Here is a 72,089-nt window from a genome sequence, read left to right on the forward strand (position 1 = left end):
TGCCCTTTGGGAAAGGTGGTGGTGTGGCTTAGCTGAACTGAGAACAGAAAGGGGACTTCCTGGAAAGGGGAGATTAGGTGGTCCTCTCCTGCCTCCTGGGAGTTTTGGCTGGGGATTGGGAAACTGGGACTGGAGGAGCAGCCGGGGATCAGGGATGGCAGGAGAGAAGGGGCAGTCTTCACTTTGTTTGGCAGAGATCAAGCACAGGGCCATTTGGCATGTCAGCAGGGCTGAAAATGAGCCGTTGTAGGACCTGGGTATACAGGGCTCCTCTCCCCATCATGCACTCCAAGGCCCATTCTTATGCCTCTCAGACAAGTGTGGTGAGTGGATCCTAGATTCAGTCTGGGCTGCGGATCAGAGCCCTGAGTGTCTCGCAGCCTGCACCGGCCAGCCCCTCCTGTCCTTCTGGCTGATCTCTGCTCCTTCCCATCTCTGCCCTGGACTTTCCCCACAGAGCCTTCGCTCCCTCATACAATCCCTTTCTCTCCACTTCCACTGCCCTCACCCGGCTGCTCAGAAGCTGTGTTTCCATGAGGCCTTGCCTTAGGAGTGCCTGTCTTCCCTCTCTGAGCTGCCCTGGTTCGGGGGCCATGCATATGACACCTGCCAGAGGGTTTTGGTTCATTTCTTTCATCTGTCTCCAAGGTTCTAACTCCTTGGGGCTGAACCCAGGTCTCCTTCACCTCTGAGTTTCCCTCATCACTTGGCTCTTCATTAAGCCATCAGTAAGTACTGCATGAACACAAGGAAAAGCTTTATCACTGGATCTCAGAGGATGGCCTCGGTCTCCCATCTTCTTTTCTGGAGAAGAGGCTGCTTTCCAGGAATAGGCCGGGGAGAGAGCTGGAAGGAGCGTCCATAGCAGATTCCTCCCAGGAGTCTGGAAGAGCTGAAATCTCGTCAGGATCAGGACTGTGGGCTCAGGGGCACCCAGCCAGGGCACCTGGGAATGACAGACCAGTTTGCTGGTTGAAGCAGGAGAAAGGGGGTAGAAATCTTGGTAATTTCTGGCAGTGTGAAAATCTGCCCAGTCTACCAGCTTGGGACAGGGTTGGTTTTCAGGGCGAGGCCAGAAGAAATTCTACACAGATGTATCCCAGCTCCTTCTTTCTGGGGGTATAGAGTAGGGTGAGCCATACAGAGTGAAGGGATGGGACCACCTCCAAGAGCAGCCACCTCTGACCCAAGAACCATGTTTCCAAATAGAGTTGATTTAACAACCATTCACATTTCCTACAAGTTAATATCTACTTCCTCAATCAAGGCCCAGCCATCCCTGGGGAGAAGCCTTAGGTGCTGGGGTGGGCCCTGGGTGGGGAACTTCATGTGTTGTCATTTTAACTGACATCTGTAGAGGTTTGAAACTGGACAAACAGGAAGTGTCCTGTCTTTAACACTTGCACAATCTCAAGCCTTTTGTGAAATATCCAGGAGTCGGGGTCGCAGGGGCCGGTGGTGTGAGGTGCTGGGAGGTAGCCCTGGACCCGTCTCTGACCCCGAGAGAGCTGGGCCCTCTGCAGCTGAGAACCTGCCCCCGCAGCCGCTTTCCCTCCTTAGCTGTGGTGCACAACCTGTGCTGTGAGGCACTGCTGCTTGCCTGGCACTGCTGTTGAATCAGTCCCCATCTCTTCATTTTGATGGCAGCCTGGGTTTGTTATCCTTCAAAGATCGTCTCTTGGAAGGACACCAGCCTCTGATTACGTTTCCCAGCCTGCCTGGAGGCAGCTCAGCTAATCCGGCTCGATTTGGGTGGTGGAGTCCCTTCTGGCCTCGAGATCTGACGCCACCTCTGGCACCAGTAGGGTGGGAAGATGGACAAAATAATTACGCCCCATGAGCTGAAAGGAGAATTAAAATTAATTCCCTTGTGCGGCCTTTTCTTTTTTTTTCTTTTTTCTTTTCCTCTTCCTGGGTAACTTAATTTTTTTTAAATTAATTAATTAATTTATTTTTTTTGCCAGGTGTGGTGGCTCACACCTGTAATCCCAGAACTTTGGGAGGCCGAGGCAGGTGAATCACTTGAGGTCAGGAGTTCGAGACCAGCCTGGCCAACATGGCAAAGCACCCTCTCTGCTAAAAAATACAAAACTTAGCTGGGTGTGGTGGCGCACGCCTGTAATCCCAGCTACTAGGGAGAATGAGGCAGGAGAATCGCTTGAATCCAGGAGGTGGAGGTTGCAGGGAGCTGAGATCACACCACTGCACTCCAGCCTGGGCGACAGAGACTGTCTCAAGAAAAAAAAATTGCTTTATGAGTACATAGTAGCATATAATTCAGAGCTGTTCTCTTTTCCTTTTGTAACAGGTCTAATTTATGGCAGTAATTTTTTTTAAATGTATTTTTCATTAGAATTTTGTACATATGACCTTTATAACATTTATGACATTTACCCTTGTTTATTATAAAAATGATTTAATTGTAGTAAACCTGGTTTTGAAAAGAGAAGAATAAAAGATCTCCCGGAATCTTAACACTGAACACATCGGGTCCAGTTTGTTTTCCCAATCAGTCTTCATCTGATCGCATATTTAATTGCATGATCCTAACATACATTTACTTTTTGAAGAAACCTAGTTTGGTAGCATATGCACGGTCCCATGTGGCTACATAATCTTTCTCATCATCATTAAAGCACAAATTCCTTTAGGATCATAATTTACTGAGCCAACTTCCTACAGCTGAAAATTTAATTAGTTCTTTTACCTTTCAAACCAAGGTGTTTGCTTGTCTTTTCTGGACTGTGCCCCGGGGCTGCGGCAGACAGGAAGTGGAGCCGTGGAACAGGATTAGACCCAACTCGTCCTCATGTCCTGCCCCTCAGCCCAGCCCTTGGCCCAACCCCTGCCAAATGGCTCCTGCTGTGTTCAGGTACCTGTGGAAAGGAGCTCCCACCTGTCAGCAGTGTAAGGGCATTTCCAGGCCACATCTGTGCAAGGCCTTTCACTCATGGAGCACTTGCACACTGGACACTTGCCACTTGTGTAGACGCCGCCTCTAGCAAGGACCATGCCGTACTGCATCTTTTGTTACTAGTGCCAAGGAGGGTTCCCGGCATATACAAGTGTTTAGTAGTTGTTTGTTCAGTGATTGACAGCTCACGAGGAATCCCGTAAGTCACCAGCCTCTTGCTCCAGCTTGGGCTGCAGAATCTGACACTGACGCTGTGCTGCTGCTTCACAGGCCTTGGGGACTGTGACTAAGATACCCTCCCCATTCTCCAACTTCAACCGTACATTTACAACGGTTTCATAGTGCAGGGTCCCCACTAGACCCTCCAGCGTAGGTCTATTTTTTTTTTTTTTTTTTTTTTGAGATGGAGTCTCACTCTGTCTCCCAGGCTGGAGTACAATGGCATAATCTCGACTCACTGCACCCTCTGCCACCTGGGTTCAAGCAATTCTCCTGCCTCAGCCTCCCGAGTAGCTGAGATTACAGGCACCTGCCACCACACCCGGCTGTGTTTTGTATTTTTTAGTAGGGACGGGGTTTCACCGTCTTGGTCAGGGTGGTCTTGAACTCCTGACCTCATGATCCAACCGCCTTGGCCTCCCAAAGTGCTGGGATTACAGGCGTGAGCTACCGCCTGTAGTGGTATCAGGGTGTTTATCAGGGTGATCAGCTTGTTTCAGTTTTCCTGGGACTTGCCGGGTTTTATCACTGGATGTCCCTTGTCAGTTCCAGGTAAGCAGGGACAGGGGTTTTCTCCTAGTTCTCGGCAGCCAGTTCTTAACAAGCTCCTGTAGAGGGCGCTGGAGGCAAAGCTCAGGAGGCAGGTGCCAGATGGATAGAGCAGTTGCTGTCCCAGGTGGGAGATATCACAAAATCCGGACACCATCAGACTCAGGAGCGGGTTAGAAAACAGCGGATCTCCTTAACCCTCCCCCAAGAAACGCTGGTGTCAGGAAACTGATGCTTGTTGGCCAAAAGGGAGTGACCGTGTCAGACAAGTCTCTGTTTCTTCATCCTGAGAAAGCAAATCATGTATAGATGAATTGTGGTTGTTTCAGGCTGTCAAGCTCCAAATGTGTTCTGGCTGTAACTACCCTGACAGCAGGACGCTCCAGTTGCATTGACCTAGAACAACCTAGGACAGAGAAAAAAAAATCGCTTTGATTTTGTAGGGGAGGACACATGTTTAAATTCTGCCTTTCCAGGTTATTGGCAGGATCTCTGTAACAAAAGTCAGGCTAGCAAGAGAGAAGCATATGTATTTATTTAATACATGTTTTACATGATACAGGGGCTTTTGTAAGGAAATGAAGACCCAAAGAAATGTTTAAACCTCAGTGTTTTTATACGGGGTTTGATGAAGAGTGGAAAGTCATGGAAGAATATGACAGGAAACAGAGGGGATGAGCAAAGGGTAGGAAAGTGGGGAGAAGCTCAGCAAGGCCTGTTAGCCCGGTTTCTCTTTTTCACAGATAAAAATGCGCTTTTACCCTGAGTATAGGGAGGGCACCTGTCACCTAGGTTCTTATGACCTGCTTCAAGAGAAGTTCAGAAATTGGTTCAGCTTAAAACATCCATTATTTTCAAGGTGCCATATTTTGGGCCTGAATCCCATCCATTTTTTTCAAGTGGTCTATCAACTGTCCATTTTCCCCTGATTTATATAGACCTATCCACTTCCCTTGGGAAATTGAGTGGGAAACACGAAATTTACTTTCAAAGTGGGTGGTGATAATGAAAAAATAATCTGATAAGAGAGGAGACCCAGACAGACCCTAATTTGGGCATTACCTGGCCAAAGCCAGCAGCAAGGCAGCACGCCCTTCTGACATGCACAGGTTGCCAGGGGCTCCACATGCATCAGCCCCCTGCTTTGGTGCATTACGTATATTGCTGTTGATGTGTTCAACTCTGTTGCAAAGTGTTTAGAACAGATAACCTCACAGTCAGATCATTTACCAATTCTTTCACTTGCCCACCTTTTGTTGTTAAACCACGTACTTTGGGTAGTATCTGCAGTTTATTAGGTACGCTGTGGACACTGTTTTGTAAGGAGTGCCTGGCTGAAAACACCCACAAAATGATTTAAAAAACACAAAACTAGGCCAGGCAGAGCGGCTTACACCAGTAATCCAAGCACTTTGGGAGGCTGAGGAGGCGGATCACTTGAGGCCAGCGGTTGGAGACCAGCTTGGCCATCATGGTGAAATACCATCTCTACCAAAAATACAAGAATTAGCTGTGCATGATGACATGTACCTGTAGTCCCAGCTACTCGGGAGACTGAGGTAGGAGAATTGCTTGAACCCAGGAGGCGGAGGTTGCAGTGAGCTGAGATCACTCCATTGCACTCCAGCCTGGGCAACAGAACGAGACTGTCTCAAACAGAACAAAACAAAACAAACCCTTCAAAACCCACAAAGCTAGTATTTACAACTTGGAATGTCATCATTGTGAATGTTTCTATCTGCACAAATATCTGGAAAATGACTATTAGGATACCAGCCTTTATTACTGTTCTATTAAGAGAAGCCACTTGCTCCTCAGCCCTTCGCTCTCTTAAAAACAATCATTTTAAAGCCAGGCACGGTGGCTCACGCCTGTAATCCCAGCACTTTGGGAGGCCAAGGTGGGCAGATCACGAGGTCAGGAGATAGAGACCATCCTGGCTAACATGGTGAAACCCCGTCTCTACTAAAAATGCAAAAAATTAGCCGGGTGTGGTGGCGGGCGCCTGTAGTCCCAGCTACTAGGGAGGCTGAGACAGGAGAATGGGGTGAACCTGGGAGGCGGAGCATGCAGTGAGCTGAGATCCGGCCACTGCACTCCAGCCTGGGCGACAGAGCGAGACTCCGTCTCCAAAAAAAAAAAAAAATCATTTTAAGAACTGGAGTGGTTATGAGAAAAGCACCAGTGCTTTTAAAGATTTGCAGAAGGGAGAAAGGTCACTTGGCTGTCAGTTGGAGTTTTTATGTCATAGGTGGGGTACCTATCACTCAGAGCTGGAGTTGGACAGACCCAAATGGGGATCCTGTCTCCAGTGTAAATTAACTGTGTGATCTTGGACAAGTTATTTAACTTTTCTAAACCTCAGTTTCTCCATCTTCAAAACAGAGATGATATTCATCATATGTCATTAAAAAGTATAACATTGGAAAGTGTCGTACACCGAAGAACGTCCAACTCTTGGCAAAGTTCAGTCCAACTAGGGTTTGAACATATTTTTAAAAATATCCTGAGGCTCTGCTCTCCCCAGAAGACGCTGTAAAGAACATTTCCAGCCCTGGCACCGAGACAGTTGGATCTTAGATGAGTCATTCCATTCTCTTTTTTGGGGCCTCAGTTTCCCCTTTGGTAAAATGAAGGGATTAAACCAAATCAGTGATTCTGCAAACTTTTGGTGTGCTAATCTGCTAGGCTCCACCTTGGTACCCTCTAATTCAATAGGCTTGGATGGGGTTCACACAGCTTCCCCGGGAGATTCTGTGCTTAGGCTGAGAACCACCCGCCGGGGAACCACAACCACAGCCACCCAGACTGGGACTGATATTTGATGGATTCAAGGAGGTATTTTAAGGCTATTGTCCCAGAATACGTGATGTGTTTTTTGAGGAGGAGGAAGATGCATCCACAGCACACACCAGGAAGAGGTGGTTAAAGGTCAGAGAGTTATTCTGCATAACATCCATCTGATTTGATACTTCCTGAAATTTTTGACACCCAACCAGGGATGTCTTTTAAAAGGTTTCCCACTGCTCACTGATTGACAGGAAACCACAACAGGGGTAAAATGCACACATAACACAGCAGACATCAGACATGAGAGTAGTTCTCTGTGTAGCACAGTATTTTGTATTATTGTGGACACACAAATATTTAAGTCTGTGTGTTTGTGTGTGTGTGTACTTTTTCATTTTGGTGGTATGGAGAGCTTTGGAGGGAAGAAGGAAAGGATTACAAAGGGAATAGTTTTTCCATATACATCTCCCATTGCAAGAACACTGATCTCCGAGTGGATACTTTTGTCTTGAGTCTTTTGAATTATTGATCCACAATGATGAAATCCCTAGCACAGATGTTCAATCTTGATGTCATTTAATCTCTTGTACAACAGCCTGAGGCTAATTTTCCTCTCTCCAGGAAAAATGGTTTGTAGGAGTTGATTGATCAACTCAGGCCCAAGATCATAAATATAAACTGCATTGGTAAAGTGATCTACTCTAATATTAACTTCAGGGATTAGAAAATAAAAAGTATAAAAAGTGCATGAGCATATAGTAAGTGCTCAACAAATGTTGGCTTTTATTATTATTAGGTGATCATGGCATTAACTTTCCGAATTTGCCCTTGAGTTATAAGCCGCTGTTGACCCAGGGATAGTTTCTAAAAACACAAACCTCCTGCAACTGCAGGTAGCAGGAGATAGCCCTTCCCATTACTGTTGTCTTCTCCCATGTGTGTTATCCAGACCACCACGTGGGATCCTTGGGATGATTTTGGGTAGTACAAAGACCATTTAAAGAATGTTCTTTTTTTTTTTTTTTTTTTAAAAAAAAAAAACTTTATTTAAAAAATAGAGACAGGATCTTGCTATGTTGCCCAGGCTGGTCTTGAACTTCTGACCACAAGTGATCCTCCTGCCTCGGCCTCCCAAAGTGCTGAGATTGCAGATATGAATCACCACACTTGGCCTTAAATAATACTCTTTTACATAGTACATATTTAAGTCTAAACAGAACTACTAAAATATTTGTGTTAAGGTTATTTTCTTTTTTGACAAAAGACAACGGTTTTAACATTTATGCTGATACACAGTTTCCCTTTAAAATAAGTCATTCAAGTGGAAGAAGCTGATTCAAAGAAAGCTGCTAAGTAATAATAGCACAAGTCGTACCCAGAAACGGTAAAAATTGTGATGGTGGCATGCAAATGATCGAGTTTGAGAAGTACTAACTCAGTGAACTGAACCTGTGTCCTCCTCGTTGTGCTACATCTGAAAACATTCATCAACACTCATTTCATGGAGCTCGAATCTGTAGTACAGTTACAAAACTTCTGTGCTGTACAGGACCTTGAGGTCATCATGGGACCACCCCTGTATTTTAGGCAGATGGTTTCCATGATCTGGAGATGTTGTGTCTCAAGTACAATACACTGGGGAGGAAACACTTTACCAGATTAGAGAAAAACGTGTTTGAAAAGAGACAGTCCTTTTATCCCAGGAGAGACACATTGGAGGGGAGACAACAGGACAATGAGAATGTAAACTATCTATGTTCCAAATTTTTCTGGACATTAAAAAATTAAAAATTCTAAAAAAGAAAATGGAAATTGTCTTCTGAAAGGATCTCAAGGGGCACATGTCTTGAAATATTTGAAGATCTTTTACTTGGAAGGTGGTGACACGTACTCTAATTGACTTCAAGGTGTGTAAGAGGGTGGCTGAAATTATAGGAAGACAGATTTTAGCTCGGTGAGAGGAAATACCTTTAGTGAACTAAAGAAGGAATGAGCTATCTTAAGAGATGATGGACTCCCCAGGACTAGAGGTATTTATTTAAGCAGAGCCATGACGCCTATGGGCACCTGGGACCAAGTGCTAGACGGGTGTGGAGGTGGCTGACCGAGGGTCCTTGCTGCCCCTTAAAGTCAAGGAGTTTAAGGCAGCCTTTCCGTTCTTTCAAGTGCCTCCTCAAAGGGAGCCATTATCTGCAGTTACTGTCTCACTTTTAGGTAAAAAGCTTTTATCATTTGGGAATTTCCCCTCCCCATATAATGCTTTTTACTCCTGAATGCATGCAAAAGAGCTGTAAGAAACTTTCTGGTGCTAAATGAGAAAATGTGTGAACATAAATGAGCTAGTTTAACTATAAGTTCACCACAGCGTATTTTAAACATCAGGCTCTTAAAAAGTCAATAGTTTGAGATTTGCGTTTTAATCAGCGTTTGGCTAACAATGTGAGATAAACTATTAGAGAAGTGTAGGTCATTCTGGCAAATAGAAAGTTCCATCATTTCACACTTAGAGAGCTGCCATGAAGAGCTTATTCTTGGAGTACAAAATGCAGAATTTAGGTTAAGCCAGGTGAAGTTGTCATTTTGTAGATGAAATCGTACACTGGCAATGTCTTATGGTTCAATCTAAAACACTGATAAACAATTGTATCATTACAAATACATTTAGACACCAAAAAGTGTTCTGCTAAACTCAAGTATTTTCCTTTCCATCCTGATCAAAGAAACATTATTGCAGTAAGCCACATTATAATTGAGGATGATTTCTTCTAAAAAGGCTCCAAGTTCCTTTGAGCTTGTTAATGCACAGTGGATTTTTCATTTGCAAAGACATTAAGCCCTCCAAATGTGCAAATCATGAAGTCAGTTGTTGTTCCAGCAAGGTTTGCCCAGCGGTAAAAAACAAGATAAAACTAATGCACTAGCTGAAACCAGGTGGGGAGACCATGTGTGGTAGTGCTTGCGGATGGAGGGAAACTATTTCTGAAATGAGGACTTAAAGTATAATCCCAGCTTCACTGCCTGTTCACATAAGAAACCAAAGCTTCAATTTAACTGCAGGCAATAGAAGTTTCACACCGTCAGCACCAACTGTCTAAAATCCAAAACTAGTATCTAAAAGTGTAGGATCAAAACCAGAAATCTGGAGGGATCTAGTTAAACTTCAATACGCAAGACCCCAGATTCCCCTTTAAAACATAGTCCAAGTATTGTATCTTTTCCATAGGGCATTTACATTATTGTATTAATGTGAAATAGCTATTTACCTCTCTCCAAATCTCGGCTTTATAGAATACATAATTATCACATCCTGTAGGAGAGTCATCTAAAAAGACAGCCTTATTTATAGACAGGAGAAGTTACAGACTTTAAAATTCCTGTTAGAAAACTAATCCCAGCACTTTGGGAGGCAGAGGAGGGCAGATCAGGAGGTCAAGAGTTCAAGACCAGCCTGGCCAACAAGGAAAACCCTGACTCTACTAAAAATACAAAAATTAGCCGGGCATGGTGGCGGGCACCTGTAATCCCAGCTACTCAGGAGGCTGAGGAAGGAGAATTGCTGGAACCCAGGAGCTGGATGTTGCAGTGAGCCGAGATGGTGCCACTGCACTCCAGCCTCGGCGACAGAGCAAGACTCATTCTCAAAACAAAAGGAAAGTTGATTGGGGGACTATCAAGGATTCCTCTCTCCCATTTGTTAAAAATTAATAAAATTTAGGCCCTCAGACTTTCTGCATTCATACTCAAAATAAATGCACTAAAAATCAAGGAGCAGTAAGGGCACCGAGAAAGAGAGCAGTTTGATCTATTTTATAATTAAAACAGGCTCAAGAGTTTAAGTAACTTGCCCCAGTGCCTGTTGGGACATGGGAACAAAACAAAGACCTCTACTACATCCCACATTCTCTAAACTGACAACCATCTCAAACAAGTCTACATATATCACTCTGACAAAGTGGATTTTTACTTCAGTCTTCCCCTGCTGAGGTTCAGGGCTGTCAAATCCCAACTGAGGCCGAGCACGGTGGCTCATCCCTGTAATCCCAGTACTTTGGGAGGCCAAGGTGAGCAAATCACCGGAGGTCAGGAGTTCAAGATCAGCCTGGCCAACATGGTGAAACCCCGTCTCTACTAAAAAATACAAAAATTAGCTGGGCATGGTGGCGAGAGCCTGTAATCCCAGCTGTTCTGGAGGCTGAGGCAGGGAGAATTGCTTGAACCTGGGAGGCGGAGGTTGCAGTGAGCCAAGATCGCCACCACTGCACTCCAGCCTGGGCAACAGATGGAGACTCCAACTTAAAAAAAAAAAAAAAAATCCCATCTCCCATCTGACTTAATTCCCTCATCAACCAGTTGCCAGGGTTGTATGGGCAGGCTTGGTCTGGATACACTTGTTTTCCCAGTGCTATTTCCAGCTGGGCTAAAGAACCACTTCCATTCTCTTAGAGCTTTCCATACCACAGAAAATAACCTGGTATCTTGCTGGGGCACTGTTTTCCACCCATATTATACTACATATGCCCCATTTTGACTACTAGAAAATGTATCAAAGAGGCTGTCCAATTCGTCTGAGATGGCTGAAGTTCTTAGCCATATAATGGCCAAAGCTCAACAGATTTGATACGAATTCGTTCTTTGTGACGCACAAGGAAACAGATGTCAAGAGTCGTTTCCACCCAACATCAAACTTCCTCCCCTCCTCTCAGGAAGCTGAACATAGATTCCTAGTCACTAATGTGCTATGAACTGAATAGCAGTGAATTCACTATAAATTAACTCATGCTGGTACAGAGTTCTCTCCATATAAGCACAGGACTTACATTTATTACATAGCCATTTTTTCAAAGATAGTTCAAACGTTACAGGTTTTTTCATATTCCCTTTACTTTTGGAGTCAAAGACCAACTTCCATATGTGACATTGACTATAATGTAAGAAAAGTGATTTTCACAAGTGTCTTGTACAAATAAACTATTGCAGCAGTTTATCGAGACAGTTGGGTGAGACAAGGGCCCTGAGTACACAAATTCATAATGGCTGAGTGGTCATTCCACACTGTCACTGCATTACAGAAAAAAACTGGATGCCTGTCTTGCATACAACTACGTAGTGCATTAAAAACACTGAGACCTTTTTCTTCATTTTTTTTTTTTTATTACATTTGGACCTTTAAGAAACATATACCATCAGATATACCACTATTCAGTAAAAATCTATTCTAGTTTTTGGGAAGCATATGTGTCACAAACTATCTTGCTTCTAGTCTCCAAGACTTTAAGAGTTTATCAAAAAGGTGGGCTCTGATCTATGGGATCCCGAGCCTTGAGGTTTTGAATGTTCTGATTATTGTAAAACAATTTCAAGTGGATTAACTTAATTCCCAGCTGTTTTTCTTCAGAAATGGGCTAATCAGTTTGAATTATCTAGTCCATTACAAGAATATTAAATTCCTTGAGCTTTGTGATCTATTCTGTCTTTGGAAAACCTGGTAAAAAAGTAATTTTCTTTCTATACAATAAGGATGGATTTACCAGAACATACCCAATATTAATCATAACAAAAAGCAGTACAGATAATGTATATGTGCTGTGTTCACTTTAATGACCATTTCATAAGTAACTACTCTAACTATGGGGACTATTTCTGGATCAGTAAGATCCACGCGTAGTTGCAGGCTACACTCAACTTCTTAACACAACTCTTGGTATCTGACATTGATTAAAAGTAAAAAAGGGTAAGTGAACAAATACTTACTCATACATGATCACGTTTTTAAGAAGCTACCCTTTGCAGAAGTAAACAAGAGAGGAAACTTTCAGGAAGCTGTTGATGGGGATTGGGAAAGTTTAAAGCTATGGCTTTGGTAAGCACCCCAGTGAGCTGTAGGAAGGCATTGTAAGAGTAGATTCTGCAGCATCAAAGGATAATTCTCTAAAAGAGGTGGGTGTTTTCTCAATTAACCTAAATTCTGAGGCTTTCAGCAGTTGAGGGCTAGAAACAAGATCCAAAGAAAAGAGCCATCTTCACAACACTTAAGAAAGGTGACTGACTGTGCCATTAGGCTCATGATGCTAAATGGTCCAAAAGCCTTTGGTGGTGTGATATGGACAAGAAAAAAATTAATACACAAACCACATAACACCATTAAAACCAAAAAACATTTTTTCATTTAAAAAAGTATTTAGAACACATAAAACAAGGCAACATTTACTCTTTTTTCTCATCTTCTGGTATGGGATCTGTTGGTGGCTCCTCCACTGTTGCACTGTTGCTCTCCGAGCCAGTGTTACTATCACTGGTTCCTTCCTCTGCCATACTGTCGACCCCCTCCTGCCCACTCTCCTTGTCCTCAGGAGTAGACGTGCCTTCTTCACCGTTCTGTTGGCTCTCTGTCGTTTCTTCAAGGTGTGTCTCCTCTGTAATCACACATTTGTCACTGTCAGTTCCAAGATGAAATTCTACTCTAGTTAAGCTGACAGTATACAGCTGTGCTGTCCAATATGGTAGCCACTAGCCACATGTGGTTATTAAACCCCTGAAATGAGCCAGTGTGACTAAAGAACTTTTAAGAATGTTGGAACAATTTGGGTATGAAAAATCTACTTTTTAGCTGTAAATTAATGAAATTTATTAAATAAATGCAGATCAAATACTTCTGATGAAAATTTAGCTTCTGACTTGAGATGTGTATAAAAGTATAAAATATACATTGGATTTGAAGACTATTTAAAAAAAGGAAAGCTGATTTTAAAAATGTTCCTTCCGTGTTGAAATAATTTTATTTAATATATGTTGAATTAAATAAAACATACTGTTAAAACACTTGTTTGGCTTAACTTTTAAAAATATGTTACTAGTAGAAAGTGTAAAATTTCACATGTGACTTGCATTTTATTTCTATTGGACAGTGAATGAGCGTTAGTCTGTAGTGTTATGGATTAAACAAGGAGAAAGCAGTTGTAGAAATAATACAAGGTTGATCTTTTAGACACTTTGTTTAAAGTCATGCTGGGCTGTTTCCTGTAAGAAATTAAAAGCATGAGGTTTTGGCTCTAATAGTCTCAAACAATTTTCTTCAGATTTTTTCCTTGAACTAGGAGGACAGAACCTGAGTAAAGACCTGCAAACCTTAAGCATAAGACATGCCCCATTCATAGATGCCAAAACAGAGGCAAACGACTGAGTGTTCGTCTAGTTGTAAAATTAGCAAAAATCAGTATTTTATTTTGCAAGCTTTTGTTTTAACCACAAAAATGTGCTCATGCTCCAAATTCATTAAGATGAATGAATTCATGTTCATACAAAACAGAAAGAGACTCAGATAGTGAAACTTAAAATATGACTATTTAAAATGTTAATCTGCTGGATTAAATTTTGCAGAAATACCTGGGAAAGATATCTATATTCCATTCATGTTTTCCAGATGGCTGCCATTTGAGTACAAAGTATGGCACTTGGAGGTTGTCATTTGAGAACCAAGTATCACTACTGTCCCTCCCACTTCTTTCAACGATGCTCCAGGAAGCCTTTGGTTTTGTTTTCCATAACTACTTTTAGCTGAGTCCTGTTTACACAGTGTACTAGGCAGTGTCAAAACAGTGCTATGAGGTAAGGTGATCTCAAAATTACAAGTGATGATCAATGTAATCAGTACTTGATGTAAGTTTTATTTATACAAGTTATTTTTAATTTTATTTTTTTACCTTGAGGGATGCTTTTAATCAGGAAAATCAGTATACCTAGAAGTAAGGGTTTTTCTAGGATAGAGCTGGCAATTTTTTTCTGTAAAGAGCCAGACAGAAAATATTTTAGACTTCGCAGGTCAGGCAGTTTTTGCTGCAACTACTCAACTATACTGTTTTAGCCCCAAAGCAGCCACAGACAGTATGTAAACAAACAAGTGTGGCTGTGTTCCAGTTTTATTTACAAAAACAAGTGATGGGCAGGATTGCCTTACAGGTATTACTTTGCAGAATGCTGTCCTAGGACACCAAAGACAATTAATCTTAACAGTAATAACCACATCTTGATAAATAATGTAAGCATTAAAGGTTAAAATTTTGAATGTCAGTATCATGTCAAATCTAGTACTCGGAATCACCCTCAGTGGCAGGTACCAGAATACCTGCACTTAGAAAGAAAAACCTAAATTAAAGACAGCCATACAAAGTCTTGGCACTTCCTTTGTGTTTGTTGCTAGTGGGTTACCTGTCTCCATTGGAATGTTCTCATCGTCTTTCTTCTCCTCGCCTTTGTTGGCTGCTTGTTCTTCCTCAGGAACGATGCTGCTCTGACTGCGCTCAGCTTGCTCTGCGGCCTCCTTCTCCCTTTCCTCCTGCCTTTTGCGGGCCTGTTCCTCTGCCTGTGCAATCTCAGCTGCAATTTTCTCCATATCCACTTCTACTTTCAGACCGCACAACTAGTCAGAAAAAAACAGAACTCGGTAATGTTTTTCCTTATAATTTCTGAGCCAGATATATTCTTTCAAAAGTTGGTTTCCTTGCCTATGAACTATATATATATCTATACACCTGTGTGTCTGTGTATGTGCGCAAAAAAATGTGGTTCTAGGTCTTCTCTGAAACTCTTGGGTCTACAAGAAAAGAAAACTGCTCTAGCAGTCATATAATATGGGATATTCCAGAGCAGCTGGTGAGGCAAAATAGTGAAAATTCTGGGGTATACATAAGGCTTCCATTTTACATTCTGGGCTACCAACTAGATTTCCTTGTCTGAATGCAAAGTGCAAACTATAAATTACATTTAATGAAGACATTTGATGAATAAATCACAATAAAATGAAAGTAGTTAATGACTGTATGGGAGTTTAAAATATCAGAGGGCTCTAGCATTTATAGGCCTAGTAGATATGCATATACTTCATGATATTTCAAATTTATTGCAATTTTGTCAAGAGAATGGGAACAATTTTATAAAAAAAAAAAAGATCTTACAGGTTTTATAGTAAAGTTAGCCCTGTTTCAAAGTGAACAACATTCAATAAAAATATTATTTTGGAAAAAAGAATGAGGAAAAGTAAAGTAACAGGTACGGTGATAAAAGTATAGTTAACATATTAAACAGATACCCTTTTAAGTTCATTGTTAAATGAATCTGTGCTTTCCAGGAATTTCCTCTTCTTCTCCTGGTGTCGTTCCTCTATTTGAAGAAGTTCAGCTTCTAGTTTTCGCTGCAAGACAGGATCAGGCTTTACAATCATATCTCCTGTTTTAATGGTTCATACTTTCAAACAGTGTACCAAATAATGTTTTGAACTTTAGATCATTTATTACATGAGTCTAGCTAAGATTTAAAAAATACAAAATGCAGCACAAAGAAATGATTATGATCAATAGGTAAATGTTAAAGAATACTGTTTCAGGCCTGAGCAATTCCTTTGGAAAAAGTATTTAGTAGAGCAGTAAAGACTGATAGGACGCCTCAAAATTCTTAAGTTCACATGTACTTCTTAACAAATATACCTTCCATTACAAGGTTCTATATTATAGTTTTTAATGACAAACTTATTAAACATTTGGGAAAGGTCCACTTCCTTAAACCTCTTCTCCAAATCAGGAACAGTTTAGACTGACATATTTAACAGGTACATTTAGGCATGGTGTAGGAATCACGTCAGCTGGGATTTGTGGTATAGGTCCATTTTATTGAAAGTTTTATGACTTTACCTGATGAACCATTAAGGACTGGACCTGCCGTTTGAGGACCTGCATTCTAGCTGTTGTGACAACTGACCGAACGTCTGGCACCACACTCTCACTAAGAATTTCACTGATGAGGCGGTGGTTTCTCTGGAAACGGGCGGTGGCTGTATGCTTCATTGAAAAGCCATCATCATAATCTGCAATGAACAAATTGTTCTGCAAAGTAGGTCACCAGTAACCATAAAAAGGAGTGTAACATGTTAACACTTAATTATCAAGGAACCATGGCCCTTGCTGGCCTAACAAGGGGACCTGACCAGCGTCATGGGAGCACTGGGCAGTTACTTGATAAAAACCATACAGAGGACGTAATGTGTTCACTGGCCAAGGTAGTAATTTATCTCACAGTCTTTAAGTGATGATGTGTGTCTGAGAAGGCTTTGGCTAAAACATAAATGAGATACAACATGTCTCTTCTGGCTTTGGAATCAATGTGAAAGCTGCATGTGATGGCAGTAATTGAAATTCTGCCCAATGTTTCACTTTCTTGGTAGTGACTTAAGGCATTTAACAACTAACGAACAACATATGAACTGGGCAGTGACTTTATGAAAATGCCAGTTTGTAAAATTATCACAGCAGAGGAAACATCATCTCTAACAATATTCAGTTTCCCAGGCCCTCAAGGAATTTTATAGAAGAAAAATAAATGTTTTGATTCCAAATTTAATTTTTGTCAGTTTACACTTAGCCAGCTGTACGGGTCTGGTTTATATGCTTCTGTTTTGTTTTGTTTTGAGACAGAATCTCACTCCGTTACCCAGGCTGGAGTGCAGTGGCCCAATCTCGGCTCACTGCAACCTCCACCTCCCGGGTTCAACCGATTCTTGTGCCTCAGCCTCCCAAGTGGCTGGAATTACAGGCACATGACACCATGCCCAGCCAATTTCTGTATTTTTAGTAGAGATAGGATTTCACCATGTTGGCCACGGCGGTCTTGAACTCCTGACCTCACATGATACGCCCATCCTGGCCTCCCAAAGTGCTGGGATTACAGGTGTGAGCCACTGCGCACACCCTATATGCTTATTTTTAATAGGTATCTAGTGTTTCCTTAATCTCAGTCTTTGCTCTATCGCCTTCATAGTTTTTCATATATCTACTAACAGCCTGTACTATTGTTTACTTAATATTTTTCTTTAAACTAACTCATTTAAAAAAAAAAAAGCTTTCTCTGTAGCAATACATACAAAACAAATGCTCCTTTTTGACCCACTTAATCACCTCAGTGTCCCACCAGACAGGGAGGAACCATACTTGAGCAAACCTTATTACAGAGGAAACCCTGTTACAGAGGAAACCCCATTACAGAGGAAACCCCGTTACAGAGGAGAAAGCCCGTTACAGAGGAGAAAGCCCGTTACAGAGGGAACCCTGTCACAGAGGGAACCCTGTCACAGAGGAAAGCCTGTCACAGAGGGAACCCTGTCACAGAGGGAACCCTGTCACAGAGGGAAGCCTGTCACAGAGGGAACCCTGTCACAGAGGAAAGCCTGTCACAGAGGAAACCCCATTACAGAGGGAAGCCTGTTACAGAGGGAAGCCTGTTACAGAGGACACCCTGTTACAGAGGGAAGCCTGTCACAGAGGGAAGCCCGTCACAGAGGGAAGCCCGTCACAGAGGAAACCCCGTTACAGAGGGAAGCCCGTTACAGAAGGAAGCCTGTTACAGAGGACACCCTGTTACAGAGGACACCCTGTCACAGAGGGAAGCCTGTTACAGAGGACACCCTGTCACAGAGGGAAGCCTGTTACAGAGGGAAGCCTGTCACAGAGGGAAGCCCGTCACAGAGGGAAGCCCGTCACAGAGGGAAGCCCGTTACAGAGGGAAGCCCGTTACAGAGGGAAGCCTGTTACAGAGGACACCCTGTTACAGAGGAAACCCCGTTACAGAGGGAACCCTGTTACAGAGGAAACCCCGTTACAGAGGGAAGCCTGTTACAGAGGAAAGCCTGTTAGAGGGAACCCTGTTAGAGGCCTTTGTGGTGCTCCTATGTCAGTTTAGCACCTCTCTTATTGTCTTGCACTTAAGCAGTTCCTAAAATTCTCATTATCATAAATACTATAGCTAAAAACTGTTGTTTTTGTAAAAAGTTAAAAAAATTACTTTTCTTTCCTTTTGAGTAATTCCTTTAGGAAATAAACTTCTGAAATTAAAACTATTAGGTAAGATACAGTTTTTTTAAAAACTCTGTAATCTTTCTACTTTTTAAGAGTTTTTCACCTTTAGGGTTATATGTGGTATATCTGTGCTACGTCTGTCTAAGTTATCTGTTTTTGTTATTTTTTATTTTCTTCTTTCATTTATATGGCCCCAGTGTTGACCACAGATGGGGTAATAAGGTCTAAGAATTTGGGCTTGTTCTTCCTTGCATGTAAGTCATCTGCTTCCTTTTTTCGGGGAATGGCTTTTCTAATTATGATCTAATTGAACAGCTATTTATCCCATGAAGAGGCTCTCATTGAACAAAAGCCTTCATTGTCTTGTGTAGATAATTGCACATGCCCTCTTTTTTTTTTTTTTTTGAGACTGGGTATTGCTCTGTCATCCAGGATGGAGGGCAGTGGCATGATCATAGCTCACTGCAGTCTCGAACTCCTGGGCTCAATTGATCCTCCCACCTCAGCCTCAGTTGGAGCAGCTGGGACTACAGGCACAAGCCACCATGCCCAGCTAATTTTTAAGTATTCTGTAGAGACAGAGTCTTGCTGTGTTGCCCAGGCTGGTCTCAAACTCTTGGCCACAAGCAATCCTCCTGCTTTAGTTAAAAGTATTGGGATTACAGGCGTGAGCCATGGCGCCTGGTCATGTCTATCTTTTGATAGTCCTCTGTTAAAGAAGTCAGTAGCTGCTGTACTTCATGCAGATGCCACCTTTCTCTTATGTACATTTGACATACATTTCCACCTCCCAAGTCTTCCTCTAATCATTTTCATACTGGCATGCTAAAGACATTCTCATACTGGCATCTTAATTACTACCTGAACTTACTTACTAGCAACTTTAAGACCCACCCTTAAAGTTAAAAACATAATAGGCCCAAGTTTGAGACTGTTTCTGAGTGAATCTCTTCAGTCCTTCTGAATGTTCATGGTGTTAATGAAAGCTTTAGTTATTTTCTACTTACGTTGCTAGCCTTTGTTTCCTCTTGTACTGACCCCCATCCTCCCAATATCTGTAGCCTGGATCATCTTCTGTATGTTTCTCTTGCATTAATCATCCCATTTGAGTAATTACAGTGTGAGGATGCTAGTGTGTCTTTAGCACTGCTGATTCTGTTTAACACTCAATACTGTTTCTATTCCATATTCTATTCTCTATAGTGTTACATTCCACTGTCTGTATTTATGAGAACATTTGACAATATTCCAGTCCATTATTTTAAAAAATGATTTCTGTTTTTCCCCACTTTTATCAACTTATTCTTGTCTTCAGGTGCTATTATTGCTTCCTCCCTCATTGATACTGTCTTTAAAGTTCTTATAGCCTTCCTCTTTGTTACTGCAACTTTAAGATGGGATCTTAAATCATTTTCCTGATGTTTTTGTCACTTGTAGCTAGAGCTTCTAACCTTTTGCACATCATAGCAGTACACAGAGAAACTATTAGTATTTATATAGCACATTAAATATGTGGTTGAGTGTGTTCACACTGCAAATGGCTATCTCTGGGTCTCCTTGCAGCTTCAGACCCTGCCTGGCTGCACAAGACCAGAACAATCAGCACACCTGCTAACTACTCATACAGAACGGCAATTAGGAAGCTCTGCTATTCGTGTGCATGTATAAAATTTGTATGGGTGTACCCTCATGTACACCCATAAAAGTAGTAGCATGAGCTATATTTATACATTCTTATTGGATTTCTGAATTAAATGGAAAGGAAACTTCATAATGTTTCCACATACTCATTAGCTTCTCCCTTAAGAGCCTCTAATTCAGCGAATTTAGTGAACCAGTAAGAAAACAGGATATAACTAGAATGCATTTAGCTTTGTAAAGGCAAAATCCTGATTGTGATTTAAAAACCTTTCATGCATTTTGAGTACAAAGATTTTGATAAACAATAAATAATTTTTGCCATTTTCTGCACTCAAAAGGATATTTCTTTTTCTTGTGGGAAATTCACATACAAATCTTACTCAATATAAGCAAAATACTGAGGTGACACATAAATTATGCTTTCTTTTCCATTTAGGATAAGAAATAAAACACACCTAAGAGATTACTCATATCCTAACTCTCAGAGAAAGCATAAACAAAACCCCACTTTTTTTCTTTTACCATCTGGATCTTCAGCCGGCTGAATGCTCATGTACGGTTCCCCTTTCTCCATGCGAGACTGTCTCTGTCGACTTTCTTCCTCTAAAGCAGCTTCTGCACGACTTTTTGCATTTATGTAAGCAAGGTACGCGGGGGAATTATGATAGGCCTTCATAGATTCATTGTACTCTATCTGAAATTCAAATGTTTTTTGGTTTTATAATTAACATTTTACAGGTTATAATGCAGACTTATGTTATCTCATTTGAATATCAAAAGATATGATGTAAACAGGGTGTTCGGATAATTATCTCCTTTTTACGGACAAGAAATCTGAGGCCTTGAGAAATTGACTTGACTCAGGTAGACAAAGCCTCAGTACAGCATCAGCCTTCTGACCAAATCTTATGTTTCTTTTATAAATAGTAAGCCAGTGTTTTTGTACTTTACACATTATCTATCCCACTGTGAGCCCCTATCCTACCTTTTCTGCTTCGTATTCGTTTAAATATTCTTGTTTTTCTTCATCAGTGAGATCTCGCCACATGCCACCAATAATCTTGCCAATCTCCCACAACTTTAGGTCAGGGTTGGAAGCCTTTACTTGGTCCCAGACCTTAAAAAGAAAACAGATGAAATGTTAATACTGATGTCTAAATGTATAGACCTTTAAAAATGCTTTTTAATATGGAAACTTTTGAACATAAAAAGCAGAGACAACAGTATCAAATTTCTATGTACTCATCAGCCTACTTCAACAATGATCAACGACTGACCAACCTCAGGTTATCTTTGCCCTACTGGATTATTTTAAGATAGATCTCAGACATCATGTCACTCACTTATAAATACTTCAATGTGATATGCAAGAATATCTCCAATCACTACAGACACTTAAGATGAATTACTTCAATAACACAGTCTATGTCACTAAAAGTTCACGTGGACTTAGAAGTGCTTAATTTGCATAACACAATACATCATATTATCAAAAACCAATGTAATAGTCAAGATCAAAAGGTTTACAATTTCTAGATAGTAGTTATAATGCTCTGCCTTTTAATAAAGATATTGGCTATTTTTTTAATTTTAAGAGTAACGTAAGTTCATCACCAAAAAAAAAAAAAAAAAGGAAAACTTGAGGAAAAGAAAATAAAAACTACCATAAGCTTACTGCTTAGAGATAACCTGTCTTTAAGGTTATCTGTGTTTTCTGTGTTTTCTTCTGTCTTCTGTGTTTTCCCCCTTCAAACTAACATATGGTTGCCATCATTTTTATAAAAATGAGATATTAATTCATGTAGTTTTGTAGTCCTCCTTCACTTAATATTTTCCTCATGTCATTAAATATTCTCCAAAAGACATGACTTTAATGGCCACAGAACATTCTATCTTAAGGATTTTAACAGTTTATTTAATCATGCTCCTCTTGTTGGATTTTAGTTCTGGAATTCTGAAATCAGAACTAATTGCCTTAAAAACTGTATTTTTTCGGTCCTTTCCTCCGAATATGCACAGAAAAGCTGGCTAAGCCAATCTAAAATTGGATGCAAAGAAAGAAGCAGCAAAGACAGTGTCCTCATTCCTTTCCAGGTCCTAAGCGCCTACCTTTCTGCTGTACCTCATGTAGGGCATCAGCGGCTTATCTGGTGGCTTTGGGGGTTTTGGAATCGTAATACCAGAGGATGCCTACAAAAGAGTTAAATACATTCATTATTCAGCTGTAAGGAGTTCACCGGCAAACTGAAAAGAGAGTCCCTTAAAAAATTCTAATGCGCCTTTCTTCTACTCGTCCAAATATTTTCTCCACTGAAAATAGCTATCACTGCAAATTCAGAAATGTTCAAAAGAAAATGACTTTAAGCACAAACTTTTTAAATGTTTTACTTAGCAGTTTATTGCCAATGCTTTGACAACCTGGCTGCAGGAACAAATAAAATATTACATAGTAACCCATACATTGAAAATATATGGTTATATATCAACCGTCTCACATTCAGGACATTACCTGGCACCCTCTCATTCTGCTCAATTACCATTACACATACAGTCAACACTTGATTATCTGCAGCAGGATCTGAACCCTTAACACTTACCATTCTCACACTGTCTACAGGGGCCTTAACCTATTAGCACTATGTCAGGAATGTACTCCCAATATCACCACAAAAACAACTTCTCAGGTTCAAAAACAATTAGTGAAATAACAAACCACTTTACCTCCTTTGCCAGGCTAGAGATTTTATTTCTCTTAAGGTTCTGTCTGTTACCTAGTGGTTTTCTTGTAAAGGGGAAGGAGAAGTGTGAATGAAAGTCACACCTTTTTGTGTCCTTAGTCCTAATCACAGTGTAAAAGCAAACAAGTTTATCCGGAACAGAGAAGTGGCAGATATGGGGCCTGATTGTTATTTTTGAGGTGTTGTATCAAGAAGTTCCATTCCATTAAAAATGTTTGGTTTTATGGGAAAGACAGAGGAAAAGGAAAGATGTGATGTGCAGGAAAAGAAAGACAGAAGAAAAGGAGGGGGAGGGAAGACTGAAAAATATTTTTTAAAAAGGTAAAGCAAAAATAGGTGAGAGAAAAAATAAAAAAAGAAGGAAAGAGAAAGATAAAGTGATCAGTTTTTCCTGTGGTCTAAAGTCTAGGTGAGATTCCAGACAGCTTCTGGTAGACCACCCAGATAACACCCATCTAAAAGTATTTATTTCTGAACTTTTTAGTCTCCTCTTAATATACATGACTGCATTTGATTAAAGACCCAGAATAAGAAAAATCATTGCTATTTCAGACAATTTGCAAATTTTCAGGAGATCTCCTCTAATATTGACTCTCCCTGCTAGGCTGGAGAAATGAAGTGCTGGCTTTATTCTAATTATCAAAAGACAGGATTGGCAAATCCCTATAAGAAAACTAAAGTAACATTTTGTTCGCTTCCCCTTCTGTTGTTGCTATGATAAAACCCCAGAGATACTCCTCCACTCTGGGCTGGGACCCCAATCATAACCTTATTTTTCATTTGAGGGCTCAGGGATTAGCATGTTTGTGTCCTTTTCCACTATGATCAAGAAATGTTTCCTCTTCCTACAAGGGTCTCTCTCCATCCCTGTAACTCTATTTCTTCATATATGAAGTTATTAGAAAGCATTTCGCCTTGGAAGCAGTATTTCCTCTCTTTCCATTCCTTCCATGCATTCTTACTACACCTCATGCTAGTGCCCAGGTAGACAGACACTGTTTTTGGCCAGCAGTGGGTAAGAGAGTAAGATGGCCAGGGGGCATGGAAACTATCAAAAGTGGTGGGGTAGCAGCCAATAAAGGGTTTGTACAAGTTCTTTTAAGGGGAAAGGGAATTCCTCTAAGACTAACCTTACGGATTCAGAGGAACAGACACACACAAGTCTGCTTCTTCACACATAGTTATTAGAAAGCATTTCCAACTCATATCCAACACAAACCTTCAGAATTCCATGAAATGGGTTACAAATAAGGTTGGAATTGTGCCCATAATTGAGGTGGTTAAGACTACTGTCAAATTTTTTTTTGAAATTAAAGAGGTAAAGAATTCTAAAATGCCTATGCTTTAAGTATGAATTAAAACACTTTAAAAACATAGTAGTATTTGCTTTGATATTTTTCAAAGAATCACATTTATATTAATGGATTTGCTATTTCTCTTCCTTTCTCCCAAAGAAAGGTACACATATCATCTATATATTGAGACCAGTCAACTTACAACAAAAAAACCCAAACTAAAAAAACACCCCAAAACAATAATAAAGTTAAAATTCCAGATGGTTTGCAGGATAGTAAAGATTTATATCATTACACACCTCCAATTTATTTAATGTCTCAGACAGACATCTTTCTACAATGTCTTAAACATTTCTGTAAAAAAAAGTTGAACATACTTTAGACCCTTTCTGGATAAGATTCAATTGTAAACAACCACTGTTTTGCTGTGCTGTAACCTTCTGTCGGGTGTGTGAAATGCGAAAATCTGTTGTTGGCTCTTTCAGTGGCCTATGGCTATGCTTTTGGAGAATGTGTTTCCATTTTTGAACTGTTTCTTTCCTTGCTACTATCAGGAAATCCACCTCTAGCAGCAACTCTCTTTTCAATTTTCTGCTTTCAATTTCCAATGGAGAGGTGGGTAGAACTGGGCTTACAGAAGAGCAAGGTCTTAGGAAATCACCTATGAATAAAATTCATGATTTTGTGAAATTTATCTTGGCTACTCAGTTTTTTGTTGTTGTTTCTTTTGTAATTCTCAGCTGTTTCTCTAGCAGGAACTTATTTAAGAGCTTTCTTCTGGGACAGAATTTCTATTAATGTACAGAAACAGGCTATTTTTAAAGACATTTTTGTCTCAATGTGTTTTCACACCTATACTTAAGAGAATGCTAATCATCATCTGAATGAAGAACTGACTAGGAATGAATTCCATCTTGTAGCTATCATAAGCACTCCAAAAGGTCTTGACATGCTATATAAAGTATTTACTGTCTGAGAACTATCCAAGTATACCGGAGTCACCAGGGAAACCCAATGTTCTCTACAGCCTACCAGAAGCTACTGGACAGGGCTTCACAGACTCATGAAAGCCACTAACACAATATGCACACAATAATACCAAATGGGAGCTTCTCCTCACCCCCAAAAGTAATGCATAACTAGGGTCACAATGCTTTTATGAAAATCAAAATGCTTTTATTATGGTCAAAATCAGAGCCACTGAGTCCTAACAGCTTAAACTAGATATAGAAAACAGGGCAAGCAGTGTAAAACCTCCACATTTTCTAGGCCCTTCTTCATATAGCAGTTTGATTACACTTCAACCTGGTGTTAAGAGGACAATAATACAAAGTAAATCTCCACAAAGGACCAAAACACCAAATTTTCCATGCCCCACACCTCTCTATACTTCATCTACCATGTAGCTAGTGTCCACACCAAATGCTCAGTTCTTAACATTCGCCAAGAAGGAATGAGAAGAAACAGATGAGTGATTTCAGATAGGGAGTGCACTTTCTCTTCCTAGTCTCCATCGAACAATCTCACATTTTTAACAGAGAATCCCCCACAGCCACATCCAAGTTAAGAACAAAATGCTTACACAAAACCAAAAGACAAATTATTGTAATATTATAGTTACCATTTGTATTCCATTAACATAGATAATCAAGAGGTGACTGTATAGAGCTATTAAATGCAATCATTCTTGTTTACTGCCCGTGAAAAAATTTCTGCATTAACATGAAGATCCAAGATTGATTCTGTTCATTGTTTAAATTAAAATGTTCTTTATCATCTGCAAACCTTGCCACCCATTACACTTGTGAAACAACACGTTTAGGCCAGGGAAAAACATGTATTGATGCACATAAAAATTGTATGCATTGTGAAATGCATACATACACACACTTTGTCAGAATTCTTTTCAGATACCATGAAATATGCATGGCACATAAAACTTGATATGCTTATGAAGTACAAATTATGCAGAAACAATGAAAAATTTAGACAAACAAAACCTATCAAGCTAAGCAATATGCTTATCAAGATAGACATTCATTTGATAGCTACAAACTTTCAGTTCTAGCTTGACTACAGGGTGAGAGGGCTTTTTTGAAGTTACATTAATAGAAGGCACTTGTTATTTACGAATACAGCAAACAAAAACCAGATATTAAAAACTTTACAGCCATTCTGGGTTGTATAAATTCTCAGCAACACTACATTTCAATGTAGTATTTGACTTTTGGATTTTTTATCTTTAGTAAGTCATTTTTATAATTATTGGCTTTTTTGGCACTTAAACTTTTTTGAATGAAATTTAAGATGATTCTAATTTTGAAATCTTAGGCTGATCATTTAAATGGAACATCCTAAGTTTCAGAAATCATATCTCTTATACTAAGGATTAGAAATGCACTTCTCGTTGTACGTATCTAGTTTGATACTTCAAATTAATTTCATTCAATCTTCATTCTGCATTTCTTTGAGGTGACATTAAAACGTTTTTCTCTTTTTCACTGTAGAGCAATGAGTCTCAGTTAGAAGGTCAACTATTAAATCCAAAAGACAAATAACTATGGGTAGGGATTCAAACTGGTATACCAGCCAAAAGCGTTCCAGCCCTGAAAAAGCCAGGTCTGAAAGCCCAGCCTTTACTAGAAACTGAATCCTTGAGACTAATGCCAATCACCTTATAAAAACGAAAAATACTCTTTATGCCAAAAAGGGTATTTTTACCAGAAGAAATTCTGTTTGTTTACATACAGTATAAGCATCAAGTGCTCAAGGCTTTATCCCTACCAACCACCAAACAGAATGGATTTTTCTTTTCTTCCATATACATTCCAGATCTCACTATTTATTTTTTCAGTGTGAGATGCTACAATGAATGTTGAAAATAGTCAAAAAGCTAGGTTAAAAAAATTTTTTTAAATGGCTGTGCTTATGATTCAAAAAGACCTAATTCTGAAGGCATTTCTGGTCAATTCCAGTTGTTTGCCGGATGCTGTAATAGTTGATTCTCCTACCGTGACCCGGCTGTTGGTGCCCGGGTTCCCTCCCAGCCTGTAGTTGTTGTAGGCGAGATGACTGTATGGATTGTATCCCACAAACCCTGGTGTGCTGGGCATTTGCTGATGGAAACAAATGAGACAAAAACACGAATGAGAAATGAGCTCAAACGAGGAAAACACAGAAATGAAAAATGATCTGCATATGGCATGCAAAAGCAACCTGAATTTAAACAAGCAATGATGTGTTGTAATTGTTCTTTTTTTCCACTGAGGAAATTAAATATTTTTCTTTCATTGAGAAACCTGTCTGCAGTGTCTTTTGGTTGTTTTTCTCTTTCTTTTTTGCAGGGACTGGGGGTGTTTGTGTGACTGTGAATGTGTGTTGTGTTTCTGGAGGAAAGCAATACACTGAAGTGTTTAAAACATTCAGGATTTACTTTATGGTCAACAACAGGATATAACAACTTAGCAATATATGAAGACTGAGATAGGAAGGCTTAAAGTGTGATAAACTAGAACTCTGAAAACACTACATGCAAAACAAAACACAATTTATTTGACATGTGGATGCCACCAATGTATTCATCTACTAAAAACAAAAACAAGAAATGGATCTGATTTCAAAGACAGTTTTAAATCATTTTATATAATGTGAGAAATGAGAAGAGACTCAAATCGGGAAGCCAGGATTTGTCAATTGAAAAGAACATATGCTGGATTTGATGGATGTCACATACATGATTTAAAACAAAGACTTGTAAGAAATGCATGGATTTCATTCTGGGGTACTATCTGATCTTTTTAACCCAGTCATTCTTTTATAGGATTTCTCTTCCATCTCTTCTTTGATCCATCTTCCACAGGTCAATCATGAAAACATTTCTGCATTTAGTCTCAATGTGATCTACTTTTCTAGTTGATAGACTTGAATTTTCTTTTTTCATCTAGTTTCCTGATAGCTCTCACCCTTTCAAAACACAACTGCTCATTTCAGCAACAGAACTCTTGGTTTTTGTGAATTATGTGTTGATGTAATCACAAATGGGCTCTTATATAGCAGTGGCCTTGGGGCTAATACAATGACACTCAATGTTCATGAGAACCAAGGCATAATGTATAGAAAGAATATAGTAGAGAGAGACCAAAATTCGGGTATTTTACCTTGTAAAGCTCAATCAAAATATGTGACAATTTCATTTTTACATGCAATTAACAATATCGGTCCTTAACTGTATAATGTAAAATACACTTAACACATTCCAACTAAGCTGTAGCTGTTACAAAATAAACACAATTTCCTAAAACATGTCGCTGCACATATCCTTAGTACCCAAAAGAAAGACATTTAAGCAGATATTACATTTGATACTCTTTAGGAGAAAAGAGAACGGCTGATCAATTTCTAGTCTATACAGTTAGAAAAGACGCAAATTAAGCATATTTAAGTAGGCAAAACACAGATGAAGTATCAAAGGCATGAAAGAAGTGTATATTACTTGGAGTGGTACATTTGGGTGGCGGAGGTGATAGTGGTGATAGTGTTGGTAGTGGTGGTGATGGTGGTGGTGGTAGGAGTAATGGAAAGAAGGAAGGAGAATAATTAATTTAGTATCCATTCTGTTGGATGTTTTAATCCCTAGTTTTCTATATTTTGTGTGTTAACGTGAAATTATAATGGCACAAAAATATAACTAAAGAAAGGCCAAAAAAAATCCTTTTTACGCATAGTAAGTTATAAGGGGACACTTCATTTTTGAAATATTTTAATCTCAAAAAATCAAGTTTGTCCTCAAGATATGATACATTGTCAGAGGCAGTATTTATGTCAAAATGACACCTTCAAAGTTTGCATAAATAATAAGAATCACTGTTCAACATTATGAGGCAATAATGTTATAAAAATAAGGGAACTAAAAAAAAAAAATGGAAAGCAAAACATTATAATTATACCATTTCCAAAGCTGAAGTACATGGTTAGCTCTTTGAGGTCAGAATCTCAATTGTTCAGCTCCACCTGTATAGCCACTAGCGGAATGCCATGGAGATGGTCATAACAAATGTTCTTTGATTTAAGAAAGAAAAGAAACCAAGCACAGGACTTTACGGTCTACTGGAATTAACTTTAGAGCCTGTATATAATATAAATTGAAATGAGAACATATGGTACAGTATCTCTTTTTAAAAGTATCTCACTAAAGAAAAACAAATTGTTGATAAATGTAACTAAAACATATATCTGAGGGTTAGTAAATATGAATAGTTTTCTAGCGGAGAAAACAAAATTACACAAGGACCTAATTAGTAGTGAAAAGTAGACTAGCCTGAAATTTAGGTAGTAGGGGGTATGGAAGGAAGGATTAATATTAAAGAACTAATTTTGTAGAATTTGGTCATGTTAACAGTGTTTTTAAAAAAACAAACAAAACCCCCCTCCCAAAAAACCAACAAGGAAGCCATTTCAGCAAGACCTGAACAGTTACTGCTAAATCTGTTTTGTAGGTTGGAAAATTATTTTACATGCTGACCAAGCTGGGCCAGAGCTTGCTGGATGAAAAACATGTTCACAACTACTTTTTAAATACCTCAAAACATACATACTTCCAAACCAATAAAATATAATTTATGGAGTGGAAAAAGATTCAATAGCAAGATCTGACCCATAGATAATGAAATCTTTACTTGAACAGCTTGAAAATACTTACAATGAGTATAGTTTCAGAAGCTTTATTGTTTAATATGAAAATTTTATAGAGAGACAAGAAAGGAGAGAAAAACATAACCAGTTGAAGGTTAGGTTTAACAAAAAAGCCAGAATGAGCATTCATTCAGTAACAACTTAAAGACTCTTAATAGTGAAGATTAATAAGAAAGAAATGGTAAAACTTTCACTTATTTCCCATTTACAAAGAAAAAAACAAAACAAACTGAGCATAGGAGGTTGGAGTTTTACAGTATTGTTTCTTTAAATGTTGGGGTTGGTTCAAGGAAAGATGCAAATAATTATTTTATTTAGTAGGAAATGCTTTTTTTTTTTTTTTTTTTTTTTCTTTTAAGCTGAATTTCATCCTGTTGCTGTGATGATTGAGTGACTGTCACTGGAAGACATCTGGGTTTTTGTATCAAGGCCAGACTTGGCTATTACATTAACAAGAAAATTAAAACTTACTGTTGCAGGAGCTGGGGTGGGAGGTGGGGCATAAGATGGTCTTTCTGTTTGAAAGAAAATAAATAACTTCTTGTAAACAACTGAGATATAATACTATGCAACAAAACTACCAATGGTCCTGTTTTGAAGAAAAAAAAATGAGAGTATTTTGGAATTCCCACTTGCTAGGGCATTAGTCTCTTATTAACATAGATCGATAAATATAAAAATTGAAACTTACTTGACATTTTGGAAGATTAAGTTCTCAGTTCCTTAAGAATGAATCTGAGACACTAAAATAAAAAAAAAAGGAAAAAAAAAGAGAATCAAAACTCAGCAAGCATACGAGAATGTTTTCCTAATGAATAGGGTAATTTAATTGGTATTTCTGAGTAAAACTACTTCACCTTAATTCCTAGTAATTAAGCCTTTTGCATATTTTAACTAGTTCTTATAGGAGATTTGGTTGATTAGAATTAAATGACTAAAATAAAGTACTGGGGATATTTAGAAATGTACTTTCAGGTTTTTTCTTGGGATACTAAGCTACCTCTTGTATGGAAAACATTTTGCTGACGCCATGTAAACATTTCATCGGACTGATACAAGCATGAGAATACAAAGTGATGTATTAGAGTCCAACCCAACAAGGCCTACCAGATACTGACAGCTCCTTGATCAGCAACTGTACCATGTTTTTGGGATAACAATTTTTATTAAAATTGGGCAGCATTTTATTCCTGGAAGCAGTGCAAAAGGTAATTGGTATGACAATGAACTTCGCATTCTCTTAAGAGTGGTAAATAGCTTCATAAATGCTGGGAATAAATTTTGAGAGTCTACCTGAAAAATTCTTATTCACCCTTCACGGCCCATTTCAAAATTTTTCTCCTCAATGGAACTTTCTTGATACATTACCTGGGCAGAATTAATTGCTCCCCCATCTGTATTCCTATACAGTTTACACAGATCTATGATATTATTATAACTTTTTTTAACTTGTCAATATGGCTAGATTGTATGCTACTTGGAAACAGGGACCATGGCAGGACCCAGCTCAATTCTTAGGAAATTTTTTCCTAGTATTACCAGCTCACAACATAATCAGGCACATGTGAGCTTGTTCTTTACATCAACATACATCACAAATAGTGAGGTACAAAAAGACAAAAATTCATCTTTAGAAAGAAGGCAAATAAACTTCTATGACTATTGGAGGTATTTGCATCTAAAGTTATGTGGAATAGATCCGATTTTTCACTTCTATTACTCATTTTAAGGAAATTCCCTGGAGCGTAAGGAATGAGTCCTGGTGTGGAAAGAAACAGTTCATTTTCTCAATGGTCCAACCTGAGTCTTTCCCTCTTAAAGAACAGTCAGAAACCTTTGACTCTGGTGTAGATTTCCTTTCTGCTCACATTAAGGGAGCTGTCAACATCCAGCAGGCCTCGCTGCAGGGCACCCTGACAACTGCCATAAGCTAAGCTCCCTGTACGTTATACTTCATTGTTAATACTTTAAAATTATGGTTCTCCTTTGCTAGAACATAAAATTTAAGAGTGGGCTTGTACATTTGTCCACCGTTGGATCCATCCTTGGTGCCTGGCATAAAAATAAATACCCGATAAATATTTGTTCAAGAAATACTTTATACGGGGTAGGCTTATGACCCTATTTCGCTTAACAGTCACAAGTACTTGATATGTACAGCTATCCCCATTTTACAGATGAAACAAGGGAGTCTCGGAGAGTCTAAACAACTTGTCTGAAGCCATATGCAGCCAGGAAGTGCCAGAGTTGGGTTTCAAACCCAGGCCAAACTATTTCAGAGCGCTGCTCGTCTCCATAAGCCACATCTTGAGTCCTCAGGTCGCTGCCTGAACCAATGGGGGAACCTTATTCCTGGGGGTGAGAACCACGGACTTGCCTCGCCCGCGGGCTTCCTGAGGTCACTCTCATTGTCTTGGAGAACGTACTTTACTAGCAACTCCCCTAAAACGGGGTATGCACAGGTGCTTTGACCAATTTCGGGTGACCGGCCTTGCCTCCAAGGAGGGGGCCCCAGATGGGACTCCCTTCCAACCCTTGCTCTGCTAGGCCTCAAGGAGGCCGCAACCGGCTCCCGGCTGTGGCCCCACGGCCAAGCCTGAACCCCAGCAACCCCCGGGAACTCGGAGTTCAGCCAAGCGGGGACACCACGACTTGCCCCCACCGACCCGGTCCGGCCCACTTGGAAACACTCACCCGCGGGCAGAAAAAGCGCCCGCAGCTCCGGCTTCGCTTCCCTTTGTCCCGCGCACGCCCCGCCCCTCGCGTCCGGAGCTTCCGCACTCGCACTTTCCACACTCTTCTTAATTTTTTTTTTTTCCGGGCCCCACCCGACCCTCTTTGGAAAAAATAAACCTTCTAGTGAGGATGCGGTGATGCTTAGCACACTCCGGGATTTTTTTCAGGCCCCATTGGTTCCTCAAAACTCTCCGAATTTGGATACTTTCCTAGCCGGGCGCCGATTCGTCACGGCGAAGAGGGCCGAAGAGAACCGACCGCGGGATAGGCCTGGGTTTAGCGGCTGTGAGGAGCTGGAGCGGCCGCAGCGACCGAGGAGGTGGCGGGAGGCGCCGGGCCTTGCGGAGGGGCGGTGGGGGCTGCAGTGGGAGACGGCGGGAGGCACTCAGCGCGAGGCCGCGGAACCACTGTGGCCGCGCGCAGCTCGGCCAGACTCCGGCTGAGCCCGCCCCTGGAGGGGCCCTCCCCGACCCGGGTCTTTCCTTTCGGCTGTGGGCCAGAGTCTACACTTCACTATGCCGGGGATGGAGGCGTGGAGGACTCGCTTCGCGGCGTTTGCGTCCTCGCAGACGCCTCGCAGGACTTCCTGCCCTCACGGCACGGTAGTAGCTTTGGCGAAAAGCAGTACGAGTTTTGCAGTTTTTCCAAGCGCTTTTAGGGTGTAATCGTCCCAGGTTTCTGAGCCAAGGCCCGGAGAGGTTGACCCTCTTGCAACAGCTTGTGTGTCCTTGCAGCGCCGCGGGTGCCACCTGGTCTCCGCCCCAAAGCTGCCTTGGCTCCTTCGGTTCCCGCCAGCGGGAACGACCGACCCCACTTTCAGCTTAAACTCATCTGTCCTTCCGGATCCAGCTCAGAGGTCTCTTTGTGATGCCCTCCAGGAACTTCCCCCGCTAGTAATCCTTCCTTTGTATTCCCGTGGCTCTTTGATAATAATGACTGGAGTCCTGAACCTGACCCTTTGTATCGGACCGTGTTTGTCATCTCTAGTGCTTTATGAAGGCCTTGAAAGCAAGGTTCAGCCGTTTGTATTGGTCATCTTCCCCTTGCCAGTGCCTACGAAGGACTTGACTCATTCACTGTTAGACGCTCAGTAAATGTGTATTGAGGCAGCCCCCTGTGCTACTCCGGGACTCTTTCCACTACATCATGAGTATGTTGGTTTACCAGATGGAGTGAGTAGCCTTCTCTTTGGATACATAAACACCTGACGGATATTGTGGGCCACTGTGGAGGAGAATGAACAGATGGGACCCCTGACCTGTCGTTACTTGAAAACAGTTGACATTTAGAGAGAGAGGCTGAATTCTTGGGCTGCCCTTAGCCCTCATCCTGAGTGTGCCAACAGGGAATAGAAGCATCTCTAGTCTGCAAAGCCAGGAACAAGTGCTGCTCTGTCCAATTTATCCAATATTGTTATACTCATGAATAGAGATTAATGAATTGAAGAGCATATTCAAGAGAAAGACTAAAGGAGAGGTCGTCTGCCCTGTGGACAGGCAGCTTGAGTGGTGCTTGAGAAAATGTACATGAAATTGCTTTTTAAAAAATATTCACGCGTGTAGTCCCAGCACTTTTGGGAGGCCGAGGCGGGCGGATCACGAGGTCAGGAGATCGAGACCATCCTGGCTCACACTGTGAAATCCCGTCTCTACTAAAATTACAAAAACAAAATTAGCCGGGCGTGGCGGCGGGCGCGTGTAGTCTCAGCTATTGGGGAGACTGAGGCAGGAGAATGGCATGAACCCAGAAGGCGGAGCTTGCAGTGAGCCGAGATGGCGCCACTGCACTCCAGCCTGGGAGACAGAGCGAGACTCCGTCTCAAAAAACAAACAAACAAAAATATATATATATATATACACACACACACATATATATACACACACACACATATATATGCATCAGGGACATGTAAAGGATTAATGTACGATACACGAAGGCCTCGGAAGGGATTCCAGTACATTCTTTTTCTGGTTTTGCCAAGCAACTCCAGCCTGGTTTCTTCCCTGCCTTTGGGATTATGGTGGGGGAACTGGGCAAGTGCAGTGCTGGGGAGGCGCTGTGTGTTGTCCCCAGGCAGTCCTCTGAAGAAAAACTGCAGGTTTTGAATGTTAGGAATAAAGCACACTATAGTAGGAAAGGGATGGCCCACAAACGGAGAAAAGGGAAAGGAGGGGACCTAAGTGGAGCAGTGACGTTGTCTGATACACTTTGTCACTGGGCTTCTGCTCAAATGTCACCTTCTTAGTAGGTGTTTCCTGACCTCTTTAAAATTGCATCTCATTCCCCAACCCCCAGTGTCTGTTCATGGCCTGTTCTTTACTTTTTGTGTAGTACTTATCGCTACCTAACATACTATACATTTTATGAATTTATTTTTTCTTTTTCTTTTTCTTTTCTTTCTTTCTTTTTTTTTTTTTTTTGAGACGGAGTTTCGCTCTTGTTGCCCAGGCTGGAGTGCAATGGCACGATCTTGGCTCACTGCGACCTCCGTCTCCCGGGTTTAAGTGATTCTCCTGCCTCAGCCTCCCAAGTAGCTGGGATTACAGCATGTACTACCACAGCTGGCTAATTTTGTATTTTTAGTAGAGACGAGGTTTCACCATTGGTCAGGCTGGTCTTAGACTCCTGACCTCAAGTGATCCACCCGCCTCGGCCTCCCGAAGTGCTGGATTACAGGCGTGAGACACCGCACCCGGCCATCTTTTTTTTCCCATCAGAGTGGAGACGTTTGACTTTTGGAACAGTACACAGCACATTTAGGTGCTCAATACTTGTGGAGTAAATACATGAATGACTCATTTTCTTCCCTTGGTTCTTTCTCTACCAAAGATTTGAAAAATTAAGAAACACCAGCCTGGCAACATAGGGAGACCCCATCTCTTAAAAGAAAAAAAAAAAAAATTAGCCAGGTGTGGTCTCAGTTACTTGGGACGCTGAGGTGGGAGGATTGCTTGAGCCTGGGAGGTCAAGGCTGCAGTGAGCCATGATCATGCCACTGCACTCCACCCGGGGTGACAGAGGCCCTTTCTAAAAAAAAAAGAAAAGAAGGAAGGATATAGGTAAGAGATAATAGAAAAATAATCTGTTCCCTAGTTCTGAAGAAACTAAAACTGAAGAGTGAACTATCTAGCAAGATGGACTTTACTTATTATGAGTTTTTTTCCCCTTAAAGCAAATATCAGAACATATGATCTTGCCTTTAGAAGGATATTTTGGTAACTACAGGACAGATGTTTGGAGTTGTGATTATTTCCAGAAAACTTGGGATACAGCATCAATATGACTATTTAAACTAAATATAAGGGTCGTTGGGAGCGCTCACATGGGCCCAGTGGTTAACCCCAGAGATAATCTTAGACCCAATTAAGGCCTAACTTAGGCCTTAGTTTTCATTCTGGCAGCAAGATCCAGAAAGTTGGCCTGCTTTCCCCAGACACTACTCGTACTTTTTTGGGGTTCTTCTTTCCCCAAGACAGGGAAGCCAAAACTAAGTGAGTAAGCTAAGGTTCAAGCCCAGGTATCTTTGAGTTCTTTCCATTGTGCTGTGGGAAGAAACTGGTGATGGAGACAGAATTAGGGGTAGGACTGAGAAGAAAGAAGAAAAAAGGAGAAAATGAGAGAGAATAAGGAAAAACCTGAAGTCCTTGGACACCCAGTAGTCTATGAATAGGCTGTCAGTGGTCTATGAACCCTTTAAAATTATACTCAATTCTTATGGGCTTTTTTCCTGATAGAACGTTGATTCTTTCATGAGATTTTCAAAGGGGTGCGTGACTCAAGAAAGATTATGAAGCAACCACTGAGCCATGGAGTTTGTAGTATGTCTGTGGAAGCTTTTTTAATGGATTTTTTATTTTTCTTAAGCAAGGGAAAGCGAGAACAAAACTTTACCTGACCCAAATAGCCTATGAAAGTCTGGTTATAGACAAAATGATGAAACAAACTAATTTTCTCAGCTGTTTCTGTGAAAGCAGAAGGAGTTATGGGTATTCTGTTTTCTGTAGCTGGAAATAGTTGTGAAATATTGAAGCTTTGCAGCTTTCCAGGACAGAGTGATTCACAGAATTTAAAAAGCACGGTTTGCTTTTAGAACCCTCTGTGTTGCCCTCAAAATAACCTCGGGGATTTGGGACAAGAGTGTTGCCACATGGTGTGGAAAGGGATGAACATTGAAAACAGGATAGAGCTGGAGAATCTGGGGTGTGGGGTCTATTATCCACTGATAATATTGGGAGTCTAGAGCAAAGTAGCCAAACGAGATTGTTGCAGGCCGTATCTGGGCTGCTTCCTGTTTTTGTAATAAACCCTTGTTTGGACACAGGCACCTCCATTTATTTACATATTGTCTTTGGTTGCTTGTGGTTACAAGGGAAGGGTTGCATACTTGTTACAGGGATCTTATGGCCTGAAAAGCCTAAAATATTTGCTCTCTGGGCTTCAATGGAGCAGGTTGCCAAGGCTGGTCTAGAGTCTAAGCATGTGAGGGAAACTTGGAAACGCTTGTACTGATTTTCACATATACCTTATTTTAGAGCCTTTATTTGTTATATGCCCACAAATATTGCAATCTGTGTGTACATGCCGGCCATAACTTGTAAACATAGAACCAAATTCTGCCCTGTAGACAGACAAACTTTCCTTTGATTTCATGTGTTGATAATTTGAGTAATGTGTATGCATATTATTTATCTAAAATTTAATTTCAGCTCATGTATCATAATACATTTCCAATGGGGAAACTTTCAAATTAATGAAAGCATTTTCTGACTTCAGAGATTTTTATTTTTATTTTCATTTTTGAGACAGGGTCTCACTCTATTGCCTAGGCTGGAGTGGTACAATCTAGGCTCACTGCAGTCTCGACCTCCTGGGTTCAGGCAATTCTCCCACCTCTGCTTCCTGAGTAGTTCAGACTACAGGTGCACACTACCACACTGGGTTAATTTTTTGATTTTTTTTTTTGGTTGAGACAAGGGCTCAGTGTGTTGCTCAGGCTGGTCTCAAACTCCTGGGCTCAAGTGATCCTCCTGCCTCAGCCTCCCTAAGTGTTGAGATTACAGGTGTGAGCCACCATGCCCAGCCAAGAGATTTTTTAAAAATTCTAAAACCATAAGAAAACAAATTGAAGGACAAACTTTGACAATACAAAGATCTCTAACAAATGAATAAGAAATATGCTTATGTGCAGTATTATTCACATATTTCTGCATAGCAAATTATCCCAAAATTTAGTGGCTTAAAATAATAATCACCTATTATCTTTAGATAAACTTTTTCTTTTTTTTGAGACACAGGGTCTCACTCTGTCACCCAGGCTGGAGTTCAGTGGCGTGATCTTGGCTCACTGTACCTTCCACCTCCTGGGCTCAAGCAATTCTTGCACTTCAGCCTCCTGAGTAGCTGGGACTACTGGTGTGTCAGCATGCTCGGTTAATTTGAAATTTTTTAATAGAAACAAGGCCTCACTATATTGCCCAGGCTGGGCTTGAACTCCTGAGCTCTAGCAATCCTGCTTAGGCCTCCCAAAGTGCTGGGATTATAGGCGTGAGCCACCGTGCCTGGCATAGAGAACATTTTTGTACTTTAGACAGTGTGCCTGGCATGGAGAACATTTTTGTACTTTAAGATCTATCATGACAGAACAGTTCAAATTGGGTGACTCACTGGGAAAGAATAACTTTTCTGGCAGCAATTGAAAAATTAAAAATAGTATCTTTACCTGTTGTGTTTTGAACTATTACTTAATCATTGTCAGCTATGATTTCCCCCACAAATTCTTTAAAGACAATTTTCTTCCAAATAGTACTGTATATCTGAGCAGTGCTTTACCAAATATTTTTGCTTGTATATTATTTCAAACAATTGTAAGGTAGGCAGAGTAGGAATTATTACCCAGCATTACCTTTTCCTTTGTTTTCAAGTGTAAAACTTGAGGCCTAGGAACTTAAAGTGGTCCCTCCTGATTACATGGTTAATTAGTGACAGAACCAGGGCTAGGATCCTACAATTGTTAGTAACTGGAATTGCTCTTTATTTTTGTATTTTGTTATGGAAGCATGCATTTGAAACATTTCAGAGAGATTGAAGAATATTAATTTCTACTCATGTATAAAACAAGGATAATATTATTCATTGTGTAGGACTGTTGTAAGGAAGGATTAGGGATTATTAGGGATAAACACAGTGCCTGGAGCTGACTAAGTGCTTTGCAAATGGTGCAGCCATTATTAAACTTTTCCCAGATTTATGGGATTATGTGATTATTTTGATTTTTAAAAAACTAGAATAAAATATTGATATACCATTCTTAACTCTTTTGTGAAACAAGTTAAAAACCATTATCTATCTATTGTGATTGCAGTTTTCTTTATTCCCCAAATGAACTAACCATATTGGAGTAATTAGTTCTTTGTTTCTCTTAACTATGCGGAGATATTTTTGAACTAAAAGGACTGCTTTCAAACTCACATACAATGCAGCTTTAGCATTCATATTTCAATTTTTTCAATGTTTAATTTTTATTTATTTTTACTTTTTATAGAGATGGGGGTCTCGCTATATTGCCCAGGCTGGCCTTGAACTCCTGGGCTCAAGCAATCCTCCCACATTGGCCTCCCAAAGTGCTGGGATTACGGGCATGAGCCACCATGTCTGGCCATGTTTCATTTTTTAAATTGTATTGAAATCATTACCTTGGTAAATTCATATCCCAATTTAAAATGCCCGAAAGCGAATAAAGCTTCATTATAAATTCAAGTACTGTATTTTAAAATGTACATGTTATACACCCAATAGATGCATACTGGAATTACTACAACAAGCAGTTACATTCATGATGCCCAATACTAAGTTTTTTTTTTTTTTTTACACTGCAATAGATTATGCTAGATATATTGCTTTATTATGATCACTGTTGCTTAGTACAGTAACTTTAGTACAATAACTTATATGATTGCATTTTTAAAGCTTTAATAAAGTTAGTAGCATTTAGCAATATTGAATGAAACATTTTTTATGTATAGGATGTATTTTAGGTCAGATGCTTATGCAAGAATAAGCACTTAACATGCTGTTACATCCTTGACAAAACAAAATCATCCCTTTTCACTAAATAGAATAAACCAGACTAAAAGGGATCTGAAGTAATTGAAAGAAAATTAAAAACTTTATATCCTTGTATTATGTTAAAGATTATTTAACATAATATTTTCCTGGTTAAAACATACATTTTTCTGGTTGAAATATATATAATTTTATATGTATATTATATATATATGGAGAGAAAGAGAGATAGAGGAGAGAGAGAGAGAGAGAGACAGAGAAACATTTTAAAGACTGTACTAAAATGCTAACATAGCTGTAGCCCTTAGATGATACTTTAGCTGGGAAAAAGTTGGTGAGTTGTACTCAACTACTTTTTCTGCTTAGAAAATAATTAAGAGCTTATAAATTTCTAATGTCTTAAAACAGGTATTTATTAAGATCTTAAATATACCTGTATTAAACAAATTAGGTTATTTTAAAAACTTTGCAACAATACCTCACTTATTCACAAATATATTTTCTACCCATATTTATTACAATTTGAACAATTTAAAAACAAATCCTGCAAATACTCTTAGCTTAGATAACAATACCGTTATCTTAGTTCACATTAGATAACAATACCATTATCTTAGTTCACATAAATGATTGCAAGAAATATTTATAATACTTCATATAGTATCTTATCTACGGCTCATAGCAAACACTCTAATCACATTATCTTTACAGATGGAAAAACTGGGATGGTGGATAACTGTTCTGATAACTATGGTAATACCTTTTCAATTTGCTTTTCATGTTTTGTTTGCGCAGTTGGCCTTCTGATTTTTTTTTTCTTTTTTTGGTGGGGGATACAACCTTTAAAGTTCTTGAGTAAAGTAAATCTTCTGGAAATCAGATACTTATTACAAAAAAAATCTTTTAGATATATGTATATTAACTTAATTTTACTTATCTCAAATTAGCCTTGGGGTGTGTTCCATAGTTCGCTCAGAATTTCTCATGGAAATAACTCTTATTTCTTTCAGTATACAAATGATTATCTCAAAAAGAAGAATCCTCATTAAGTAACGGGTGAATCCCCCTTTAAAAACTTGTTTATAATTGCTCTTTTTGAAAAATAGAACACACAGTAGGTTTAACCAGCCATTGAATAATGGTGAATAACTCAGTGTGACTCTTAATATAATACAATCTTATTTAAACAATTATTTTTTCCTTAGCATATTCAGCCATTGAAATTACGAAGACTTCACTAAACCAGTTAAATACTTACAGTCTCTGATGAAGTTTCAAGGGAAAAAGAAGACTGGAGAATATAAAGAAATAGACTGTACTGAATTTGTGATTTTATTTTTAAGCTACTCCCTCTCATTCATATATGTCTATCATCTCCATAATTAGATTCAGAGAAATGTCCTTTACTGGTTTTTTCTTCTGAAGAGAACCACATATTGATCATAACAGTTTCCATACATATGTAATAACTTACATTTTGGGACAGAGGGAGTTGGTATAGCCCACCTTGGTCCATCCTAACATTTTCAAATCAAGTCAGATACTATCTTTGGATTAATCAGCTGTTGATGGAGGTTTGATAGAGGGAATACTGCATGATCTTCTCATGATAAGCCTGACTTCTATATCTGGTAGATTATCCTGCTTAGTCTGTAAACACCCTTCATCAGTGGCTGCTAAATGAAGATCAAATCGAAGAGAAACAGATTTTTTCCTCAATCGAGGGTTATCTTTAAAGAAAGAACCTTCCCATTCTTTAATAACTTCATCCACTTTCTCTGTCCTGAAATGATAAAATAAACCTTTTAATAATGAAGTATGGGTCTATTAAAAATATGTATTATGTATTTCATATCTATGGAAAAATCAAGAAATTTGTATAATTTATGGTGTACAGAATTTATAATGTACTTACTTTAACAACCATATGAATAGAATTGCAAAGGAATTCTATGGAATTTCTCTTTAGGAATTCTCATGTTTGGGTTGTATTTTTGTAAAAAAAATGGCAAATTAAGGATTGAGTACTCTTCCATGAATTTTTATGTATATATGTCAGATTAAAAATCACAGAATAGGCTGGGTATGGTGGCTCATGCCTGTAATCCCAGCACTTTGGGAAGCTGAGGCGGGCAGATCATGAGGTCAGGAGAATGAGACCAACCTGGCCAACATGGTAAAACCCCATCTCTACTAAAAATACAAAAAAATAGCTGAGTGTGGTGGCGCTTCCCAGCTGGTGGTATTCCCAGCTACTTGGGAGGCTGAGGCAGAACAATCGCTTGAACTCGGGAGGTGGAGGTTACAGTGAGCCAAGATTGTGCCACTGCACTCCACTCTGGCAACAGAGTGAGACTCCGTCTCAAAAAAAAAAAAAAAAATCACAGTATACTAAAACTATGTTTGGAAACATTTAAACAAAGAAGAGTAATTACTGAGATTACTCAAAGTTAATTTCTTTACATATATTTATTACTATTTCTTAGTCAAAGTTTCTTTACTTACTGGATAGTGCCATGAGCTTCAGTGCTCTCCTTAACGATATTCCCATTTAAGATTGCCTGTTTGGTCACTGTTTCTACGTTTTCATTCTCATACTTTTGTGGGACTTTTGTAGTAAAAGATATTTCATTTATAATGGCTGTGAAAATATTATTTGTGATATATTAAATTACAATATTGAATTACTGTTCACAAATTATATTCAAACTTTTATTCAAATATTGCTTGCTTTTCTTTGCTACTTTAGAGTGTTTAATTTCCATATAAAATAATCCCCGTAAATAGTACTTCACTTTTCAAATGAGTTTGTTTATGTCAGAAACTCACCTGATGGTAAAACAAAACCAACTTTACTTGTGGTAGGCTTTTTGTCTTTTTTCTCACCTTGGATACAACCATAATATCTGAAATCAGAAATAATTATATTTTAAGAGCAATACTGTATTAGCAAATAATTAAAACAAACAGAAGAATGGATAAATTGTATATTCATGCAATAGAAACACTATTTAACTGACAAGAAATGAACTAAGGCTATGTTTACGGATGGATCGCCTAAGAATAATATTGAGTGAAAAAAGTTTTATAGTTTTATAAAGTTTAGAATAATATGCAAAACAATTTCACACTTTGTAGAAATACATACATATTACTATAAATAAATGTATGAGACTAATAAGCATCAAATTCAGAAGCCAGGTCAGGTAGAGGGAGGAGCATGAGATTGGGGGATGTGGCTTAGGTGTCCAGGGAAGTTCAACAACATTGGAAACATTTTATTCTTTTTTTTTTTTTTTTAACTATTTTACTTTTTAAACTGGGGGAAGTGGGTACAGAGGTGGTCATTGTATTTTTATGAACTTTTCTTGTATATCTTAAGTGTAGCCTAATTTTTTTAAAGTTTTACTACGGAAATATTAAAGACTATTTGATCAATATCTTGAATGATTAGGAATTAAATAAAATTCACAACCATTCATTTTATTTAACAATTATATAGTTACATGTATATAGGATCTGGAATGATTAGGAATTAAAATTTATAACCATTTAACTATATAGTTACATATATACATATACATATATGTATATACATGATATATATACACACACATTTACATAGCACTTACAATGTGCCAGATATTGTTTTAACCACTTTACAAACATTAACTCATTTAATCCTCACAGCAATCCTATGAGGTAGGTAGTAGTAGTATTCCCATTTTACAGATGAGAAAACTGAGGCACACAGAGGTTAAGTAACTTGCCCAAGGTCACTCCGCTAGTAAGTGGTATATCTTTAATTCAGTTTATGTTTTTTCAAAGATTTAATAAATATCAAGATTTATTATAGGCTAAAGTTGTTTCACCTAGTTTTCATCTAGTTTTATAAAGGACTTATAATTTGGAAACAAGCAAGAATAAAGATTTCTTCATGGAGAATTGGAGGTTATGTCATGCTCAAAGCAATATGACCTTACAAGTCATTACAGATTATGATGTATGAATTAATAAGAATTCCTCTTGATATCTTTTCTTATCAGGACATCTAGCAGTCTTTTAAATCATGACTCAAAATAATATTGCTTTCCATGGTTGTAATATAATTACATTATAGTAATTATTATTGTTTTGGGGTTTGATGTGTGGTATAAGGTGAGCCCTTGGTCAGGGGGATTGTGGTGATTGTGAATTTTCCAGGCTTTCATTGTGGGTGATCCTTAGAAGGCACAGACTAATCCTAGAAGAGATGAATGGCAAGGAAGTGAGAAAGGAAAGGTCTCTCTCTCTCTCTCTCTCTTTTTTTTTTTTGAGATGGAGTCTTACTCTGTCGCCTGGGCTGGAGTGCAGTGGCGCGGTCTCGGCTCACTGCAACCTGCCTCTCCTGGATTCAAGTGATTCTCCTGTCTCAGCCTCCCGAGTAGCTGGGATTACAGGCATGCACCACCATGCCCGGCTAGTTTTTGTATTATTAATATTGTTATTATTTTAGTAGAGACAGGGTTTTGCCATGTTGGCCAGGCTGATCTTGAACTCTTGACCTCAGGTGATCCTCCCACCTTGGCCTCCCAAAGTGCTGAGATTACAGGTGTGAGCCACCACACCCAGCTGAGGAAAGGTCTTTTTCATGATTAGCTCATTATAATCCCAAACTCCTGGGCTTAAGCAGTCCTCCCACCTTAGCCTCCCAAGTAGCTGGGACTACAGGTGTGTGCCACCATGCTCAGCAAATTTTAAATTTTTTTGTAGAGATGAGGTCTCACTATATTGCTCAAGCTGGTCTAAAACTCCTGAACTGTAGTAATCCTCCTGCCTCAGCCTCCCAAAGTGCTGGGATTACAGGAGTGAGCCACTGCAGCCGGCCAAGACTACAAGATCATTTTTGTAGTAATCTAGAATTGTTTACATTTTGTTCTAGCTGACTTTGGCTATTTGGTTCCTAATTTTGGAAGTCTAGAAATGGTTCTTTCATATATTATTTGCAGTGCATACCTTATTGTATAAACTCAGTGAATACACCAAGGTGATGATGGGTTTTTTGGATTTAATTTCTCTGACTACATCAACAATGGCATAAGTGGCTCTGTATTTCTGGCCCTTTGTCATTAACTAAATGGATTTAGGTACCTGATTTCTTCTTTTTCTAGGAGGCGGCGATAAGTTGCTATTTCTTGTTCCAGCCTCATCTTCGTGTTGAGAAGCATCTCATGCTCTTGAAGCTGCTTTTCGATGCCGCGCCTTACTTCCTGTAGCTCTTTTTCTAGTCCTTCAATCACAGCCTCTAGGTCTTGCAGCTGCATCTGGTAATGCTGCTCGCTGGCATGTAGAGAGTTTTCAAGGCCCCTTTCCTATTTTATATAGATTTTCATCAGTGAATCAGTAACACAGAATGTGTTTCTGAAATCTGATTTGCAATATCTTCATCTTTTTTTTTTTTTTTTTTTTTTTTTGAGACAGATTCTCGCCCTGTTGCCCAGGGTGGAGTGCAATGGCACGATCTTGGTTCACTGCAACCTCCACCTCCTGGGTTCAAGTGATTCTCCTGCCTCAGCCTCTCAAGTAGCTAGGATTACAGGCGTGTGCCACCACGCCCGGCTAATTTTTTGTATCTTTAGTAGAGACGGGGCTTCACCATGTTGGCCAGGCTGGTCTCGAACTCCTGACCTCGTGATCCGCCCGCCTTGGCCTCCCAAAGTGCTGGGATGACAGGCTTGAGCCACTGTGCCTGGCTGTCTTCATTCTTTTATGTTCCATTTTTTTCTTTAAAAAGATTGCAATAATTGTATTATACCTATGCAAGAGGTGTGTTTCCTTACAGCTTTGTGTGTGACCCCTAATTTTTTAAAAATTATATTTTATGTACCTAACTAGATATCTTACTATATTTCAAAGACATCTTGTGATAATTCTTACTGCAAAAAAAAAAAAAAAAAAAAAAAATCCTCTGCAGCATGATTAACTTATTATCACTCTGAATTATCTGATTTTTAAATTATGGAAAGTATACTTCAGAGGTAGGCTTTGCTTTGTAAAACAAAAGAAAGAAAATATAGTATATTGAATATCAAAGCCAGAGCAGACTGCTCATAAAAGGCATTTAGGAACATGCTTAAATACTTTTTGTTTGTTTGTTTGAGACAGTCTCACTATGTCTCTCAGGCTGGAGTGCAGTGGTGTGATCTCAGCTCACTGCAGCCTCTGCCTCCTGGGTTCAAGTGATTCTCATGCCTCAGCCTCCTGAGTAGCTGGGATTACAGGCGTGTGCCACCACACCCAGCTAATTTTTTGTATTTTTAGTATAAGAGATGGTTTCGCCATGTTGCCTAGGCTGGTTCAAACTCCTGGCCTAAAGTGATCCACCTGCCTTGGCCTCCCAAAGTGCTAGGATTACAGGCATGAGCAACCGCATGCCAAACATATTTTCTTTTTCTTTTTTGGAGACAGAGTCTCACTCTGTCACCCAGGCTGGAGTGCAGTGGCATGATCTCGGCTCACTGCCACCTCTGCCTCCCAGGTTCAAGCAATTCTTGTGCCTCAGCCTCCTAAGTTGCTGGGACTACAGGCGTGTGCCACCATGCTCAGCTAATATTTTGTATTTAATAGAGACGGGGTTTCACCATGTTGCTCAGGCTGGTCTCAAACTCCTGAGCTCAGGCAGTCAGCCCACCTCAGCCTCCCAAATTGCTGGGATTACAGGTGTGAGCCACAGTGTCGGCCTAAATATTTTTTGTTAGATGTCTCAATGGCATGGATAAAAGAATCCCCACTGTGAAGACTTTGGATAATAACAAATGCTCTATTCCCCAACTTCAGCAACTAGAGAATCCCAAGGTAATAAGAAAGGATTTCTTCATTTTTACAGGTCTGAACTAAACCTTGAGTGAGTTGGTAACAGCCACTGCCACAATGGGGGGAGGGGTGAGTAATTAAACTAGGATCAGGGATAGAATTCAGTGGCCTTGATTTCCAGTTTCTCATGGTGAATAAACGGACATTCATCCTTCCCCTCTCTTAATCAAATCACATCTGAGGACTCGATGGGTCAGTTACTTTTGAGATCATTCTCACCACAGCATGGAGAGATTCAATTTCCACTTGCAGGTGGTGCCACTGGCGTCGGGCCTCCTTGAGTTCTGCTTGAGCTGCCTTCAGAGCCTCTTCATCTTTGTCCATTTTTTTGCTTATGTCTTCTTCTAGCTACAAGAAAGCCAACAGCAACAATAACAAAAAACAAGGAGTGCTTCTGAAAATGACATGTGTAAGAGCAATTGTAGAAAAATTGTATAGGAATCAAAACATTTTTCCTTAACTTGTTAGATTATAATGTGTGTTCTAGTGCCTAGTTAACTAATTAAATATGTAAGCAAGTCCATTGCGTTCTTAGCCCGTTTTCTTCTATGTAAAATGATTTCAACAACTCTCTTCCAACTATGACAATCTATGAAATAAGGAAAAATACATTTATATGAATGAAAACAGTTTGCAGGACCAAGATTTGTGATCTCTGATTCTTAACTTTTCATTATTTATGGATCATTAGGAGGAAGGATTGAAAATTTGCTATTTCCCCCCACATTTTCTTGTAGGTTGCTTTGCAGAAGCAGATAAACAGTTGTACCCCGCAAAACTAATCAATCCTGGGACCAGGTATAGGGACAGGAGTAAATTCTGCTAGGAAGTACATTACTGGTAATTTAGAGAATTAAGTTACTATAGGCAATAAGGCTCGCAAATAGACTTCCATATTAAGAAAATCTGTTGATTTACCTTTTTCAGGATGATTTTTTTAAAAGGCATATTAAGTTTGGGTATCTGGGTAATAAAGAATAAATAATAAAAATGACTTCTCTAAGGATTATTTTCTAAATATTCTCATATTAAAAAAAGAAGTAGAAATTTTATATTTAGCTTTAAATGTTTTTATGTTGATGTTGAAATTAAAAGAAAGTATCTGTTGACAGAATTTTTAACATTTGGCCCCAGGAACAGTGAGAACAATGTATAGAATTGATTATAGTATTTTGAAGCAAAATTTATAACTTTTAATATTATAAAAAAGCATTTTAACATTTAAAAATTTAATTTTATTATACAATAGATTTTTTAAAGGAAACGAAGTAAATGAAAGTTTATGAATAAAATTTAGGGCAAGGTATTTGAGAACAAAATTCGTACATTTCTTTTGGTTTGTTGAAAATCTGTTCTTAGTGTTAACTTGGCAAAGTCACGCAGCAAGCAACACCTACCAGAGGAACTACAGAGGATAAAGTAAAGAATTTTGGAAAAAAGAAAACCGAAAAATGCTGGTGTCTGCTGGTCTTGTGGCTTTCGAATATGGAACTGGCAGCTAAGCTTGTTTGGTAACTACCGTCCCAAGATGGCCCCTAAGGAACTCTATCATCTCCCAAGATGAGTCTTAGGGTGATCCCCTTCTCCATTGACTCTGGGCTGACCTGGGTCTTGCTTTAACCAGTAGAATGAGGCAGAAGGAATGCTGTGCCACTTCTAGGCCTAAGTCTTAGGAAGCCTGATAACTTCCACTTCTGTGCTTTTGGGAGCCCTGGGCCAATATGTAAGAAGTCTGGATGCCCTGTTGGAGAGATCTTGTAGAAAGGCCAGATGGAGAGAGACCCTGAGGCTACATGGAGTGAGAGAGGAAGTCCCAGCAGAGCCAGCCTTTTGGCAATGCCCTGCCAAAGTGCCAGACACATGAGTGAACCCAGTCATACCCCAAGACGATTGACGTCCCAGCTGAGTTTTGGGGGTGTTATACAACAATCTGTAACTAAAATAGCTTATTTAGAAATTAAAAAAAAATAACTAAATAATCAGGCTGTCTTGAATTTAATTCAGCTGACTTTCTGAGTTATTTGGAAGAAAATCCTCTAAAGTAGTTTCAAGTTAAAAGACACTTTAAACAAAACTTTACTGTAGTCTTTTCATTTGAATTTACTCATTTTGGCCCCGTGACTTGTAAACTAAACTCATATTTCTACTACTGCAAAGGTAAATGTTTTGTTTACAGTTTTTAGAAGTTGTCATCTATTTTTTTCTTCTGTTTGTAAAGGTGAATGAACTATCCCAATGCTTACATGTACCAGTGACTTTGCTTAATCTAAGATGTTGATCATTCTTTATGAAGACTAAAAATGTTACCTAGAGGTGAAATTTACAATGGAACTAAAAATGAGTTGCTAATGGAATAAAGCCCTGAGATTTTTCTACTATTTTTTTTCTTTTTTCTTTTGGGTGATATTCTTAAGTAAACTTTTTGCTGTATTTCAGGGCTTGGAAGATACCTTGAACCCATATATGATAGGTAAACTAAAAAATCCCCTAAATTTCTTAATCTTTGTTTCTAAAATATTTGTTTGTAAATTTGTTTAAAGACTTGAGACCTTAATTAATTGCTGAAAGTGATTGTTAGTTTAAAACTAAATCTATGAAATTAGGATTTAGTCCTTATCTAAGTTGGCTTTCTCTCTCTTTTTTAAATACTTAAATATTACAAGCTTTGTAATGGAAAGAAACATTTCTCATCTTATAGTACAGAAGCAAAAATCTTAGTGGAGAATCGTTACCAATTTGGGGAATTTCGATGGTCATAATTTATATCATTGTTTCTGAATGCCATGTTCACACACTCAGATGATTTCTATTCATAACAATCTGGTATAAAACGGAACTCGTTAAAAAGATGATAGAAACCTTTTAGAAATATTTATCTCTAGAAAGTGTACATGCTAATAAATCTTACTTAAAGGTTTTACATTTTAAAGATATTATTTAAATTATCTCTGTAAATAACTCCATAATATCTTTGAAGGGTATTTGGAATGCTTCCTTCCTGAAGATTGTAAGAGGTTAGAGTGCACCATTTTATTGTATGTTGACCCCATGTTAATGATAGGAACCTCACAATTTATATAAAAATCAAGTGCATCAATCAATGCTTATTTAATGGCAATTTAACAGTATAATCACAGTATTTCCCCCTGTAGTCCCAGTCACATTGCAGTAGAAGCTAAATTCCTTCCCCAATAGATGCTGCATCGAAAAGGAAATACTGTACCTCAGAGAGGCCGGGACAGGAATTGGGTAGACATGGACTGTCTCCTTATTCTGGAAGGTGCCTGTCTGTATGAAATCATTACCTGGATCCTTGTTGAGAGCACCGTCTCTATCTGATTTCTGGTGAGGATCTTTTCATAGTTTGCCCTGATCTCATTGAGTAGCTGGGACAGTTCCATTCTTTTCCCATCCTCCACCTTGGCTAACTGAACCTTATCGATAGGATGAGTCGCTGCGGCAGAGTCTGCTCGGTCTGCGCGGAGGGCAGGGAGCCTCGCAGAGTCTTAAAGATGCAGAGCTCCTTTTTCAGAGGCCACGGAAACTCTCGTCTTTCTAACTAATTATGCAAATCCAGGGTAAACTCTTTGCTCCTATTGTTATTGATACAGCAGACATGTCAGATTCTTCATGAAGGAAAGGAAAATTTCAAAAACCTGTACTGGTTCCCTGTACAAATTGAGCACTTTGAGGGGAGGGGGAGTTCATTGTTGTGAAAAGGAAATGCATAACTTTTTTTTTTTTTTTTTTTTGAGACAGAGTCTCGCTCTGTCGCCCAGGCTGGAGCACAGTGGCCGGATCTCAGCTCACTGCAAGCTCTGCCTCCTGGGTTTACGCCGTTCTCCTGCCTCAGCCTCCCAAGTAGCTGGGACTACGGGCGCCCACCACCGTGCCCGGCTAATTTTTTTTTTTTTGTATTTTTTAGTAGAGACGGGGTTTCACTGTGTTAGCCAGGATGGTCTCGATTTCCTGACCTTGTCATCCGCCCGTCTCGGCCTCCCAAAGTGCTGGCATTACAGGCTTGAGTCACCGCGCCCGGCCTATGGGGCATAACTTAAAGAAAATTGCCGGGCATGGTGGCTCACGCCTGTAATCCCAGCACTTTAGGAGGCTGGGGGGGGGGTGGATCTCTTGAGGTCGGGAGTTCGAGACCAGCCTGGCCAAAATGGTGAAACCCCATCTCTACTGCAAATACAAACATTAGCTGGGCGTGGTGGTGGGCACCTGTAATCCCAGCTCCTCGGGAGGCTGAGGCAGGGAAGTTGCTTGAATCCAGGAGGTGGAGGTTGCAGTGAGCTGAGATTGAGCCACTGCACTCGAGCCTGGATGACACAGTGACACTCTGTCTCAAAAAAAGAAAAAAAAAAAAAAAGGAAAATGATATTTAGTTTTCTCAAAATGTTGCATGAAAATAAGTCTGGGCGCAAGACATGATAGTTAAAATTTTCTTTTACAGTTTTTCTCACTGCTTGAATCTTTTAAACAGAAATGCTATGGTAGGTCATTGGAGTATGTTGTAAATCTTAAATATTCTGACAGTTATCGGAAAAAGCTACCATCAGATTAAATTGACAATTGTCATTAGCTCAGAACTGACTGACTGTATTTCTCTCAAATGCATACTGTGGAGCTCGCAGAGGGCTGCCGGCCTGATGGAGTTTGATGTATTGAGGTGAAGCTGTAGCTACAGATAAGTGCTGGTAGACTATGAGAGTTGTGAGTTAACATTTCCAATGTTTTAACAAGGATGAAGAAATAGACCTTTTGGTGTATTCACCAAAAGAACCCTTGAGCCCTTTGGAGGGTGTAGTCAATGTAACATTCCATCCAATCTTTGCAATCACTTGAGCCCTTCGGAGGGTGTATTTGGCGTATCATTCCGTCCAATCCTTGCAATCCCTGACATTTTCTAACCTGTAAAGATGAAAAGACTGAGGCCAGAGAGGTTGAGGCATCTTGCCCAAGGTTGCTCAGCGATGTATGACATCACTGTGACTGGCTCTTTGATGACTTGCCTGTGTTGCATATATTACCCCTGCATATCTGCCTCTGCCTTCTCTCTCTCCCCTCCTAAATTCCTGGTTTAATTTTGCCACTTGTTGCTAGATGTGATGGAAATATGTTGTGAGAGTGAATCTATCATTATTGTTATTTGTGGAGTAGCTTTGGCTGAATTGTATCTGGAGCACAGTTCGGGGATAATCAGACCTTGGTTCGAGGCCTTGCAGGGCCTTTGCATGCATGTCCTACTCTTTTAATTTCTGAATTAACTCACATGTGGCCAGGCCAGTTTATGCTGGGCATTCTCACAGTCCTCTCCAAACAAAGCTGTCCTACCCACAGCCCCGGGTGAGAGGAGAGGTTCCAGGTCACTCCTGACCCACCCCTCCCTACCTCCTGCCCCTTCCCCGCCAGTCACAACTTGATTATCTATAGATTGGTCAGAGACCTATGGGGTAGGCTAAGACAGAAAGCTTTGACTAAAGAGGGTCATTGATGATTATCTAGGCCAAACTGATTCTCTTTCTTGGTAATTGGGACTGAGAAATATGAAGAGAATTAGGCTTGGGAGTGAAGGAGAGAGAAGAAAGCAATGAATTAAATTCCTAAATTAAATTCAGACAGCAATGAATTAAATGCTCCCTGCTACTTTAGGTAGCTCCTGCTCATATCTGCCTGAAACACAGATTGCTGAACTAGATTCCCTGGAGGGTCAGTCCTGGCAATCTGCATCTTAAATAGGTCTCCCAGCATTTCTTATCTACCCTAAATAAAGCAGCACTGTCCATTGGAAATATAACACAAACCACAAATGCAAACCACAGATGTGCTTCTAAACTTTCTAATAGCCATATCAAAAGATTGAAACAAAAAGAAGTGAAATTAATTTTATTATTATATTTTATTTAACCTGATGTATCCAAAATGCAGCAACCCGTATAAAATGTTAATGAGATCTTTTACATTATTCTTGATACTGTCTTTGAAATCCAAGTGTATTTTATGCTTACATCACATCTCAGCTTGGAACAGCCACATTTAAAGTGCTCAATAGCTGGGCACGTGGGCTCACCCCTGTAATCCCAGCACTTTGGGAGGCTGAGGCGGGAGGATGGCTTGAGCCCAGGAGTTCCAGACCAGCCTGGGCAACATAGCGAGACCCAGATTCTACAAAAAAAAAAAAAAAATTAAAAAATTAGCCAGGAGTAGTGGTGCAAGCCTGTAGTCCCACCTAGTTGGGAGGCTGAGGTGGGAGGATCGCTTGAGCCTGGGAAGATCGAGGCTGCAGTAAGCCAGATCACACCACTGCACTCCAGCCTGGGCAACAAAATGGGACCCTGTCTCCATAATTCGAGACATAATAATAAATAATTATTTATTTATTGAGACAGACAGAGGGGGTAGGATTTAGAAAGGTATTTTACAAGCATGTGAGTAATGCAGTCAACTATTTCTAGATCTCAAATTTTATTTTTCAAGGAAAAAAATATCATCACTTTACTCTTCAAAAATACTACCCTTTATTTAAATGAAACAGTAACAATACCTCATTAAAGGCTATGGCATGTATAAAATTGTGGGGTCCCTGCAACTCTCGGTGCATGGACTGAGATTGTGATGGAGATTGTCATATATCCATTATAGTTATTAGAAAAGTAAATAGTTTAAAAATGTTGACTTTATTAAAAAGAGAAAGTTTGTTATAACACATCTCACAAATGCCAAAATATTGTATTTGGGGACCCTGGCTCTAGGGACATTCATGTGTCTGTGTGTCTGCACACTGAAATCACTTCTGGAACTTTAAAAAATGGTGATGACTGTGTCCTCCTCCTAGAGATTCTGATTTAATTAACTCAGGAGGGGGCCCGGGCATCAGAATTTTTGAAAACTTCCCAGGTGTCTAATATGTAGCAAAGTTTGAGAGCCAGTCTGATAAATGTAAGTTTTCTTCCACTCATTTATCTCTCGTTCTTCAGCCAGAAGAAATGGGTTGTTGGTACAAGCATCTGAAGTTAAGATTCCTGCAGTTAAATATTGGCAAATAGTTCATGCTGCAGCTAGCACAACTCTGGGCGCATAGGCTCAGGCAGAGTTTATTGCTTTATTTTTCTTTTTTCATGTTAATCTTTATTTTGAGCTCCTATTCTATGGAGGATGTGTATTAAATCTCATCATCTCAGTCTCTCACCTTTTCTCCAAAGCATTGCATCTAAGTTTTAGGGGTGCTTATATAGTTGTGACCTGGCAAGGGGGTGCATATTGTCCTTGGTGTCATCTGTCCAAGCTGTGTTCACTAAGATAGTCATTATTCTTCCCATCTGTCCCATAATCGTTGGTTGGAGACATATAATTAAAAACAAAAATCTTCCCTCATCCCAGAAATCCTCTCCACAAAGGTAGTAGGGAAAGAAAATACTTCTATTATTGAATAAGCCTTAAAGTAGAATGTGATGTGCATCACAGGTAATCTAGGAAATTGCAAGATGGAAAGAAATCTCACCTTTTATACAGCCAAGCAGCAGACACAACCTATTACATACTTTTTTTTTTTTTTTTAAATCACCCAGGCTGGAGTGCAATGGCACGATCTCAGCTCACTGCAACCTCCAGCTCCCAGGCTCAACCAAGTCTCCTGCCTCAGCTGCCCAAGTAGCTGGGATTACAGGCGCACGCCACAGTGCCCGGCTAATTTTTTGTATTTTAGTAGAGACAGGATTTCACCATGTTGGCCAGGCTGTCCTGACTTCAGGCAATCCACTCACCTTGGCCTCCCAAAGTGCTGGATTACAGGCATGAGCCACTGTGCCCAACCTACATAGGTGTTTTCAAGACAAACAATAGTTAAGTTAGAGTAAGAGGACTTGACAATACCATAGTTACACACAGTTCATCCTAACATTACCTGGTAATTTTGGAGTGATCATCTGTGTCAGCTACTTGGCTTTTTCCAGAGGAAAAACAAAACTTTTTATATCTTTATGACAGGAAGTAGTTTTGCAACTTTGAGTAAGGTACCCACAGAAGGTAGGCTCCTACCTTCCCACAGAAACTGGGATATAGGGGTGTCATCTCTTTTGATGTTTACATTTCAAAGAGATGGTTCCCAAGTACTTGAGAAGACATCCCTGGATCATAAAGCTAATGAAAGGCCTATCTAGGCTTCAGAAGGATTTACATAAATTTCAAAGAGAGGAAAAAGTACATACAAGTTTTCAAAAGTTATAATTACAAATAAATGCTCCCTGATTTTAAATTATATTTGGAAGCTAAAGTAATCAAAACAGTATGGTACTGGCATAAAAACAGAACTATAGACCAGTTAAACAGAGTAGAGAGCCCAGAAATAAATCTAAACCTAATTTAATTAACTAAATTTTGGCAAGGGTCCCAAGAGGACAGAATGGGGAAAAAATAGTCTTTTCAATAAATGGTGCTGGGAAAACTGGATTTCCACATGCAAGAAAATGAAATTGGACCCTTATCTTACACATATTAGAAAATCAACTCAAAATGGATAAAAGATCTAAATGTAAGACCTGAAGCCGTTAAACTCCTAGAGGATAAGAGAGGGTAAAGCTCTTTGACATTGGCCTTGGTAATGATGGTTTGGATATTACACCAAAAGCCTAGGCTACAAAAGCAAAAATAAGTAAGTGGGACTACATCAAACTAAAAAGTTTCTGTACAGCAGAGGAAGCAATTAACACAATGAAAAGGCAATGTACAGACTGGGAATAGATATTTGCAAACTGCATATCTAGTAAGGGGTTAATATCCAAAATTTATAAAAAACTCTTACAACTCAATAGCAGAAAAACAAATAACCCAGTTAAAAAATGAGCAAAGGATCTAAACATATTTCTCCAAAGACGACGTAAAAATGGGCAACAGATCCATGAAGAAGTGTTTAACATCACTAACCATCAGGGAAATGCAAATCAAAACTGCTATTGAGATATCACCTTATAACTGTTTGGATGGGTGTTATCAAAAATATGAGAGTGACAAATGTTGGCAAGGGTGTGGAGAAAAGAAACAGTACACCGTTGGTGGGAATGGAGATTGGTGCAGCCTTTAGGAAAAAGTGCATGGAGGTTTCTAAAGAAGTCAAAAACAGAACTTCCAGGCCGGGTGTGGTGGCTCATGACTATAATCCTAGTACTTTGGGAGGCCGAGGCAGGTGGATCACTTGAGATCAGGAGTTGGAGACCAGCCTGGCCAACATGGCGAAACCCCGTATCTGCTAAAAATACAAAAATTAGCTGGGTGTGGTGGTGGGCACCTGTAGTCCCAGCTACTTGGGAGACTGAAGCAGGAGAATCATTTGAACTTGGGAGTCTGGGGTTGCAGTGAGCCGAGATCGCGCCACTGCACTCTAGCCTGGGCAACAGAGTGTGAGACTCCATCTCAAAAAAAGAAAAAAAGAAAAGAAAAGAAAAGAAAAGAAAAAGAACTTCCCTATGACCCAACAATTCCCCTTCTGGGTATCCACCCAAAGGAGATGCAATCACCACCTTGTAAAGATATCTGCATTTTTATGTTCATTGTAGCATTATTCGCAATATCCAAGATATGGAAACTACCTAAGTGTCAATGAATGAATGGATAAACTGGTGTGTGTGTGTGTATGTGTATACAATAGACTATTATTCCACCCTAAAAAAGGAGATCTTGCCATTTGTCACAACATAAATGGACCTGGAGGACATTCTGCTAAGTGAAGTAAGACAGACACAGAAAGAAAAATATTACATGCTCTCATTTATATGTGGAATCCAAGAAAAAAAGTCAAATATGTAGAGAATAAAACAGTGGTTACCAGGAGTGGGGGTGGGGATGGGTAAGGAAATGGGGAGATGGAAGTCAGTGTATACAAAGGAGGAGATGTGTAGGATGAACAAGTCTAGAGATCTAACCTGCTAACCAGGACTACAGCTAATAAAATTGTATGCTAACTGGGGTTTTTGTTGTGTAAGTAGACTTTAGCTGCTGTCATCCCACACAATAAGGTAACTGTGAGATGATAGATACGTTAATTTGCTTCACCAGAGTAACCATTTTACTATGTATCCCATAACATTATGTTGTAAACCTTAAATATACACAATAACATTTTTTTTTTTTTTAATAAAAGATGAAGTAAATGCTCAAAGAAAATTTAGGAAGAGAGAAAAATCTCTTCCCTTGTTTCCAACAGGGAGAATCAGGCCTCTTATTTTCAATTTGCTTTGTCCCAGCAGCGTCCAGCTGCTCTCTCCCATATTTCTTTCCACGCTTGAGGGCTTAGGAGTCACTCTGATGCTTCTGTGTGCCGGTGGCATGGAAATATCAGGTAGATTGTGGCTCCATCTGCCCGGACACACTGTGCAGCCATAACCTATTTGGGTCTTGTCCCTTTCCTGAGGTTACAATCCAGGAAGTAGGGCACAGTTCTCCTAAATAGTTCCCCCAACTTACCTCCCGTTTTGCTGCTTTCTAGGGGCTCTGACTCAGAAGCAGGACTTGGGGCTCCCCTCTCAGGGACCCTGCTTTGCACTTCCTCAGCAATCCTTTTTTTCTTTCCTCTCCTTTCAGTCCAAGGTAAGTTCTATTCTTGAGCGTGGGATGGAAAATCCTGCTTTTACTACTAGAATCTCAGCTCCAAGACCTGTCTTGTTCACTGCTGGATCACCACTTTCTAGCTCTGCGCCTAGCACAGAGAAGGCAGGCAATAAACGAGTGTCAAATGAATAACAGTTCTTTTGGACATTTTGTATGGGCCCTGAGTCCTCTTCATTCTAAGACTGGACTGGAGGACCACATTGCTTTTGTTTCATCCTCCCCTGAGACAGTGAGCACAGATTAATTCATTTGCTTGAAGGAGGTGAAGGAAATGAATTACCAGGATGGTAAGTGGCTCAAAAACACTATATTCCCCGAATTTGTAATGTTTATAAACACAAGCAAATCAGACAGGCACCCATCATTCATCTTGGTGAATTTTTACAGAGTGATCTGCTGGGAGTTTGGGATTAAACTTTGAGAGAAATAACATCTTTTCTAACCTGTTTGTCCTTAACAAATGTGGTACACTCAAGAATTTGAATTTTGCTTTGAAGAGGAAAAAATGTTAAAAAAGAAAATAATGGATTATTTTTATGTAATGCATTTGGGCACATACATTTCACCCTTTAAATCAATCTTGTACACAAGGATGTCAAACGTAATCCATTTAATGTTTTTCCTGTCCTACACATAAATGTTGTGATCTGTTTTTATTCTAAAAAGTATAACAGATAAAATGATGGCAACGCAAGTTTATATTAAGTGTTTTTTCCCTCCAGGAAGTTGTAACTATGAATCTGTTTTCTTCAGCTAGACAGATCACTCCAGTTGGTCTTTTATAATCCCATAAAGCTTGGGTATTATTTTATTTATGAAGCATAATTTCTTTGGCAGCTTAAGATTTTGTGACTCTCTCTTTTTAATCAGCATGCATTTTCATAGGATTATAAAGACATAATTAGTCAGCAAATAAAGGCTTTTTTTAAACTTAAAAAATTGCTATAAATGACAGGGCTTTACTGGCTTATATCATTTTTGTTATTTTATTGATTTTCTACTCATAGGAGCAGGCCTCTACATGATATCGTTTAATCTTGTGCTTTATATATAAGACTATAATTAGATGATAAAGAGTTTTGTGTGGGAATATGTTTGTCAGCATTTTTTAGCCTGTTTTCAGAGTATGTGAGAAATGCTTACATGCATTTTTATACACCCTGAACATGCGTTTCGTATGGAGCGATTAAGCAGGGTACATTACACATGCAATCTTGGTCCTGGCAGATACTCACTTTATTCTTTGCTGCTATAACTCAAGGGCAAAAAGCAGGGCAGTTTTGCCAATCAAGGACTTTGCCATTGGGTCCTATTTTCTCTGACATCTTCCAGATACTTCCAGGTGCTTCTTCCTACCTTGTTTATTGTGGCCCAGCACACACAGATGGTCAAAATGAGCTTTACTAGATAGAGGCTGAGCTCATTTTAGGACACCCAGTTTATACAATTTTGGTGTATTACAAATACAATTCATGTTTTTTTTTTTTTTTTTTTTTTTTTTCTAGCTTAGCAGACTATAGGCACCTTCTAAAACTATTTAGAATGTTCTCCATTGCTTTTTTATCTGGAGGTGCGTTAATTAAGTCCCAACTTTTGAAGTCATAGTTTGTAGGTTGAAACTGTGCACGCATCTACTCACTTGAGCTACAATATTTACATCTCCTTTCAAATATCTAAAAGAGAGGTCTTTGTTGGGTTCTAAGTACATTGTCTTCACTAATTTGACAGGTGTTCCCTTAGCTCTTCCTGTCTTTGAAATATTGATTTTTCTAAAACTGCTTTCTATAACTTATGACATAGGCCCTGCTGTCTTCTATTCTGTATCCTGATACTCTAGTCTTAGTTATTTTTCTGCATCTTAGTTTATTCTAGACAATTTATTTCCTTGCACTTGCATTTATCCTTTCTTGCTTTTCTTTTTTCTTTTTCTTTTGTAGATGGAGTCTTGCTTTGTTGCCCAGGCTAGAGTGTAGTGGTGTGATCTGGGCTCACTGCAACCCTTGCCTCTTGGGTTCAAGTGATTCTCCTGCCTCAGCCTCCCGAGTAGTTGGGACTATAGGTGCCCACCACCATGACCAGGTAATTTTTGTATTTTTAGTAGAGATGGGGTTTTGCCATGTTGGCCAGGTTGGTCTCAAACTCCTGACCTCAGGTGATCTGCCACCTTGGTCTCCCAAAGTGCTGGGATTACAGGCGTGAGCCACTGCGCCTGGCCTCTTGAATTTTCCCCCTGTTGTCTTCTTTTTCTCTTTTTGAAAATTTTTATTTTGTTTAAAAAAATTTCTCCTTAGGTCATTCTCACAGGCTTTCTGCCCTGCGTATCAATTTTTAGCACCCTGACAGTATTCCCCGGACCCTCACCCCTTCACATTGCCCAGATCTTCCCCGGAATGTAGCGGTGAGCTTTCTTCTCCTCAGCCCAGACTGTACAGTATTCTGGACTTTATAATGTTCCATAACCGTTATTCAGTGGTTTAGAACACACATGTTTTTAGTCATTCAAAAGCCTTTTTCATTTTTAGCTAAACTTTTAATTTTGAGGTAACTGTAGATTCAGTTGTAAGAAACAGTACAGAGCAATCCTACATACCCTTTACTGAATTTCCCCGATGGCAACAGCTTGTAAAACTAGAGGACCATATCACAACCAGGGTATTCACAGGGCAGTCAAGACACAGAACATTTCCATTGCATCGGTGAGCTCAAGGGAGGGCCTTCTCTCGACGTTGGCTCCGGCTCACGGTCCCTCGCACCATGAAGGATGCAGAAGGAACCAGACCCTGGCCCTGCAGCCCTGCTCCGGTTCAGGGTAGAAGTGGGAAGTGCCACAAGTAAGGCGTCTCTGAAGAGGAAGTAATTGCCTTTTTTTTTTTTTTTTTTTTCCTGAGGGATCAGAGAAGGGAAATAAAGGCAAACATAAATTAAAAATAAGAGACCGAATTCTTCCTGTTAAAAATAAGGGAAGAGGGCCGGGCGCGGTGGCTCACGCCTGTAATCCCAGCACTTTGGGAGGCCGAGACGGGCGGATCACGAGGTCAGGAGATCGACACCATCCTGGCTAACACGGTGAAACCCCGTCTCTACTAAAAAATACAAAAAACTAGCCGGGCGCGGTGGCGGGCGCCTGTAGTCCCAGCTACTCGGGAGGCTGAGGCAGGAGAATGGCGTGAACCCGGGGGGCGGAGCTTGCAGTGAGCTGAGATCCGGCCACTGCACTCCAGCCTGGGCGACAGAGCGAGACTCCATCTCAAAAAAATAAAAAAAAAAAAAAAAAAATAAATAAGGGAAGAGACACCCCTCTACTCCCCTTTCTTCGAGCATCTACTTTAGAAAACTTGTAAATTCTTTCGCCGTCACTTTGAAATGTGAGTACATCTTTTAAAAAGTAAAATAAATCTTTTTGCCAATTTTACAACCAAGGAATGCCTTTCTCAAGACTGGAAATCAACCTTTTTGAGTGTAACCATTCAAGGAAAGAAACACCCCTGTGTCCCGGGTTCTGTGGGAGGGTAGGAGCCTAATTTCAGCAGGCACCTTGCTCCAAAGCTTCCTCCTGTTATAAAGATGTGAGGAGTTTATTTTCCCTGTGTATAAAGCCTATTAACTAATACAGATGGTCACCCAAATTGTGGGTAAAGTTAGGATAAACCGTGTGTGACACATGGTGCTATGAAGTCCTCTTAGGTGAAGAGTAGCTGTTGTTCATCCTGAGAACATCCGTGTAATGGGCTGTATCTGCTTGGCTATATAAAGGAGGAACAATCTTTGTCTTTGCAGTCTCTTAGTGGATTGCTTGTGACGGGCATCGCATTCTGGTTTAATGCTTATTCAATAGTGAAACGATTTTCTTTCTCCTTTACCTTGGTGGAGAGGATTTCTAGGTTAGGAGATTTATTATTATTATTATTTTTTGAGACGGAGTCTCGCTCTATCACCCAGGCTGATGTGCCGTGGTGCGATCTTGGTTCACTGCAACCTCCGCCTCCTGGGTTCAAGCGATTCTCTTGCCTCAGCCTCCTGGGTAGCTGGGACTACAGGGGCACGCCACCACACCCGGCTAATTTTTTGTTGTTGCTGTTGTTGAGGGGGAGTCTTGCTCTGTCGCCCAGGTTGAAGTGCAGTGGTGCGGTCTTGGCTCACTGCAAGCTCCGCCTCCCAGATTCACGCCATTCTCCTGCCTCAGCCTCCCGAGTAGCTGGGACTACAGGCATCCGCCACCACGCCTAATTTTTGTATTTTTAGTAGAGATGGGGTTTTTCAGCATGTTGGCCAGGCTGGAGATTTTGTTTTTAATTGTAATTTCCATAGCAGATTTCATGGAGGAGGTAGGGTCTGACCTTGGCTATGAAGGATGCTGCATACGTATGTTATAGGCAATTGATTGTAAGATATGTAACATTTCTCATTTGTAGTTTAACCCACACATGGGACCCTGTTTTAGACAGGTGGCAGGGGGTCTGCCTGGAAATTAATTTTTTAAAAAATCAAAGTGAAATTCACACAACATATAATTAACCATTAAAAAATGTACAGTTCATTGGCATTTAGTACACTTACCATGTTGTGTAACTAACACCTCTGTCTAGCTCCAAGCTATTTTCATCACCCCCAAAGAAAACCCAACCCATGAAGGAGTCATTTCCTATTTCCCATTCCCCCAGCCCCTTCAAACCACCAATTTGCTCTCTCTGTGGATAGCAGCACTATTCATCACAGCCAAAAGGTGGAAGCAACCCAGGTTTCCATCAATGGATAAATGGACAAGCAAATTTGTGCCAGACACACACGATGCAATATTATTAAGCCGTAATAGGGAGTAAAGTACTGATGCATCCTAAAAGGTGGATAAACCTTGAGAACATTACACTAAATGCAAACCAGACCCCAAAGGTCACATATTATATACTTATATTTATATGAAATATCCAGACTAGGTAAAAACAATTTTTTTGAGGGTACATTTTAGCACATTTGGGAAGACATTATATGGTAGACTCTGAACCCTTATAGGGGATGGTGTGGAGTGTTTTCTGGAAAACAGAATTAGTAAAGCGGAAGAGGCAGGAAATAGAAAACTTAAGGGCTGGCCGATGACAGAGGAAGCAAGAGTTCACAGAAATCCCTTCGCTTGGCTTTCAACGTCCACCCTACCTGAGCAAGCTTGGGTCTCAGTGAGAAGCTTCTCTGACACCAGGGACTGGTCTCTGCCCGGTCCTGGATACACACCCTGCACAACTCTTGTAATAGTAACAGTCTAGTCCTCAGAGTCAAACATTTAGTTTAACTTTGGTGTTTGAAATGCCTTGAACGCAGGACCCAGCTTTCATTTTCCATTTTCACTCACTCTGGTAGCCTCCCTAGAAAGACTGCGTGGACAGCTTGAGGATACCTGTGCAGATCGTGATCCAAGGGACCACGTAGTTCTAGTTTGTAAATAAAGTTCATATATCCTTTTGTATTATTTTTGCTAATTATTTGCCTTTACCCAATGGCTTGAATGACTGAACTCTATTTTCAGGCTTAAATACTCCCTCCATACTGCTGTAACTGGCCAGATAAATGTGCCTACTCCAGTAGCAAGCTCTCCACATCCCGTTCCTCTTTCTGTCTTCTCCTTACTTCATGCCCCCACTGCCTCCTTAGTTTTCAACTGCCAGTGCAAAGCACCCCAGCTTTCTCTAGGCTGTGCTCTGCTCCCTGACAGCTGCTGTCCTCTCCTCATCCCTCTCTTCTTCCCTTGCTTTCAACTTCCCAGCCAGTCTGTGAGTATTTGAGCACCTTCCAGCTGCTTCACTTTGCTGTGTCATTCCGGGGGCCATGTTGCACAGCCGCGGCACACTTGCATATCCATGGGGCCTCTTTTCTGAGCATGCTGGATGCATAGAAACTGGCGTTCCAGAAGTGTACAATTGAGTTTTTGACAAAGAGAAATTTTACAAACAAAATTGTGGCCGTACGAATTTTTTTTTAAATTATATTTTCCCATAGGCTTCGTAAAAGAGAGAGCACCTGACCTTAGCTATTAAATGTACAGTATTTAAAATATATGAATTAACAAAATTTTATTTGCTCACACCTTTAAGTGGGGTTAAATATACTAGATAATTGTTTTCTCCTTAACCAGATTGTCCTTAAGGGCAAAGAGTGCATGTCTTGTATTTCTTTAAAGCTTGCCCCATTTCCTTCGTCCCACCAGCTCCTTAGACTTAGTACTTAATGTTTTTGAACAAACAAATATCTAAGTAGGCAATCTTTTATTGACTTCATTTCTTGTCTTGAAAAGGAATTGATTACTGTTACAACTCTCTTAAAATATGTGTTGAGTTCTGAGAATATACATTGCAAAGTTCAAGTTTGTTTTGACTTTCTAACTGTATAATCAGAGAGGAGTAGCTCACTCAGGAATTACTTTGTGAATGATAAGCTTTTCCTCTTGGATGTGAGGGCTGTGTTCAGATGAAAGACACTAATATGGAATACCAGCAATTACATAGTTTAAGGCAACTAAGTTACATCTATAGACCATATCACTTTACATGAATATAATACTTCTACTTCCATAAATAATTCTGAATGCTTGAAGAAAACACTGGTTTTTATTCCCCAAAATCGTTCTTTGAAACCTCCTTAAATAGCCATAAGACTAGCAACTCATGCCTTGAAAAAGGTAGTCACTGATATCAACACTGTTTGAGAATTGGAAAAACATTTCCAGGACAAGCGCAGTGGCTCACACCTGTAATCCCAGAACTTCGGGAGGCTGAGGTGGGAGGATTGCTTGAGGCCAGGAGTTCGAGACCAGCCTAGGCTACACGGCAAGACCTTGTCTCAACAACAACAACAACAACAACAACAACAACAACAAAATTAGCCAGGCATGGTGGCATATGCCTATAGTCATAGCTCCCGGAAGTTTGAGGTTAAAATGAGCTATGATCTCACCGCTGCACTCTAGCCTGGGTGACAGAGCAGGACCCAGTTTCGAAAGAAAGAAAGAAAGAAAGACAGACAGACAGACAGACAAAGAAAGAAAGAAAGAAAGGGAAAAATAAAAGAAAGAAAGAAAGAAAGAATTTCCATTCTCTTTGATAAATTCTCAGGGTTAATGACTAAGACAGAATCCATCCTTTTTTCAACTGTATGGTTCTATATGAGACCTTTGATAGTTAAGCTATATTACTTTATTACCATACATTTGGATAGTTAGCAATCAATAAGTTTTACACTACCTATGAAAAATAATCTGGTAATAAGATAAAAGTGTGCATAACTTATTTTCTGCTTCAGTACTTAACATAGTTACTGATTTCTTGTGGACTGTAGTTTTGTAATACTACGCTCTTTGGTGAAACGAAGTGTGTGATCATTTCTTATTTCTTTGTAATTATTTTTTTTGGCCCCACAGTTTGACTTTTGTTTCTTTTTGGCTTCTTACATCACTGTCCCACATTAAAAAAAATAATAGATTTTAAGATGTCTTTTGGCTTAAATTGCAAACAATTACATTTGAAAATTAACGAACCGAATGAAATTTAGTCCAGCCTATATGAAAAACAAAACTGTTGTCAGGGCGAGAATAGATGATTCGTGATTTCACATTCTGCCACACCTTTTACAAATATTTTTCAAACCGTTGCCTTCAGAAAAATTCATTATACTAATCCATCAAGCTTCAGTTCCTTCTTAATTGTTTTTCTCAAATGTCTCTTCTCACTGGTGGCTTGGCGCCATCTCTCACTGCTGACCCTTCAGAAATGAAATGTGATGATATGCTGACATACTGGTGTCACAAGTTTGGTTACCTTTGAAAATCATTATCTTTGAAACTTCTGCAAGTAGCCACAAAATGAGTGACTCATACCTTTTTTATTTTTTCCAACTTTTATTTTAGATTCTGGGGAGTCCATGCGCAGGTTTATTACCAGGGTATATTGTGAGGGTATATATGCTGAGGGTTGGGATACGAGTAATCCCATCACCCAGGTTCTGAGTATAGTACTCAACAGTGAGTTTTTCAACCCCGTTCCCCTCCCTCCTGTGCCTCATGCCTCAAAAGAGATGGTCATTAAAGTCAGTACTGTTTCAGAATTAGGAAAACATTTTCAGTTCTCTTTGAGAAATCCTAAGCGTCAATCTTAGAGCTTGAGACAACCAGACAACCAGAATTCACCATTTTTTCAACTGTGTGTTTTTTCTGTGATACCTCTGAGTTTGGCTATGCTACCTTATTACTGTACTTGCATGTTGTAAGTGATCAATGAATGTTTTTTAAATTGAGTAGGGTATCTACGAGACACATTTAACTGCATAATTCCTGTCTAAATATGTCATGTATGTATTTTTTGTGTGTGACTCACTTCTGGAAAGGACTTCCCTGCTGTGGTTCTTCGGTTGAGATAATTCACACCTCAAAATATCATATGTAGTTCTGAATTTCTAGAGTTTTATTAGTTGTAAAGTGATTTTAGAAATGCACTCTGATTCTAAATGTTTGTCACGTGGTTAGAAATTTTGCTATGAATAATACATTTTCATTAAAATAAAGACTATTATGTTTTTCATGCCATATATATATATATATATATATATATATATATTCAATTGCCCATTTGTTTCTCTATTTTCTTTCTTTCTTTTTTTTTTTTTTTCCGATATGGAGTCTCACTCTGCCACCCAGTCTGGAGGGAAGTGGTGTGATCTCTGCCTACTGCAACCTCTGCCTTTCAGGTTTAAGTGATTCCCCTGTCTCAGCCTCCCAAGTAGCTGAGATTACAGGCATGCGCCACCACACCCTGCTAATTTATTTTTGTATTTTTAGTGGAGATGGGGTTTTGCCATGTTGGCCAGGCTGGTCTCAAACTCCCGACCTCAAGTAATCTGCCCACCCTGGCCTCCCAAAGTGTTGGGATTACAGGCGTGAGCCACCACACCTGGCCTGATTTTTTTCTATTGTATATTTCTAGCTGGGTATTCCATTGTTATATCAAAGTCAGTATACCTATAGCTTGCCATATTGTCTTTCCTTCTAATTCTGTTCTTCCTGCCAACTTTCCAATTTTTATTCCACCTTGAAATTTTAGAAATTTTGCTTAAACTGTCTTAACTCTTTAAAGTCTAAGAAGCCAAATCTTGTCTCCCAGATTTTTCACTCCTCCTGGGATTATTTCAGTACAGAAAAATTTCAATTTATTTTTAAATTGCTAAAGCAACCTTCTGACTTCATCTCTAGTTTCCATCTCTACCATTCCAATTCATCTGGCATACAGATGCATATTAATTTTCTTAGGCAAGTCTTGCATGTTTTCTTTTGCAATCCTTGATAGATTACTCCAAAGCCTAAGATTTCGAGAGTTCCCTGTGATCCTTAGGATGAGTCTGTACTCCTCAGAGAAGCTCTTGATGTGATTGTACATCGTCTCAGCCCAAAATCTTCTTAAGCTGATAAGCAACTTCAGCAAAGTCCCAGGATACAAAATCAATGTGCAAAAATCACAAACATTCCTATACAGCAATAACAAACAGACAGCCAAATCATGAGTGAACTCCCATTCACAATGGCTTCAAAGAGAATAAAATACCTAGGAATCCAACTTACAAGGGATGTGAAGAACCTTTTCAAGGAGAACTACAAACCACTGCTCAACTAAATAAAAGAGGACACAAACAAATGGAAGAACATTCCATGCTCATGGATAGGAAAAATCAATATCGTGAAAATGGCCATACTACCCAAGGTAATTTATAGATTCAATGCCATCCCCATCAAGCTATCAATGACTTTCTTCACAGAATCGGAAAAAACTACTTTAAAGTTCATATGGAACCACAAAAGAGCCTGCATCACCAAGACAATCCTAAGCCAAAAGAACAAAGCTGGAGGCATCACGCTACCTGACTTCAAACTATACTACAAGACTACAGTAACCAAAACAGCATGGTACTGGTACCAAAATAGACCAGTGGAACAGAACAGAGCCCTCAGAAATAATACCACACACCTACAATCATCTGATCTTTGACAAACCTGACAAAAACAAGAAATGGGGAAAGGATTTCCTATTTAATAAATGGTGCTGGGAAAACTGGCTAGCCATATGTAGAAAGCTGAAATTGGATCCCTTCCTTACACCTTATACAAAAATTAATTCAAGATGGATTAAAGACTTAAATGTTAGACCTAAAACCATGAAAACTCTAGAAGAAAACCTAGGCAATACCATTCAGGACATAGGCATGGGCAAGGACTTCATGTCTAAAACACCAAAAGCAATGGCAACAAAAGCCAAAATTGACAAATGGAATCTAATTAAACTAAAGAGCTTCTGCACAGCAAAAAAAACTACCATCAGAGTGAACAGGCAACCTACAGAATGGGAGAACATTTTTGCAATCTACTCATCTGACAAAGGGCTAATATCCAGAATCTACAGATAACTTAAACAAATTTACAAAAAAAAAATCAACCCATCAAGAAGTGGTTGAAGGATATGAACAGATACTTCTCAAAAGAAGACATTTATGCAGCCAACAGATACATGAAAAAATGCTCATCATCACTGGCCATCAGAGAAATGCAAATCGAAACCACAATGTGATACCATCTCACACCAGTTAGAATGGCAATCATTAAAAAGTCAGGAAAACCAGGTGCTGGAGAAGATGTGGAGAAATAGGAACACTTTTACACTGTTGGTGGGACTGTAAACTAGTTAAATCATTGTGGAAGACAGTGTGGCAATTCCTCAAGGATCTAGAACTAGAAATACTGTTTGACCCAGCCATCCCATTACTGGGTATATACCCAAAGGATTATAAATTATGCTGCTATAAAGACATACGCACACGTATGTTTACTGCGGCACTATTCACAATAGCAAAGACTTGGAACCAACCCAAATGTCCATCGATGATAGACTGGATTAAGAAAATGTGGCACATATATACCATGGAATACTATGCAGCCATAAAAAAGGATGAGTTCATGTCCTTTGCAGGGACATGGATGAAGCTGGAAACCATCATTCTGAGCAAACTATCACAAGGATAAAAAACCAAACACCGCATGTTCTCACTCATAGATGGGAACTGAACAATGAGAACACTTGGACACAGGAAGGGGAACATCACACACCAGGGTCTGTTGTGGGGAGAGGGGAGGAATAGCATTAGGAGATATACTTAATGTAAATGACGAGTTAATGGGTACAGCACACCAATATGGCACATGTATACATATGTAACAAACCTGCATGTTGTGCACATGTACCCTAGAACTTAAAGTATAATAGAAAAAAAAAAAAGAGTCTCCAGGAGATCTCCAGGAGATCTTACTATGTTGGCCACTTTGGTCTCAAACTCCTGACCTCAAGCGAGCCTCCTGCCTCGGCCTCCCAAAGTGTTGACATTACAGGCATGAGCCACTGCACCCAGCCCCAGCTGCTTCACGTTTATGTTAATACTTGGTATTGTCTTTTTAATTTCCATTTGCTGGTGGGTATAAAATGCTATAATATTGGAGCTTTAGTTCACAGCTTCATGAGTTTTTTACTGGCCTCTTTGGCCCATATTGAATTATTATCTGTGAGTTCCCATGGCACTTATCATCTGTGCTACTGACTACTTTTAGTTGTATGTGATATTCTGATGCCATTGAATTATTTCAAGAGTATCTCCCACATCTCCAGATGGGCTGTACCTTCTAGAAGGGAATATTTGTCTCTTATTGTTTACTGTCTGGAGTGCTTAGCCAAGCACTGGACCCAAATTGATTGCTTCAGACCAGAGCTAAAAACTGCAAGGTTAGACCTTCTGAATTAGAAGTGTACTCATTTTTGTTAAGTCCACAAAGATTAAAAAATTCCAAAATGTAGATGGGTGCATTCACATGACTTTATCGAAGATGAGCAAAAACATTCCCTAAATATCCTGCTGGCTTTTATTTTTTCTAGTGTAAAAAGATGAGTATTGTTGAAATACATCTCCTTGTCTTCATGGCTTTTGCAAAGTTTGACTCTATACATTGCATCAGTTATCCAGTGTACATGACCAAGGTTAAATGGTTCTTGGTGCTTTATTTGTCTTAGTTTTTGTGGCTAGCTTGTGTGGTGCTCCTTAAACTGGTCTTTGGTGAACATCTCTTATTTGTGATAAAGCAACAATGCCATCAATCAGTTCTTTAACAATTGTGTTGTGCCAAAACATTTCCTTGGTTCTGCAAAAAGAAAGCGATAGGTCAATTACATATTGATGGAAATGAAGTAAATTGATAAAGCATTTCTCTTTAATCAAAAGTAACACAGCTCTCTTACTGGGTGCTTATTAACTTTTCTACCTACTTTCAACAGTGAGAAAGATAGGCATATAAATCTCATTGATTTTAATCTTTGCTTTTCTAAAGCTTCACAAATTTGGAGTGATTTTGATAAAATTCAGTCAGAATTATAGTTAATACTTTATGTTAGCTACATGTTTGCATATATTTTTCCTTCTAGACTGTAAATTCTCCAAGACAGGGACCACATCTTTGTATCTCCAACACCTAATGCAGGTGTTTATTAAAGGCATAGCATGATCTACAACCACATCAGTAGCACAGATGAATTGCGCACACACCATGTTGAAAGAAGCCAGACACGAAAAAGAACATACGGCATGATTCAGGGTTTGAATCCTAACTCTTTCCAAGTTACTGTATAACTTGAGAAAATTATAGTGTCCTTATCTGTAAACTGGGGATAATAATAGTACTCACTTCATAAAGTGTTGAGAGGATGAGAAATGGGAATGAGATTATCACTTGGAATTTTGGAACTTCAAAGGGTTTGATCCTGGATCATTCTGTCCCAGATGAGCTTTGTGATCATGGGTGAGCTATTTAACCTCACTGAACTTCAGTTTCCTTATCTATGCAATGGGGATTATGCCCCATCTACAGAATTGCTGTAGGAATTATGTTTACATAGTGGGTGCTCCATAAATGGTAGTTGCCTTTGTTATCATTGTTATAATACACCAAGTCCTATGTAGAGAGGCATTGCAATGATATAGGCAAGAAAGTGGCATACGGTGAAATCATAGTGAAATTAGCTCAACAAACGATGAAGGGTTTGAATCCTTCTAGGAATGCCAATTAATTCTCAGACATAGAGAAGGAAGTGACATCAATAACAATAGCAAACAGATTCACAATCCTTTTCCCTCCCTCCCTCCCTTCCTCCCTTCCTCCCTCCCTCCTCTCTCTCTCTCTTCTCCTTCCTTCCTTCCTTCCTTCCTTCCTTCCTTCCTTCCTTCCTTCCTTCCTTCCTTTTTCTTTCTTTCTTTCTTTCTTTCTTTCTTTCTTTCTTTCTTTCTTTCTTTCTTTCTTTCTTTCTTTCTTTCTTTCTTTCTTTCTTTTTCTTTCTTTCCTTCCTTCTTTCTTTCTTTCTTTCCTTCTTTCTTTCTTTCTTTTTTTCTTTCTTCTTTCTTTCCTTCTCTCTCTCTCTCTTTCTTTCAATGGAGTCTCGCTCTGTCACTCAGGCTGGAGTGCAGTGGTGTGATCTCGGCTCACTGCAACCTCCGCCTCCAGAGTTCAAATGATTTTCCTGCCTCAGCCTCCCGAATAGCTGGGATTACAGTTGTGCGCCACTATGCCCAGCTAGTTTTTGTATTTTTGATAGAGACGGGGTTTCACTATGTTGGTCAGGCTGGTCTCCAACTCCTGACCTCAGGTGATCCGCTCACCTTGGCCTCCCAAAGTGTTGGGATTACAGGCGTCAGCCACCACGCTTGGCCCACAATCCATTTCATACAATTAAGTTCAAGTAAAAACTGAAAGGAAAAATAAAGAAAACTCTATAGCAAAGGCCATAACCTTTCCTACTGCAAGCCATAAGAACAAAGACATCATTTTACATCATGGCTCCAGTGCACCTATAATCCCAGCTGCTTGGGAGGCTGAGGCACGAGAATTGCTTGGACCTCAGAGGCAGTGGTTGTAGTGAGCAGAGATTGCACCACTGGGTGACAGAGTGAGACCCTGTCTCAAAAATACATATATACACACATACATACATACATACATACACACACACACACACATACATAAATAAATGGATCACAGTCTGCAGCTTGAAAAACACTGCCTTAAACTAATCTACAAGTTGAAACCTTCTTGTTTAATTTTAACTTTTTGTCTTCAATCATGCATCTTTATTCAGTCTATCTCCTTTGCTTCTTCACCTCCTTTGACCTTTCAAGGAAAATATGGATTAAAATGTCTCCCCACATTTTGATTTTGAGGTGAACGATGTTGAAGGGAAGCCATTTAAATGTGATATAGCAATAGCTTCTAAGACATTTATTATTGTTTATTTAGGCGTAAGTTGAAAGAAAAAAATGACAGTGCTATTTTGATAAATGTCTCAGTAAAAGTATTCCACAACCAGAGTCTTGATTTTGTATGACTCTAACTGTTTAATACAAACATTGGAGTCATATAAAAACAACGCTTTTAGACTTTGGAATATGCTGTTCCTCTGAAGAAAATGAAATAGAATAATAGAAAACTTGTATTTAAAACTTATCCTTGATTTTATTTCCTCTTTTTGATCCAGTTTCAAACTTATGACTGACAAGAAAAATAGGATAGTCTTATACTCTGGTTTTGATTGCTGTAGGTATCATAAAAATTGTAATATCTGAGATTTTTTTTTAAAAAGCTCTATGTTGAAGTCATTGAATTTTAGCTTTTTCTGTGTTTGATTTGTTCTGTTTTTGAATTACACCACCCCAAATGACTATTTAGCATCTCATATGTTGGATATAATATACTTGTTTCCATAGGCGGTCTGGCAGAACAACAGTGCCGCCTAAATTTCAATTCAGGTGGGCAAACATTTGTGGAGCACCTTGTCGCCAGTAGTAATGCATGGACTGGGGCCTGGGTTCATAAACTGAGGCCTTGGTCAGTGCTTTCCTAGAGCTGGAATGGGGCCTCGAAAATTGTCCTTACTGGTGGCTCACACCTGTAATCCCAGCACTTTGGGAGGCCAAGGCGGGTGGATCACTTGAGGTCAGGAGTTTGAGACCACCCTGGCCAACATGGTGGAACCCCGCCTCTACTAAAAATACAAAAAATCAGCTGGGTGTGGTAGTGTGCACCTTTGGTTCCAGCTACTTG

At 39.6% G+C, this 72,089-nt stretch overlaps 2 protein-coding genes and 1 long non-coding RNA gene across 9 annotated transcripts; all 3 read right to left on the reverse strand.

Annotated features, from left to right (window-relative positions):
- Positions 1-11,600: 11,600 nt before the first annotated feature.
- On the reverse strand, positions 11,601-32,454 carry SMARCE1 (SWI/SNF related, matrix associated, actin dependent regulator of chromatin, subfamily e, member 1). Of its 6 annotated transcripts, none has more exon segments than NM_001261306.1 (11): positions 11,633-12,885; positions 14,678-14,888; positions 15,558-15,659; positions 16,156-16,328; positions 20,476-20,647; positions 20,939-21,070; positions 22,063-22,143; positions 26,998-27,102; positions 30,149-30,192; positions 30,369-30,420; positions 32,372-32,454. In NM_001261306.1, coding segments are annotated over 10 exon segments (1,236 nt in total). In that variant the 5' UTR covers positions 30,376-30,420; positions 32,372-32,454; the 3' UTR covers positions 11,633-12,676.
- A 194-nt stretch (positions 32,455-32,648) lies between these two features.
- On the reverse strand, positions 32,649-35,457 carry LOC144335696 (uncharacterized). The gene is made up of 2 exons (XR_013406762.1): positions 35,058-35,457; positions 32,649-33,983 (listed from the first exon to the last, which is right to left on the reverse strand). It is a non-coding gene; the product is annotated as an uncharacterized LOC144335696 (long non-coding RNA).
- Positions 35,458-40,256: 4,799 nt separating this feature from the next.
- KRT222 (keratin 222) lies at positions 40,257-49,806 on the reverse strand. Of its 2 annotated transcripts, none has more exons than XM_015119571.3 (6): positions 49,551-49,806; positions 46,547-46,675; positions 44,606-44,826; positions 42,305-42,381; positions 41,981-42,116; positions 40,257-41,258 (listed from the first exon to the last, which is right to left on the reverse strand). In XM_015119571.3, exons 2-6 carry the CDS (start codon positions 46,649-46,651, stop codon positions 41,030-41,032), a joined length of 768 nt encoding a protein of 255 aa, XP_014975057.1. In that variant the 5' UTR covers positions 46,652-46,675; positions 49,551-49,806; the 3' UTR covers positions 40,257-41,029.
- Between the last annotated feature and the right edge of the window lie 22,283 nt (positions 49,807-72,089).

The sequence above is a fragment of the Macaca mulatta genome, chromosome 16 (assembly GCF_049350105.2).
Source record: "Macaca mulatta isolate MMU2019108-1 chromosome 16, T2T-MMU8v2.0, whole genome shotgun sequence".
NCBI classification, from domain to species: domain Eukaryota; kingdom Metazoa; phylum Chordata; class Mammalia; order Primates; family Cercopithecidae; genus Macaca; species Macaca mulatta.

Bases quoted from the DNA above. Each gene is read 5' to 3' on its own strand.
- SMARCE1 (XM_077968701.1), bottom strand. From the start codon at position 27,099: ATGCCCAGCACACCAGGGTTTGTGGGATACAATCCATACAGTCATCTC. The intron at 22,144-26,997 runs GTAGGAGAATCA...ACTCTTTTGTAG, and splicing joins GCACCAACAGCCGGGTCACG to GCATCCTCTGGTATTACGAT. The intron at 16,329-20,475 runs GTAAAAGAAAAA...TGTTCATTGCAG, and splicing joins GCCGGCTGAAGATCCAGATG to ATTATGATGATGGCTTTTCA.
- KRT222 (XM_015119571.3), bottom strand. From the start codon at position 46,651: ATGGACAAAGATGAAGAGGCTCTGAAGGCAGCTCAAGCAGAACTCAAG. The intron at 44,827-46,546 runs GTGAGAATGATC...TATATAAAATAG, and splicing joins TTGAATCTCTCCATGCTGTG to GAAAGGGGCCTTGAAAACTC. The intron at 42,382-44,605 runs GTACCTAAATCC...TTCTGATTTCAG, and splicing joins CTAGAAAAAGAAGAAATCAG to ATATTATGGTTGTATCCAAG.